This window comes from Rattus rattus, chromosome 7 (genome assembly GCF_011064425.1).
Source record: "Rattus rattus isolate New Zealand chromosome 7, Rrattus_CSIRO_v1, whole genome shotgun sequence".
NCBI lineage: Eukaryota > Metazoa > Chordata > Mammalia > Rodentia > Muridae > Rattus > Rattus rattus.
In genome coordinates this window covers 59,066,296-59,138,384 of record NC_046160.1, presented here as the reverse complement: position 1 = coordinate 59,138,384, position 72,089 = coordinate 59,066,296, and the positions used below count along the sequence as shown (strand labels likewise).

Below are 72,089 nucleotides of genomic sequence, written 5' to 3'. Positions count from 1 at the left end.
CTTTTGGACAGAACGTTTATCCCAGTAGTAGAAATCATACAAGAACAAGCCTTTGCAGAAAGTAGCCTTCAGAGCATGGAAGAGTCTGGTATGACAGTAAGGAGCTGTCAAGTCACAGCACAGTCTCCTAGCTCTACCCCAGAGAAAGAGCTATCAGGAGGAGTAGCCGAATCTTTATAGACTGTGTGATCTGGCCTTTGAGAGTGACTACTATCTTTTAAAGGCGTCGGCCTGTGTTTTAAACTCCAACCCAGTGTATCCATAAAGGAGTAACCAGCAGAGCACTTCTAACTGTCATGGATGCTCTCAGTTCTGCTTGTTTTTACTGTTTACACAGCCTACTCAAGTTTCCCCTGCCCATTCCTCCTCCTCTTCCTCACTCTAGACCTGCATTTTAACTATTCACCCATACCTTCATCTAGGCTGAGTGCTGCCATTTTTCTGCAGGGGCCTCAGCTCTATGATTTCATGTTCACACCTGTGGCTCAGAGTGGCCTGACAGGAATCTATCCTGCCAGCAGCTTCACTAGTCCCTTCCCTAGGGATGCTTCAGGTTCTTTATCTTACAACTATGTCCATTGCCCAGCTATGGAGTTCAAAGACCTCTTGGAGACTTCTTACCAGTTTGCCCTTTCTAGTCACTCTGTACCCTTCATATATACTTACAGAGAGATAGATTCCAAAGTGATATGAAAAGTGTGACCTGAGAGTTAATTATTGTATTAAGTAAGACTGAAATAATCAGAAATAGCAACAACAAAACTTTTCCTCACCTAAGCCAGGTTTACTAAGGACAGCAGAAATATCTGCTTTCCAAAAAGCTGCCACTGAAGCCACTACATTTTATATATTTAATTTCATTATTAAATACAGTATCATTCTGTGCAAAGACACAAATGCTAATCAGTTTCTGACAAACCACAACTAGAGCATGTTGGGGGTGAGGACTGGCCTTAAACCAACTGAACGACTGAAATCATCGACAAAATCCAAAACCACAAGACTTTATCACTCAGATACTTTAACTTTTTCTCTGTTTCAGAGGCCTTAAAACTCTCTCCTATATCAGTTTAATGATTGTCTTCCTGTCTCGAGTCTCAACCCATTCTAAACCATTAGCCACATGGGAGTCAGATTTTCAAATGGATGAATGTCATAGTAATGGCTTTCTCCTGCCTAAATCCACAAATGGCTGTTTGGAAGTTTTAGCTATGGGCCAGTTTCCTTTGGAAGAAATTAAGTCTCCATTTCCATGCCTATTCTTATGTAGCAGCTTCACACCCCCACCATCCAGAGTTGACAAACTTTCTGCCCTCCCAGCATAATCTTCAGATTCTCTTACCTCATGCCTTTGTTAATGCTCTACCCTTGGCCTGAAAAAAACTTTTCTGTCTATATCTGGAAAATCCCTGCTAATCCTTAAATGGCTCTGCTCCTGCAGCATCACCTCTTTTGCATGCTTTCCCTAGCCCTTTTCTCATATGTCTTAACACCTACAGTGTTCTTTTCTCTGCATTTATGCCCACATATCCAACCATGAAGTTTTTCATCTCTCTGGAAAACACTATTTAATTTTGTGCCTGATGTGTTTGAGAAGCTCAGTCATTTTCCTTGAACATAATCAGACATCTTTCATTCTCTTGCTATCAACAACTATAGATAAGAAGGAAAACAAAGTAAAATTCAACTAATTCTTTCTGGCTCCTTACTAACCATCGAGGTGGGAACTGTGTTGTCAAACTTTCCTAAAATTAAGAGGAAAAGACAGGTGTTGAACTAAGTGTACACTTCAAAGTTACTCTTGGCTTTTTGTTTGTTTTGCCTGCTGATGGGAGAGAATGGTTTATTTGCTCAAATGCACAGGCTACAGATAATTGTAATAATTTCCCAAAATGTGCTCTCATATAATGGAGAAAGGAATAGAGAAACATTACAATGAAGAAAACATTTTAAAGCTAACATTTTATGAGAGCAGGGCTGCAGGGGAATTGTACTATATAACCAGTTGTCTGGAGTTACGCTAAGGAAGTCAGTAGGAAAACCATAAAGAATAATAATTCTACTTGACAACCTGAAGGTATGAAAGTCCAAGGAGTCAATTACAATATCCTTCAGAGGGGCTCTAAGTTTATCCTACTGCAAGAGGTAAATAACCACCAGGGGTACAGTAAATCCTATAGCTATCCCTGCTTGAAGACCCTTCTTTAGACTTCTGCTTCTGTGGAAAGATAATACTCTCTGGAGATTCATGTTAGCGAAGATCTACTAAAAGTATTTAAGAGAGTTACTTGAGTAAAAAAGATGGGAGCTCTGCCAATGGATAGTCTCTGGAGCTGAGCTGATGAGGGATTCTGCATATGTTAGGCAGTAACACTGGAGAAAAACCAAAGCATAGTCAAGAAAAGGTAGCTCTAAGGCCTAAGGGCAAAACAAGGCCATGAATGGAAAATAATACAATGTAAGAAGATGTAAGCGAGTGTGAACTGAATCAGGACCAGCAATTCATAGGGAAGCTATGGATGAAGTTAGAGAGCCTGGGGGTAGACTTTCATTTGATCAGAACTCCATGGAGGACCAACAGATGGAGTTCAAGAAGCTACTAAGGATAAAACCCTAAAACTCTTTGGTAGAAAAGTGCAAATATTAATGTTTAAGCACACAGATTCATACTTCCACATGATTGAATGGTGGACAGATAGACTGAAGAAAAATAACAAAAACAATTTAGTGACTGAAGAACAAAATGATGGGTCCCCTGACTTGGTCAACAAGTTTATAACACTGTCTTGTATTTGTCTTAAAGAATTGTGGTCAGTGATAAAAATCTAGACTATTCACTAAACAGGCTAAATAGTACATAATGCACAGAGAGGTTAACCAGAGGAATAAACACACTTAAGGCAAGCAGGAACTAGGATTTTGACTAATGAAGACTGGAATTACAAATAGAGAATTCTAAAATAGCAGTAGTGTTGAAGCATCCATGCGAATTAGTAAAGGCATCCATATGAATTTAGGCTTGCCATGTACACTGAGTCATTGACAACATGAAATTCTTATCATACTTTAGTATTTTAGTGTTTATTTCCTACACATGGGGCATTCTTTCACATAAAACAATCTGGAATCAAGGTTTTTCCTGACAGGTCTTAGTTGACCATATCTGGAACTAGAGTTAGGTTTGGGGAAGAATCAGCAGATTGAAAACAGAGAACAAAACCAGAGATCACCTTACCCATCCGTTTCTCTGGTACAGGGGAGGCCTCATGCTAAGGCCTAAGGTTAATAATTGTCTTCTCTCAGAGTCTGCAACCTGCATCTACTGCACCATGCTGATTTGGTCTTCCTTTGGGTCAAAGCTTAGAGATAAAGGAGCTGAGGAGGGAGAGGTTGGCAAAGTGACATGGTCTCAGAACCACCTGCCTACTCTTTCAGATTTTGAATTTCTCTTTCAATAGGCTTGCAGTTATTGTCATTTCTGATCTGAGACATCAGTGGTCTTTTGAAATTTAACCAACATTTAGCTCTTATCCCTGGGACACACTTAAGAACAGTGTACTTACTCCTAACTGTCTCAAGTGCTGTGACAAAACACTAAGAGCAAGGTAGCTTATAAAAGAAAATATTTAATTTGGGTCTCACAGTTTGAACCCAACATGGCCATACTTCCTAATCCTTTCCAAACAGTTATATCAACTGAGATGTAAACATTCAAACACATGAGCCTATGGGGGCTATTCTCATTCAGTCCAGAGCTTTCAAGTCCTAATGGTGATGGTAGAGAACGGGGAAGGCAGACATGGCACTGGGGTGGCTGGGAACTCACATTTATTCACAGATAAAAGGCAGAGAATGAGAGATTATGGGAATCATGAGGTCTTCTAAAATTTTGAAGCCCATTTCTAGTAACACACCTCTGCTAACATGGCCACACCTCCTAATCCATTCCAAACAGTTCCCCCAACTGGGAACCAAGCACTCAAACATATGAGCCTATGAGAGCTCTCCTCATTCAAACCATCATACTGGCAGACACTGGATTTTCATGCTTTTTCCTTTCTTCCTTCCTTCCTTCCTTTCTTTCTTTCTTTCTTTCTTTCTTTCTTTCTTTCTTTCTTTCTTTCTTCCCTTCTTCCCTTCCTTCCTTCCTTCCTTCCTTTCTTTCTTCAGCTCAGGGACAATTTTATTACAATTTAAGTAAAACCTCCATGGTGGTAATATATAAATCTTAGCACATGTGCAGAGGATAAAGATAGATAATAGAAAGGGGGAAATTATGCAATTACAGTTAAGCTGGCAAGTGGACAAGCCATCACTTGGCAGGGAGAACTTTAGAGAAAAGGTGAAACTTAAACAGCACAGTTAAACTCTTGATTTTATCGAAAAGAAAAACAGAAGTAAAGGCAAAGGGAAAACAGACCTTTCTGAGTGGATACACAGGAGGGTTTCAGGGCTGCCCTTCTCAAAGAAACTGCACCAGGGGCAGAAATTTGGGGAAATATGCCTTGTGATGGGAAAATTATTCTTCCTATCTTTTTAACATGGCTTAATGTAAACTTTTCTTTCTTGGAGTTGGTCTCGTGTCCAGATGATTGACTAACAATATTACTTGGATTAGTTTTTATGTGTTATATAGCTTGGAATGTTAGGTCTCTTCCAGGACAGAAAAATAGCTCTCTTTCATGGACCTTCATAGAGCCCTCTTAAAGGTGACTGTAACATCCCTGTAGCTCTAAATCATTAACCATGCCACACATCAAAGTCCCTACCCCCAAATTGTGGCATTTCTGTCCCCCATTCTAGGACTAGGACATTTCTGGCTTAGAGCCAGTGACAGGAATGTCTGTACACTGTCCCATTTCTATGCCCTGTCATCATCACTCCTGTCTCTGAAGAAATGACTGCTGGGGTGGGATCATCAAGTGTGGCAGTTGGAGTATCCTTCTACTTGGCCTACCTAAGGTCCTAGAATCACATCAGTTTTTACCTCTGTAAAATAGCTAGGCATAGGGAGGAAACTAACTATCCGGTTGGTTCTTAGAGAGAGATTTGAGGAAGAAGTAAAGGCAAAAGTTACTATGTAGGCAAAGAACCTAAAGAAGCTAGAACAAAGGAGATTTTTAATGTCTGAATTACATTCCATCAAAACCTGTTTGTGAGTTCATTCCCTTTATGAGTCCAATCTTTTATGAACATCTAGTTATTTATATCTTCTCTTCTTGGGAAATTTACAGATTCTTGGAATTTTATAGATTCCAGGTTGATAAAGACAGTAATCTCTTCCAGTCACGCTGATATTGTAGAAATGGCTATGATCTACATGACGTCTTTCCAAGATGATTTCAAGAGAGGCAAGAAGAGAAATATTTGACCACCATTTGATTTTTAGGCTAAGACCGTACTGCAGTGCTACATGTTCCAGTTTCAAAAGTAAGCCATAGCCACACTGTCTTGTATCTGGGGAGAATATTCTTGATGAAGAAGAATCATTAGAGAGAAATATTTGTCTAAATATGAACTTTTCACATGGATTTTAACTCTAGTTTCTGGGAAGTGTGATTTCTTAAACTGTTAAAACAAACAAACAAACAAACAAAACAAAAAAAACCAAAAAAAAACAAAACAAACAAACAAACAAACAAAAAAAAACAAGTATACCAGTCATTTTAATCCATGGTTACATTTTCTTGTTCTGTGCTTAAGACCATGAAAATTGTCAAAACAACCATTTTTTTCTTTTTTATGACAAAGCTTTTTGAGCATGTATTCATAAAGGTCACAGGCTTGAGAGGAGTTCCCCTGTCCTTTTAGCCTTTTTTTTTCAACCTGTTGTTTCATGCCTTGCTTAACCATAGCTTCTGCTGGAAGTATGGTGTAAATTTCCCTTTATGGTGACTCCACACTTTATACAATTTACACATAGTCTATCTGGTTGGGGGCCTCCTTGGCTTCCTTGATTAAGAGAATGAGTGATATGCTGAAATTTAGAAACATTTTCAGACGGTCCTCGAGGATCTGCCTGACTTTGAAGGGAAAGAATCAAAATGTTGACTTTTTTACTCCTCTGCCAATGGTTTCTTCTCTGTGTCTGTTTCTAGTGAACACCAAGTCCAAGAGTGTGCAGTTGGGACGTCACACATGCTGTATGAACACCAGGTTCAAGAGTGTGCACTTGGAAAGTCACACATGCTCTATGAACACCAGGTTCAAAACTGTGTACTTGGGAAGTCACATGTGCTGTACAAGCATTCATGGTTCAGAGTTTTCTGCTCACTTGTTTCTGTCTTCATGGTTTCATGTTTGGACTTTCTGAGGTTTCATGAGTAATAGCTTGTATCCACAAACAAAAGAAAAGCTACCTAAAATGCATGTAATTACTAGGCCTTACTGCCACACTAGCATGCACCTTTCTTTCTTTCTTTCTTTCTTTCTTCCTTCCTTCCTTTCTTTCTTTTTCTTAACAAAATTATGTTTCATTTTTATTGAAAATAAATTTTTCTTTCATACATTATATCCTGACCAGAGTTTCCCCTCACTCTACTTCATCCAGTTATTCTCCACTTTCCTTTCTATCTCAATACAGTTTCTTTCTGTTTCTCAATAGAAAACAAGTGATTTTAACAAACTAACATAATACTTCTGTAGATTATTTGGAAATTTTACACAATGCTCCCTGATTACATTCTTCCCTGTCATCTCAGGTTTAACCTGAGCCTTGTGATTCCCTCTCAAAGCAAAAACAAAAAGATGAAGGAAAAAAAGTCAAATTTTTTTTTGTTGCTTTTATACTCACTGGAGTACAGTCAAACTTCCAACAGTCTCTGAAAGATAACTATTCTTCTCCAACCCCAGCCTATCAGAAGCCATCAATTGTAAACAACTACACTTTGGCATCACTGTCACAATTTTTAAGTGTTCTCTTCATTGGTTTCTCTCTTCAATGGCCTCCTGTCTATAATATTTCTGTTGTGGGGTAGCGGTGAGGAGAAAGAATGGTTGTCACAGAAACCCTTTTTGTCTCTCATTTTCAACTGTTTCCACAATCATCAATACCAATGCCAAAGAAGCTTCCTTGACCTTAATAATCAGTGGCAGCATGAATCATGGACTTCCACATGGTTTCTGGCTACAGTATAGGCCATGGACATCAACATGACTTTACATGGCAGCTCAGACCACACACATGAACATGACCTTTGTAAGAGCTAACAAAAAAAGCATAACAAAGTAAAATAAACACTACATTGAAGCTGGACAAGGCAAACCAACAAAAAGAAAGAGCTAAAGAGAAGACACGAGAATCAGAGACTCACTCATTCACACTTAGGATTCCCATAAAAATACTAAGCTGGAAGACATAAGTGCTAAGAACTTGGTGCAGACCCATGTAGGTCTTGTGCTTGCTGCTTCAGTCTCTGTGTGTTTATATGACCTTTTCTCAGTTGATCTAGAGGGGCTTGTTCTCTTGGTGTTCTCCATCCTCTCTGGCACTTAACTCTCTATCTGACTCCTCTTCCATCAAGTCCCCAGAGCTCTACCAAAGGGATTTGTTAGAGACAATTCATTTAGAGCTACATGTGTATTCCAAAGGTCTATCTCTCTGTGTGCCTGCCTAGCTGTGTGTCTCTATATTTGTTCCCACCTGCTGCAGGAGGAATCTTTTCTGATGATGGCTGAAGAAGACAATGACCTATGAGTAGAGCAGAATATCCTTAGGAGCTGTTTTATAGCTAAATTTGCTTATACCAGTAGTATTTAGTTTTACCCTATGCCTCCGGTCCTTGGTCATACAAACAGTATCCTACATGAATCTCATCTCATGTAGTGGGTCTTGAGTCAAATATTCTCTGGTTACTACCACAAGCTTTATGACATCATCACCCTACTTGTCTTTCAGGTAGTACACTATTGTAGATCAAAGGGTTTGTGATGAGGCTTCCTTCCTTCCTCCCTTTCTCCCTTCCTCCCTTCCTCCCTTCCTCCCTTCCTCCCTTCCTCCCTTCCTCCCTTCCTTCCTTCCTCCCTCCCTCCCTCCCTCCTTCCCTTTCTTTCTTTCTTTCTTTCTTTCTTTCTTTCTTCCTTCCTTCCTTCCTTCCTTCCTTCCTTCCTTCCTTTCTTCTTATTCTCCTCATTCTCTTCCTTCTTTCTTTTGTCTGCAGAGTACCTTCCAATACCAAAAGGTATTAGAATGTTCTATTTGGGCATTGGCTTGACATTTCCATGTTCAAAGAGTTGTATGTGCCTTGTCTTCAGCAATGGGGCCTTGCTGTTAGTTTGTGGAGAACAACATATTGCCTTGGCAACATCCTGACTTATTTGAGGATTTCCATGGAACTCCTTTGGTCAACAACACGATTGGATAGTTCCTGTATTAGAAGCTTCATTTGGTGACAAGAGATAGCCAACTGGGACTCTGTATCCTATTACTTGGAATCTTCATTATGATTGTCTTCATATATTTTATGATTTTTTCCACTGTACTAGATTTCCATATCACCCATTAATGTCCCTCAGTTCCAACTGTCTCTCCCAGCATTCCTTCTTTCAATACCACCTGTCCTCCTCCTCCCATCTGATTTGCCTTGTCCACATTTTGCCTTCTCCTCCAGTTTATCCATAAAATCTATACAGGGAGATACATGTTCCCTGCTCCAGTCACTTCCTTTTTGTGGACTTACCTCTCTGTATGTATGAATGTAGCTTGGCTATTGTTTATTTAATGTTTAATATCCACATATAAGTGACTGTACATCATATTTATCTTTATTAGTTTTGATTAGCTCACTTGGGATGGTACTTTTTCCAGTCCCATCCAATTGTCTGCAAATTTCATGATGTCCCTTCTTTGAAACAGCTGAGAAATAATCCATTGTATAAATATATTACTTTTTTATACATTATTTTGTTGAGGGACATCTATGTTATTTTAAATTTCTGGTTATTATGAATAGACCAGAAATGAACATGGTTGAGTAAATGCAGTTTACACTAACCTCATAGCTATCATTAAACTAAATTAAGTAAAACTCAAGGCAATTTCATTTTAACCAAGAATAGGACAAGGGTGTCTACTCTTTCCATATATATTTAACATAGTACTTGAAATATTATCTAGAACAATAAAACAACTGAAGGTGATCAAGAAATACCAATTGTGAAGAAAGAGTAATAGTATGGTATTTACAAATTATATCAAAGTATATATCAGTGACTATAAAATTTCTGCCAGGGTACTTCTACAACTGATAATAACTTGTAGCAAAGTAATTAAATACAAATTACTCTCTCCCCTCTGTCTCTGTCTCTGTCTCTGTCTCTCTCTCTCTCTCTCTCTCTCTCTCTCACACACACACACACACACACACACACACATACACACACCAAACCCAGTAGTCTATATATATATATATATATATATATATATATATATATATATACTCAGAAAGAAATCTGCAAAACAGCACTCTTCATAATAGCCTCAATTAATATGAAATAACTATAACTTGGGGTAATTCTAACCTAGCAAGTAAAAGATGTGTATACTAAAAGTTTCAAATCTTTGAAGAAAGACAATGAAGACATCGAAAGATAGAAACATCTTCCATGTTCAGGGATCAGTAAAACCATCCTATCAAAAGTAGTTTACAGATTCAATGCAATAACCCAATAATAAGATCAACAGAATTACAATACAACTCTTTACAAATCTTTAAAGTACAATTCTCAGATCATATGAAAAAACACACACACACACACACACACACACACACACACACACACACAACAACTCAGGATAGCTAAAACAATCCTGAACAATAAAAGAACTCCAGGAAGTGTTACCATTCCTGATTTAAAGTTGTACTACAAAGTAGTAACAAAACTAGCATGGTGTAAAGACAGGCACATCGATTAATAGAGTTAAAGTCACAGACATAAGTCTACATACCTATGGAAATAAAGTCATTCTGTCATTAAAAGTGCATAATGAAATACTGCATATTAGAAAACTGCATACAGGGCTTACTAATAGGTTATTCACTATTGTTCTTTTTTAAAATATCTTTAATCTTTTTTTTTTTACAGTCCAGCCTTTATCCTCCTCCTAGTCTGCCCTCTAACAGTTTATCATCCCATTCCTCTTCTCCCAGTACCCAAGAGGATGTCCCCATCCTCCCCCCCCCACCAGGTCTCCCCACTCCCTTGGTCCTCAAGTCTCTCCAAGGTTAAGTGCATCTTCTCTCACTGAAGTAAAACCAGGTAGTCCTCTGCTCTATATGTTTCTGGGGACTCATATCAGCTAATGTATACCGCCTGGTTGGTGTCTCAGTGTCTGAGAGAACTCGGGGTCCAGGTTAGTTGAGACTAATGACCTTCCTATGGGGTCGTCTTCCTCCTGAGCTTCTTCCAGCCTTTCCCTAATTCAACCACAGAGGTCCCCAGCTTCTGTTCATTGATTGGGTGTACATATATGGGTCTGACTCATTCAACTGCTTGTTGGGACTCTTGGAGGGCAACCATGCCAGGCTTCTGTCTGTATGCACAACACAACATCAGTAGTAATATTAGGCCTTGGAGTCTTCCCTTGAGCTGGATACCAATTTGGGCCAGTCACCGGACCTCATTTCCCTCAGTCTCTTCTCCCATTTTTGTTCCTGCAATTCTCTTAGACAGGAACAATTCTGGGTCAAAGTTTTTGACCGTGGAATGGCAACCCCATCAAAAAAAAATAATACTGTATGTAATAAACAATTGTGTTATCTTTAAAGAAGGAAATGAAAGACCTATAATAATTGCTAATATTTGGGGGGAAAAGTAATGTGGCTTTAAAAGAAGACTTTATTCAGGAAAGTTCAATATGAGCCTTGAGTTAATCAGTTTTCTTGCCCTTTTCTTCTTGTCTTTACTCTTCTCAAAACCCAAAACCTAAGCAATATTTTTTTTGTGGTTGTTGTTCTTAAGAAACCATGGAAACTTTTCAAATTCTGCTCCTGTGTTTCCACAAGTCTGCTGTCTGTTCTCTGTTCGCAGTTATGCTTCTTTCCCTATGTGATCATATTGACTTACAGAAATGTCTTGGCTTATAAAATTCATCCATAGGAGTGCAGTCAGTTGCCACAGACATGATAACACTGGAGGAGAGGAAGGTGTTAATAGTCCACCTTTAGCAAAACGGTCTTTCAGTAGAATATAAAGATGTGCTGAAATTATATTAATTAATCCCAAAACCTAATTAATCCCAAGTCTTTTCACATATAATATTTAAAAAATAAGTATCTTTCCAAAAATATTGCTTATCATTTACCTATCAAATTTAATTTTAATAAGCAGTTACCATATCAAAGTAAACATATACCAACATACAGACATTTTACTTCTCTTTCCTTCCAAATTTTAATTGTTCTATCTTTGTCTTAATTTGTTCATAATTTTCTTAAACTTAAAATTGTAGAACAAGTCATACATGCAAGCAGATGATTTACATGTACCATGTAAATGTGATTTTTGGCAGTTATATCTCTATTATTTATGATATTAAGGGACAGGGATGGCAGATATGAGAGAATCATAGCATCTAAGGCTGGAAGTGCTTAAAGGTCAGGTCGTTCAATCACTCACACGACGGCTAATTTACTTCCCTAGCTCCTACACCAGATAGACTTCCAGCATGTGCTTGAATACTTTTAGTGCTGGTGAAAGGCTACTTCATTTCATCCTTGAGTAATTCCATTAAATTTTGGCTCAATCTAAAGGACAAATCTTTCTATCCATCTGTAACTTTTATACTTATTCTTTGATGATGGGGGAAGAACCATGTTAGTATATCTTTGTATTTCTTTGTGGATTCCAATGCTCAGCTGCAATATTGTATAATTTCATTAAATTCTTTATTTAATATAATTTAAATGCAGACATGAAAATTGTGACACTCAGGCCATTTCTCTCCAGATCCAATATCACTGGTTCCTTAAAACATTCATTAGTCATGAGTTTTAATTTCCTTATCATTCTGATGCCTTTTCAATAAATGAATTTTATCATCTCTTTTAAATTATCATTCTCCAGAATGAAATAGAACGCTGAAAGTCTGTTTTCATAAGAACACAGCACACTGACAGTTCATTAGCCTAAAGATGATGTGTCTACTAATCTGGCTTACTATTAAAGTACCCTTATCAGTAGCCACCTTACTCTGAAGGACATTAAAGATAAACAAATATTCTCCTACAGGTAATACTATTATCCTCTGAGCTACAGATTATTTTTTGTTGAAATGAGACCAGCAACTTTGGTAGGCAGTTGGTATCAGTCCAGTACAACCTTAGTAGCCACTCTTCTCTCTATTAGTTGAGGATCTTGCCAATGACCTTTAATTTCTACTATATTTATTTTCCATTCTTAATGGGAGAGAAAAATGTCGATTACATTGGAAATTTTACTTGGGGAGCAATAGAAATCATGGAGCTACTATTACTGTGCCACTGAGTGTTAGAAGAAAAGGTATTTACAAATGCACAAAGTTCAAATCCTTTTAGTTTTGTTGAGTTGAATATCTATTCGACTGTGAGTTTCAAGTATTGAGAATAGAGAAGAAAATACAATCCAAGAAAAAGAAATGTCTAGGAGAGAGAGAGAGAGAGAGAGAGAGAGAGAGAGAGAGAGAGAGAGTCTGGGAAGCTTACAAATCATAGGAAGCTTCAAAGAAAATGACACAAAAATAAACAAGTGTTTTTTCCCATATTGGAAAGAAAGAACAGACACCAAGAGTGAAATGCCAACAGGGTTGACAGGGTCCAGGAGAGAGTGCTAACCTGTAAAGCAGGACGTATTTTTACAATTTAATCAAAATATAATACATTATGTACTGGTTAGTCTTATGCCAATCTGACAAACAAGCTAGAATTGTATGAAAGGAAGGAACTTTGAGAAAAGGCCTCCACAAGATCTGGCTATGAGGTATTTCCTGAATTAGTAATTGGTAGAGGAGGGTTCCCAAGATCTCTAAGACACCGGACCACCAACCAGCCAGCATACACCAGCTGATATGAGGCCCTCAACACATATACGGCAGAGGACTGCTGGGTCCAGGTTCAGTTAGAGAAGATGCACTTAACTCTCAAGAGACTGGTGACTTCAGGGAGTGGGACTGTCTGGTGGTGTGGGGGTTTGGGGGAAATGGGGACATCGTCATGGAGACAGGCTGGAGAGAGGAGGAAAAGGAGGTAGAACAGTCAGAGGATTGGCTGTGAGGGAGATAAAATCTGGAGTATAAAAAAGAGTAGATTAAATAAAATTTAGAAAAAAAAACCCTGAAAAATGTTAGACCTTGATTCAGGCATTCGAACTCCACATTATATATTCCAGCTTCAAGAGTTTGGCTCAGTTACAGAATTAAAACAGGTGACAGGCATGTAAGAAATATTCCTCCAAGGTTTAGATTGTTTGAGTAGCCAGCACCCTCTTTATGTGGCTGTTAGAGCAGTTTTGATAGTTTTTATGATGTATTTCACTCCTCCAAGGAGTAGCAAAGAAGATTTGACTCCTTGCCCCAATGCTGAAGAATGTGTTACTTGTATTTAGCATCCCCAGGCACCAAACATACACATGATACATAGACAAACGTGCAAGTGAAACATTCGTAGACAAACAAACAAACAAATAAATAAATAGTAGGCTCCCACAGGAAAAAAATCAAGCAACACAAACTGGACTAAAGAAAGAGAAATGGAGAAAGACAGAAACATACAGAGACAGAGAGACAAAATATTTAATTAGACCTGGGGGATCGGGAAGGAGTTAGAAAATGCTGATGAATATGATTAAAACCTATTGTGTAGAATTCTCAAAAAATGCATTATTAAAAAAATCACAGTATGGTTATACTTGCTTGAATTAGGGTCACATAGAGAGAAAGGCCTTTAGTCTGGCCAGCGTAGCCTAGTTAGAGAAACCCAATGACAAGCAAGAGTTTATGTATCAAAAACAATGATCACAGCTATTGAGGCATAAGAGTTTTGAGTGGACTTCCGGCCTCCACACCCATGTGACCATCCAGGACCACATTAATTAATTCACTAACTAATCAGTGAATAAAATTAAAAGCGCATGAGCTATTAAATAGAATTATAATAAAAGAGTAATACAAAGTACAGTATCTTATCATTTCCTTCAATCTTCAGAGCTTCTAGACTGGGTCTTCTTTTTGACAAAGCTCACTCTTTTCATAGAGAAGAAAAACAACAAATCAAGTAGAGGCTGTCTCTCTAACACACCCATCCATGTTCTGTCTCTTTCAGAGTTTTACAAGTGTGTTCACTGGAAAAAATTTTCTACATTTTTCTGCTTGAGTTTCTGCCCCTTTGTAATCTTTGGTGTTCATGACTTCTTTTGAAGCCAGAACTAATAGTACTAAGAAAAGAAAACTGTAATTCCAGAAGGTTCACTCTCGTTCCATCTTTAAAAGGTTGCATTTTGGGTTGTTGGTTTAACTCTCAAAAATGCCTTTCTTGACCCAATTATCCATCCAAAGATTCATGAATACACTGAAACTTTCCTTAAATTTTGAAAGGTGATATGATTGAATCTGATGTACATAATTGACTATTTCCTAAGAGAACATAATGTGTTGAATTGTGATATTTCTCTTAAGATTTCTGTACTTGAGTGTAATTAATGGGCTTAGATTTAGCAAAGAGGCTTCTTTCTCCCTCATTTATTCCATGAGAGCTAGCATGTGCAAAAGTCAGGTATGTGGCTTACAGCATAATATGCCTTTACTTACTGGAGACTCCCAATATATCCCAGCATAATTGTACTCTACCGTTTAGTATATCATGCATGTGCTCCAGGTTTTAAAATTCTGGGTCAGTGATGAAGTATCAGTTTCTTTCTATTAATTCAAAAATCCATAGTTAGTATATGCATATATATATATGCATATATATATATATTGTGTGTGTGTGTATTCATCGAATTTTCCCATGGTATTTCGTTTTTCCTTTGCCATCTCTGCCTCATTTGAACACCTTCCTCTAAACTGTATGCCTAGTATGGTGGCCCCTGTAAGTATATTTCTTTCATTTGTGTTTGGTTTTCCCTTGGTTATTACCCTCTCCTAAATCACTGATCCAGAGTACTGTAATTAAAGTGTCTAATCAGCAGGGTCAAATACAACTGGCCTCCTAGACTGTTTCTGTTGTGGTACCATTAACATAAACATTCATTATTGCCATCTTACTGTGATACTCTCCAGCCTTACCAATTTGCCTAGCTTTCCCCTAAACCTGTAGATAAAACTCCTGTCCCTTTACTTCATATATCAAACTCCTCCAGTTTAGTAGCATTGTAATTGATACAACATCAATGTGCTCCACACCTTACTGCATTATCAATTCCATTCCCTGCCTTTTTTATTTTGATAAAGCCAAAAGAAGATGATCCACAAATATTATATCAAGGACTTTTATGTTTCTGAATCTCATTGAGAGTAAATTGCTGACACAAAAGTATTAATTCAAGCTCAGTGAACGTGAAACAGAAGAAAACTGATGAGAAGTATGTACGTTCAGATATATCATAATCAAACCACAGAAAATCAAGATGAGAAAAATAACTTGAAAGCAGCCAGGGGGAAAAAATGACACGTTACAAAGAGAGAAACAATCACAGAAATAATGACGAGCTTCTCATCAGAAATCATGAAAATCAGGAAACAGAGGAAAGAATAACCTGTAGGACTAAGCACAGCAAAAGAAAACGAAAGCTATCGCACGCTATATTTCTATGAATCAAGACTTCTCTTTCCAGTGAAAATATTCCCATGATTAGAGGTTAAATAACAACACTTTCCTCTAAAGGAAAAAATCAAGTGAACTTATCATGGCAAATAAATTAGTAAATAAACAGAATTATTTCTTTTTGCAAAGAAACTGTAAATCACATACACATCTTTTCAAAAATGTTTATTATTGTTATTAGGTTTTAAGATCATATTTCATTATGTTGTCCATATGTGTTATGAATTTTCTGGGTCACATAGTCCTGCTGCCTCAGTCTGCTGTAGACCTGCGATTGAAGTCCAGTGCCATTGTACGAGTTTTATGTAATTCATACTATTTTTAATAATATACATAAAATTATCTGTACCCAAATGTATGAGGGACAGAACAAGAAGAAAAGAAAGTAAATTGAATGTATTTGACACTTGGCTTCTATAACTTATTGAAATGGTAAAATAGTAACAACTTAGAACATTAGATTCATATGGTATATCCCTTTGAGCAGGAACTAAAACTTGATTTTTAAAACACACAATCAAATAGATAATGGGTAGATTTTTAAAGTATATCAAATATACTCGGCTTGTCCAAGTGAGGCCAAAAAGACAGAAGGGGAAAAAGCCAAGAAAGAAAGAAAGAAAGAGAGAGAGAGAGAGAGAGAGAGAGAGAGAGAGAGAGAGAGAAAGAAAGGAAGGAAGGAAGGAAGGAAGGAAGAAGAGAGGGAGGGAGGGAGGGAGGAAGGAAGGAAGGAAGGAAGGAAGGAAAAATGTCACAAAGGGGAAACAGAAAAGTTAGGAGGCTGAGGTGACTAGCTAAAGTATAAATGCATCAGGAAAATCTGATGTAAATGATCTTAACTGTACCAAAAAAAGAAAGCATTATCAGAATAAAAGCAATACTAAACTTTATATTACCTATAAGCCCATTTTTATTATAAGGACATAGTAAAAGTGTTTTCTCGCAGGTACCAAGCTAATACCAACAAGACTAAGTTTCATGTGTTATTTAAGTAGAGTAAAATATATGGGTTCAGAGTGAGCAAACTTTGCAATGTTGGAGGGAAGGCTGACACAGGATAGCAGGACATTCCAGAAAACAGATCAAACCCAACACTGGGAAACCCAACTAAGAAAATGTGTGACAGTGTGTACTGACATTTTAAGAAAATACAGCTGAAAGCAGAATAGTGCTCTTTTATTAAAGATACACCTTTTTTTTAAACCCAAGGACATAGTGTTTGATTTAATGCAAGTTATTTTTGGTAACTTGAAGATTATTAGCATCTTGCTATTCAGAAACTACCCCTCAGTCAATATGGCTTCAAAGGAGAGAATTTTATTAGTCATCTGGACAACAGTTGTTTCTTTTTCTGATCGGAGTGATTTTGGGACAATCCCTCTTTAGCAGGCTCTTGCTTCTGAGACAGCCAGCACCATTATCTACCAAACCCCTTTTTGATTAATAAGAAAAGGAGCTGAGAATGCATTTTATCATCTTCAGCTTCCTGGGGTCTGTCAAACACTCTTGTTTTACAAGATGTAGTTTTCCTGTAGGGCTCTAAGTGTGTCTGCATAATTTTTCATCAAGGCAATAACGTGGGATCCTAAATCATAAACATTCTTTGCAAGAAGTCCCTTAAGTGCGGTGTAATTTGGAACAGGCAATCCATTTCAAATTTGGAAAATTAAAGGGGAAATAGCCAAGCACAAGTTACAAGAGCGGGGCCTGACTCCCACACCTGCAATCTCAACCAAATGACATAAAATGCCAAGCCATTATTCTTCCAATTTAGCTTCCTCAGCTTTCATGTTCAAAACCAAATTCATTCTAAAAGTAATCAAATCAGATAAGGACTGCGACTCTGGAGGGGGAAATGCTAACAACGGAGTCAGAAGTGTGGTTGGAGGTTTGGGTGTTTTAACATTTCAGTTTATCTTATGGAGCATATTTTAAAATGATTTTTGCGGGTTAGTTTAATTGGAGTATCAGAAATCCTTTCATCTGTTTTGACAATTGAAATGACGACGTGCTGCCTGCACTGTGTTTATACCGTTAGAAAGGGGAAACATCCATATTGATACTCCAGCTCCTGAAAATTTAAAAGGACGAGAACAGCTAAGGGCCGATTAGCCATGGAGAACATTAGCTTCGATACTTCTTAGGCAGAGCCAGACATTACGTCAAGCATGACAAACCACTCTAGCATAAAAGTATTAGCGGCCTCCAGGTCTCAGGCTTACCCTTAAGTTATTTCATTAAAATACAAAATCATGTTGACCTAATTTTTTGACAGGTTTCAAAGAGAGGAAAGATTTCCTTGCATGCCCTGCCTCCCCTTCCTTCCTCTGTCCTGCCAGAACTCTGGGGAGTTTGCCAGTTTCAAGTCATTCAGAAAGCCAATCCCTTCCCTTTTAATCAAGGTAGAAGCTCCAGCTTTGAATGCTTTCTCCTCTCATCTCCGAACATGTACACGGAGAAGGCTCTTCATTGGCATGAGGACTTCCGATCTCGGTAACTCTTTATGTCCTTGGGGAGAGCAGAGCTACTCAGCATTCAGTGTAGAAGCTGGAACTGCCTGAATCGGCCTCATTATGTAGGCCATATGCAATAAGGCACCATACCTAACAGCTGCTGGTGCTAGGATTAAGGGGAAAATATTTAATTTGATGCAGGAGCACGTGCGCTTCTTTTCAGCTGTAGCTCTTACCTGCTCCCTAGGGCGTGTGTTAGATATATGGTATAACTCAGAAATCATTTAATTGTGTCAACACAATGTTAGGGTGTTTGTTTAAAGTAAAAATTAGTTTTTGCAGTATAAATTGATTAGTTGACAGGCTATTTGACTGTCACATAGCTACTGGATACAAAGGGGAAAAAATTGGCTTGGTTAATCTGAGCAAAGGGGAACAATTCCTCAGAGATCAGGGGAAAATACAAGCAATGTAAATTTGGATTAGCCTTTGTGTTCAGTAAATCAATAAAACAACAGGGAAGTGTGGGGAATAGGCGAGATCATCTATCAAACTGGTTTTTATTGTGTTTCCATTTCTATTCCTAGTAAACTTGTGCCTTCAGTTTCCCCTGAATAAAAGCATTTGACAAATAAAAAATGGACTGGAGGTCACTGTAGATACAGTGCCAATGACAAGAGGGAGGGGTGGGAGAAGCAAAGATGAGAATCAGAAAGAGTGCTTCCTCCAATCTCAGAGCTAGAACACTCTAAAATTCTCAGGTGACAGGTGGTGAAAGTGAAGATAGATTCTGTGCATCTACGGCAATGAAGACCATGCCTTATGCAGAATACTAATCAAAGGGTTTTGTTTGTTTTGTTTTGTTTGTTAAGGCAATAGCATTGTCTTATCAGGCTTAAAGAAATGGAAGTTTCTCTCTCTCTCTCTCTCTCTCTCTCTCTCTCTCTCTCTCTCTCTCTCTCTCTCTCTGGAAATCAGTTAAGGAGCCTTATGCAGCAGCCAAGACTTCTCCCCACCAATCGCCTTCAATCACAGAAGCAATAACAAAGGTGCTGAAACAAGAAAATGCTAATTTTGTGGCCCACTGAAGGGCCTTGCCCTTTTTTTTTTTTTTTTTTTTTTTTTTTTTTTTTTTTGAGCTGGGGACCGAACCCAGGGCCTTGCGCTTCCTAGGCAAGCGCTCTACCACTGAGCTAAATCCCCAACCCTGGGCCTTGCCCTTTTTAAACAGCCCTCTTGTTCTGTAAGCCTTTTCAAAGGATTTCACCTGATTGCTTTAACTGAAGGAAATCCTTGTATCTGTGTTGACAGTTTGCATTGCAATTGTATTTTACCTTTTGGTGCATACAGAATCCCATTTCAAGCTCACCCACCCCCAAGCCGCAGAGTGCACTGAGATACTGCATAGAAGGACACAAATTTCAGAGCCCAGGCACGTTGCACTGCAGTGGTAGAGGAGAGCCAGGCAGAGCGGTACAAATCTTCCCTTCGAGTGTGTGAGAGATGGGGGTGTCTTAGTGGCATTATCTTCCTGGGTGCCCCAGATGGCACCGTGTACCTCTAATGGAAAACCATTCATCTGGCCCTGGGACTGTACGTGTTGTACATCACGTTGGTTCACGGAGGAAAAGCTAGCAGTTTAAGCGGAAGGTACAGAGCACGCGTTTCTGAAGGCATAATAGAAGAGAGACACAAAAGGGCAGGAGGATTTGTCAGAAACAGGGAGAAAGGAGAAGGCTGTGCCTCTGTGTAATTCCCCAGGATCCATTCCTACTTGGATTGGCAGTGAAAAGAAAACAAAAGGCAAAAAACAAAAAGAAAAAAAAATAATAAAAAAGAACCAAACCAAACAAACAAACAAAATCAAAAACAAAACAAAACAAAATTTCAATTTGAAGGTGGTTCAGGGTAAATGAACCAGGGAATTGAGCTGCAGGAATCTAATTTAGGACCCTGGCCCCCAAATTACTACTACCTGTGCGAAGAAAAGTCAAAAGGCTATAGCAGCTAAAAGAGTTAAGGGGAAGTGGCAGGATGAGCAGGCCAGAAGGAAGTGGTTTGCAAACCTCCCAGATGCCATATGTAAAACTCTTGGAAGTGATTTTTTTTTTTAAAAAAAAATGCTAATACTGTCGGTACAGAACTTTACAAAGCAGAGGGATGGGGGCAGGGAAAGCGTAGTTATAGGATTGTGAAAGTCAAAATGAAAGGCAGCTCAGCTCGGCCATAGTCCCTGGGAAAAGGCAGAAGTTTTGCATCCTCTGCTGCATTCTCAGAGCACCCCAGAAGGATGCTTCAGGAGAAAAAAGGTAATTCCCCTTTCCTTCCCAGACATAGAAGACTCCTAGACTGGAGGGCAGCTGCTGGTACCACTGGACACAGCAGCACTGCAGGGGGGAATGATTCCTTGCACCGGAATTCAGCTCACTCCTGATTTTCACACATCCCAATTCAGTCTGAGGGAACCTACCTATTTGACTTGTGTAATTTTGTCTGGGCACAAATCTGGGAAGATCTTGGAAGATGCTTTTTTGGATGGGACTAAATGTATCCTCAAGACAGTACCCGAATCCCTGATGCTCTTGCTGTGTTAAATAAAAATATGAAGCTGTTTTGTGTTACTTTAAATTCATTTAAATTTTGTGAAATAAGCTTGAATAGAAAATCTTTCCCATTTATCTCAGCTTCTAAATCTTAGGATCCCTAGTCAAAGTACGCTTTCTGTAGTGTTTTCTCAATTAAAAACAGACCCACTTGGTACAAAAACATGGAATTAACCCCTAGAACAATAAAAGACACAGCAGCTGCTGTCATCTTTGAAATTGATTTCCTGGCTCTTGCTTCAAATCCTTATTCACATAACAATAAATCAAAATTTACATAAAAGGCAAATTGTGCTTTTATTTACTGTATGATTATCACCCCTGCAACTGTTGATTTCTCCCCAAAGCCTTGTAAGCATAGTATCCTGATTTCATATGATCTCTTGGGGCAGAAGAAAGCCAATAAATCCTAGGAAAATAAGTGAAATGGAATATGTTATCCCTTTTTTCATTAGCCAGCAAAGAGAACTTATGTTTCGGGATCTCAATTAAATAAATAGCTTGTCTCCTTGACCAAATAAACAGGACACACATTTCAACTATTGGAAATAATAACAAATAATAAAGTTATCTAAGTGTGACACACCTAAATAAAAATAAAAAGCACAAAGGCCTATGTCTCGATCTGGGTAGTAACATCAGGACAATCAGGCTAATTCCAGACAGGTCTCCTGACATCTACACGGGTTACACAGCTTTCCGGTAAGATCTGTGAAATAGAAATGTTGGAAATTATTTTATTACCATCGAATACAATCATACTTACACAGAGAATTTGTCAGGGAATAATGCTATTTCTCTTTAAAATTTGAAATGTATCCATTTTTTGGATGGATAATTGTGACTTTCTCATACAGGTTGTTATACACTGGTCCTGTAAAATGATAATTAGATTTGTGAGGTTTCCTTTTTTCTTATCATAAAACAATAGACATTGGTTTGGAAGCTACTGGTAGTTCAGAAAAACTGGAATCCTGCATGTAAATAAAACTGGGACTCACTCCTATTCCCTGATCTATAACTAAGTCAGTCTTTCCCTTCATGCAACGTTTGCAAACACAAAAAGTAACACATCTGGTTGTAGGAGAGTAGTCTATATGAAAGAGCTGCATTTAGAGAACAGGGCAGCCACACGGGAACGCAGGAACATAGCTTAAATCACCCTATCACAGAGCAAGTCAGAGATGCCAGCTACCTCCAGTCATTCCTTCTAATTAGGAAGTTTACTTTGTAATCAATGCTTACATTTGTTCAGTCAAAAATATCTCTTCTAGGACAGGGGATATGTCTCCAAGGGTGCTTGATAACCTAAATTTATTCTCCAAACCCCAAGAAAAATGGAGGAAGTAAACCAAGTCCACATAGTTGTCCTTTAGTCTCTAAACATGCACTATGGCATACCTGCCCCTACTCACATTACACACACACACACACACACATACACACACACACACACACACACACACACACACATGCAGTAACAACAAAAGTAACAACAACAACAATAATAATAAAATAAATATTTCTTTCTTATCTTCATTTCTGTACTATATTTCTTTTCTACTGATGGTCAAAATGTGGCCGTTTTCTGTTTTCCCTACTGATATACACACATATCATATTCCCCTGAGCCCCTTGAGGAAAGAAGATAGCAAATAAACCTACATTGTAATTGGAGTGATTTTAAAGTCGCTTTATTCTGCAACTGTTTGTCAATCCACACAATGGATTGCATCAACTATCCCAAGGTTGATGGTGAGTATAGGATTGCTCACTCAGACACTGGTCATCCAATCCAATTAACTTAATCACTTGACCTTAACCAGAGTGATTCAGTTATGTGAATCATGAAGCAGACAGATTGGATTGAACATTTGCAAATTGATCTTTTTTTTTCTCAGTGATTAACTTTAATGATGACATAAATAACTAATGTGATGTGAAAATGAGTAAACTGGTGACTTCCTGAAGAAAACCTGATGTTAAGGATGGCCAAAGATTACTCAGAGTTATAAATCCAATTCAGATATTTATTCTGCCTTTCCACGTTCAAGATGCTGCATGAGACACTGGAGAGACACAGAGTTGACTCAGACCTGACCATTAGTTCAATCATAAGCAAAATGATTATACAAGCAGATTATTTCTACTACAAAGACAGCACTGTGTGCTAAATAAAGTTGTAAAATTAACAAATTTGAAGGCTTCACTTTAAGGGAAAGAAGGCAGGAAATCTATGGGCTTGGTCTTAGAGGATGATAAAAATAATTAAAGGGAGAAAAATGAAATGCCTTCAGGGGCAGCCAGGTGTCACAGACTTGAAAAACTCCAGAGAGGTAGAGCCCGCAGCAAACTGTACCATCAATGCCAAGCTAAGCAGATCTGCAAGTGAATTTTAAAACACAATTCTTGGCAAACTAACTTATACCTGTGGGCATGTTTAAGCGTTATTTGCTCATGTGAATTTTATTTAAAAAATAGTTGGGAACAGATGATCAGGAGATGCTGCACATGAAGACGTAGGTGGGCCAAGTCCAGGCACTGTCTGCTCACTGCCTGTCATCCTTCTTCTGTCAGACTGCTTCTCATCTTAATCTTGTAACTTCTGTATGTTGGAAGAATTGATTCCCACACACCATGACCTGTCACTCAGCTTCATTTGCTATCAGTTCTGGACTTGCTTTAGGAATAGCAACAGGCCTTTATCTGGACCTCATCCCAGCTCAAGGTATTACAGACTTTGGAGAAAATCCCTGACATACTCATCCAGGTTTATAATCAGCTAGTTAGCCAACTCTATAAATTCTTTGAAATTAGCACTTAATGTTTTAGATTTCACATAAGTCAGATCTTGCAGTGTTAGTCTTTCTGTGCCTAGTTCATTTCCCTTAACACAATCGCGCTAAGTCCATGAGTGTTTTCTTTGCTGAGAATGAGGCTTCATTTCTTTTAGTAGATGAGAATATATCATTTTCTTAGTATGTTTTGAAACAAAGTCTTGCTACACTGCTAGGGGGAGTTTTAAGCAATCCTCTCACCATCCTGGGTTCACAGAAACATGTCAATGTAGACAACAATCTACACATGTGTAGTGTACTGTACACTAAGATAACTATAAGAGAGGATTTGGAAACGTATATCACGTAGAGATGACGATGTCTTAAGCTGATGGATGTGCAGATAAGCTTGATTTAATTATTACATAATGTGCATGTTTACTGAAAAGAAATTAGCCTTCAGCTTTAAGGTTTCTACTGTAACCAGAGTCTGAAGTTCTGCCTACACCCCTAATTCAGTTGAGGAAAATGCATTCGTGAGTGGGCAGCTTTGCCCAGGCTGACTGCCTGGAAGCTTCTTAATCGCCTGTCACTGTTGGGTTCTCTATAGCTATGCATTGTTAGACATGAAAATGTCTTTACCTTCAGAATTCCTATACCACTTGCCAGAGCTACCTCCATTTGTCTGCTGGAATAGACTAGGATGGTTCTAGCACAAGTACCTCAACAAGAGGGAGCCTCTTCTTCGGATCTGTCCTAGTTTGCTTTTGTGAGAAAACAGTATAGCCAAAAGTAACTTGGGAAGAAAGAGTTTATTTGGTTTTCTTATGCCAGGAAGTGTTCATGAAGCCCAAAAGACCACCAAGGTAATGACTCTGATGTAATGACATTATGGTCTTTTTATTATAAATTTGAGTTCTGGCTTACTCATCACTGAACTGAAGGACAGTTTGGGGAGGCAGACCTTAACTTTCAACAGGACAGGGTTTTATAGAAATTGGGAACAAGTGAGGGGGTGCCCATCCTGCCAAGCGTCTAACTGTATGACTATTGTAAACCGACGGGTGGGTGTTCTGAAGCAAGACCCACCCTGAACAATCACAAGTGGCTGAAAGTACATCTGAAACAATCAGACTAATCTTTGATTAACCTTTGCTAGGAAGTAGCTAGGGAGTAACTCTGGCCAAGGACAAGCCATGTTGTCCTTCTTGATATGTGGGTGCAGCTTGGTTCAGCTTCAGTTCAGCTTGGGTCAAGTTCTCAGGATGCTTTCTTTTAAGATCAAGCCCAGTTCCAAGATGAAGTAGGTTTAGCCTCTTGGTTTACCATCCCTAACAGAATCCATTAGGAACTCAAGTGGGGCAAGAATACGGAGGCAGGAACTGAATCAGGACCTACTGAGGAGTGATGCTCACTGGCTTGTTCCCAATAACTTACTCGGCCTCTTTCCTTCCTTCCTTTCCTCCTTCCTTCCTCCCCTCCTTCCTTCCTTCCTTCCTTTCTTCCTTCCTCTCTTTTTGTATATATAACTCAGGACCACCTGCTCAGGGATTGCATCTTCCATAGTAGACTAGGCCTCATCAATCCTTATTAATCAAGAAAATGCCCAAGAGACTTGCTTATAGCCCCATAGACTTGTTTATAGGGTATTATTTTTTTCTAAACTTGGATTTCTTTCCTTCATACTTTTTATCAGATATTTTATTTACATTTCAAATGTTATCCCCTTTCCTGTTTTCCCCCTCTCCCATTCCCCCTTCTCCTTGCTTCTATGAGGATACTCCTCTACCACACAACCACTCTCACCTCAACACCTTGGCATTCCCCTAGACTGGGGAAAGAGCCTTCACAGAACCAAGACCTTCTCCTCCTATTGATGCCAGACAATGCCATCCTCTGCTGCATATGCAGGTGGAGCCATGGGTCACTGTGTGTGTACTCTTTGGTTGGTGGCCTAGTCCCTGTGAGCTCTGGGGGGGGGGTCTGGTTGGAGGATATTGTTGCTCTTCTTATAGGGTTGAAAACCCCTTAAGCTCCTTCATTCCTTTCTCTAACTCCTCCATTGGGATTCCCATGCTCAGTCTGATTGTTGGCTGCAAGCATTCTCATCTGTGTCATTAAGTCTCTGGCAGAGACTCTCAGGGTCATCCCTATCAGGCTCCTTCTTGGCATAGTGGCTGAGTTTGGTGGCTGCATATGGAATAAATCCCCAAGTGGGGCAGTCTCTGGATGGCCTTTCCTTCAGTCTCTGCTCTCCTGTTTGTCTCTGTATTTCCTCCCATGGGTATTTTGTTCCCCCTTCTAAGAAAGACTGAATCATCCACACTTTGGTCTTCCTTCTTCTTGAGCTTCATATAGTCTGTGAATTGTATCTTGGGTATTCCAAGCTTTGGGCCAATATCCACTTATCAGTGAGTGCATACCATGTGTCTTTTGTGACTGGTTTACCTCACTCAGGATATTTTCTAGTTCTATTCATTTGCCTAAGAATTTCATGAAGTTATTGTTTTTAATTGTTGAGTAGTACTCCATTGGGTAGATGTACCACATTTCTTGTATCCATTCCTCTGTTGAAGGACATCTGGGTTCTTTCCAGTTTCTGGCTATTATAAATAAGGCTGCTATGAACATAGTGGAGCATATCCTTTGAATACATTTCTCAGTTGAAATTTCCTTTTCTCCAATGACCCTAGTTTATGTCAATGTCACAAAAAACCTAATCAGCCTAAGACTTATTCTTGTCTTGCTCACAGCAGAGAGCAGTGCTGAGGTATTTCTTGAGGCACAACTGAACATTCTCTATCCAAAGCATTGAAATCATTCATCTCTTGGTAGGCCTCAAAATAGGCTTTGGTGATACAGTCCTTATAAAATCTTTGACCTTTGGGAATGACATTTTTAAAATGTACTAACAGGAAATAAGATTAAAAATTAAAATGTATATATACTAGAAGGTCAAAAGTGCTAAGGAAATTAGCAGATAGAAAGAAATTGCTGTGGAGTAATGTGTTGGAGTTGTCGGAAAGGTCAAGAAAACTGTGAGGTATGAAGTTTGAGTAAAGATTCAAAGGATTGCAGATGGTTTGGTGGCCTGAGCTCCTCACAGAAGTATAAGGACTTGAGTTTGGCTCTCCAACAATTTAGAAATATAGTCATGACTAGATACTATAACTCCATATTAGTAATACAAAGAGACAAGGGTCTTGCTGGGACTTGCTATCTGCCAGCCTCACTCAGATGGGCAGGAAACCCTGTCTCAAGGGAGTTAAGTATAAAGCAGTAAAACACAACACTAATCATCTTCCTCTGGCCTTTGCATGCAGGTACAAGCACATATGCTTTTAAAACATAAAACACACACTCCAAACAAACATACCTGCACACACAGCATACCACACCACACATACACAGACACACCCACATGTACAGGCACAAGCTGTACAGGAATTTTAATACAGCGGCATGGCTACTTTTGCAAGGGATCATATCCAAAGACCTAAGTCTGTGTGATTCAGCTGAAAAAACAGACATGTCCTTAGTATACACCTTAAATCCCTAACAATGAAGGTAGAGTTAGTTCGCACAGTGAATCAACCATGCTAGAAAGTGATAACTAATTGAGGGGCAGACAAAGTGACAAATCAGAAAAAGATTTGACAGAATGAGTCAGCAGAGACAGGATATGACCAACTCTCAAGAGAATAGGAGAGGAATAGAGGCTACTGAAGACAGTAGCAGGAAGGGGATGGAAAAAAGGAGGAGGAGGAGGAGGCAGTTTTAATGGGACAGTTATATAGAGACATGTTGTAGGTGAAGACAGAACCAGCCAGAAAATGAGAAAGAGTCAAAAGATTTTAACAGACTGACAAATGTCAAACAGAGAAATTCAGTTAGAAGCTGAGAGAAATCTGTTTGAATCATTTTGCTTGGAGAGGAGTTTGAGCCAGAACAACTGAGTTGAGCAAGCCAGCCAGAGTTCAGAAAGAGCTAGAAAAGGTGAGCTTATTTAACAGTAAGCCTACAAAATAACCATTACATTTGGAGAATAGAAGTTACTTTTACACACACCACATACTCATAATACACACACACCAAACATACCACACATATGCATATCACATAGTACATACATGTAAACATGCATACATGACACATACACCACATAAACATACATATACTATACACATATACAAAACACATACATACACCACACATATATACACATTGACACATACACACCATATATATCAACACACACACACATACACATAAAACAAACATACACACAGATTTGGGGACAGAGAGAAAGAGAGATAGGGAGAGAGAGAGAGAGAGGGGGGGATGGGTAGGTACATAGATAGGTAAGTAGGCAGATAGATAGATAGATAGATAGATAGATAGATAGATAGATAGATAGATAGACAGACAGATAGATAGATAGATAGACAGACAGATAGACAGATAGACAGATAACTATTAACGGACATAGGTGCCTTTTCCCAGGAAGGTTCTTACAGACAAAGATGTAATAAAAATCCCTGGGATGGTGTTAATTGTCACTTTGACACAATGTAGAACCACTTGTTAAAAGGCTCTGAATGAGAGGCTGATTAGTCAAGTTTAATTTCACATTGGCCTGTGAATGTGTCTGCAATGGATTGTCTTGATAATAATAATTAAGCTGAGAAAATCTTCACACTGCAGGTGACTCCATTCCATAGGCACAGAACCTCAAAGTATGACAGAATAAGCAAACAATCTGTGAACATGTTTCCTGCTCTCTGTACTTGATTATAAATGTAATGTAACTACCTTTCTCAAGTGACTGTCACTAGGACTTGCCCACTGCGATGAGCCTGCAATCTGGAGCATTGAGCTAAAATAAAACTGTTGTCTTCTAAATTGCTTTTATTGGGGTATTTTATCACAGCAACTAGAAAGGAATCTAAAGTGACCCCTAAGAGAGGACTGTCTGCAGTATGTCTCTTTACTACTAAGAACAGAGGGAATTAAGGGTCTCTGGGAATATATGCTTAAAGGTCATTACAAGGGCTGGAGATTTAATCTCAGTGGTATAGAAAACCATTAGTAAATTTTATGTGCATGTTTAATGATTTCTGACTTAATGTGCATACTCACCAACAGGCATTTTGGGAAACAATGAAATGACCCAGACCCAAGGTGAGGGTGACTTAGACTGGCATTACATTTAGTTAGTAATAGTCAAGAGTGTTTGAAGAGAAATGGAAGGAGATGCCATCCATAGGTCCAGACTAATAACGAACTAACAAAACATAACTTCCTACATTGCTGAAAGACCCAAAAAGGCTTGAATGTGGGAGTAGATATTTAAGAAAAGAATTGCAGTGGAGGTAATAACAGTGATTTGAAGAGTGTGGTACAGGTATGTTGTAGGGTAGTGATGAACAAGAGAACAGAGTAGCAGCATAAGAATATTAGAAAGTGGAATGATACAGGACAAGGAACATGAGAGTTTAATGTTCTTTTTGGAGTGTTCACAATAGTGCCTAGAACATAGACTAGAAGTTGTATTCCTTCATTCATTCACTTCAAAATCACTACTGAATTGCTTTAAAATCAAAATGAATTGGAATTTTAGTAGCCTGGTAATTTACATCTGTAAATTTGATTGTTTCAAGTAACAGAAACATGGTAAACATATTTATTTTTGACACATAGTAATTATACTTTTTATAGATATATATGTATATGTATATATGTATGCATGTATGTATGTTTTGCATACGTATAGATCCTATGTACCAATGATAGTAAGTGACCATACCATCATCTTAGATCACTTTAGATGTTTATCTTTGTGTGTGCATTGAAATATTTAAAATCCTCTATGCTGCAGATCACTTTATTCATGCCAATTACTCTCGGCTTCACTTATTCTACTATGCTATTAATTTTATTTTCAACATGGGGGATTCTTGTGTGGACCAAGCAAACATTCCACCACTGAGCTTTATAGTCCAAGCTCCTCCTCCTTTATTAGAAGTTGTTCCCATCCAGCTGTATTATGTACCGGTACCTCCTAGCTGTCTCCTCTCCTTCACCACCTCCCCAAATAAATTTCAAAGTGTAGTAGTCATCCTTCTTTCAACTTCTATGAAGTCACCTTTTATATATGAGTTACACTATCCCGTATTTGTATTTCCATGTTTGACTAAGCTCATTTAGCATAATAACATCCATTTTCTTCTGACTGAAAATGACAAAGTTTTATCATTTTAGAAAGGAATATTATTTTTATGAGTATAAACCACATTTTCTTTATCCATTCATCATCTGAGGGAAACCTGTGTTTCTTTCATCTCTTGTTTCTTGCAAGTACCATACCAGTCAGGATGATGTACTTGCCTTCATTTAGATACGTAAAGTGAGGTTTCGAGGTCATATGGGAGTCGTGTTTCTAGTTTTGTTTTATAATGAGGAAATTCCATTTTTCTCTTTTGAAGGGTCCTGCCTACAGTGTACAGCATTTCTCATTTTCATACCCTCACAAACATTCATTATCCTTTTATTATTTATTTTATTTTTGAGATTACAATGTAATTACATCAATTCCCTTCTCTTTTCTTCCCTTCAAATCGTCTCATATGTCTTCTTGCTCTCTTTCAAATTTATGGCCTCCTTTTCTATGTTATGCTTAAATCAAGGAGGTGCTCTAAGCGGGGTGCATGGACCTCCCTGGGGAAGGGAAATAAAATAGAATTTGCAGGTGGACTTGGACAGGTGGAAATGAGAACAGGAGGGAGTAGGTGTGAGGACGAATGGAGGGGGAGAGTAAGGGGAGCGAAGACTAGAATTAGAAGGCATTTGGGAGGGGGCATGTAGAAACAGTGCAGTAAAATCTCCCTATAGTCTACAAGGGTGACCCTAAGCAAGTACACCTCATAATAGAGGATATGAAGTCATCTTCTATTACCAGGGAACTGGAGTAATGGGACTTGGACAGTAAACCAGCCATGAAATCTTGAACATCAATCCTGCCTTCAAGATATGTTGGGGAAATGGAGGCACGGAACTTGTGGGAGTGACCAACCAATGACTGGTCAGAGCTGAGGTCGTGTAATGAAAGGACATGCTTAATATTGCCTGGGTGTCCAGAAACAAAAGTCTAGATCGCCCAAAGACTTAAGAAACGAATGTATAAAATTATTTTTAATGATATTCTGCTATACTCATACTTAGGTAATTAGCCCAGTAGTCCACAGAGAGGCTTCTGCTGGTAGCTGATGGGAGAGATGCAGAGACCTACAGTCTAACATTAGGTGGAAAGAGCCCAGTGGACCAAACTGGAGACGTCCATTGTGTACCTGTTCTTGGAGCTTGCAGAACTTTGCAAAAAGGGGAGCAAGAATTATAGGAGTCAGAGAGGCTGAAGACACCAGGAAAACATGGTCCAACAGACATCAACTGGTCTGTATGGACTCAAAGAAACTAGAACCACAATCATGGAGCCTGTATGGGTCTGCAATAGGTCCTCTGCATATATGTTATGGTTATAGTTTGGTGCTTCTGTGGATCATCAAACAGTATAAATGGAGGAATATCTGACTTTTTTACCTGCTCTTGAGACCATTTTTCTCCTACCAAGCTGCCTTGCTCAGCCTTGATATGAGGCTTTGTGCCTTGTCTTATTGTATCTTGTTATGCTGTGTTCTGTTGACATCTCTGGGAGGCCTGTCCTTTTCTGAAGAGAACAGAGGAAGAAAAGTATATCTGAGGGAGTGGGGAGGTCAGGAAAGCAACTGAGAGAAATGGAGGGGGGTAAACTACATTTGGGATGTACTGAAAAAAATATTATTTGCATCTATGTGCATACATATATCCCTAGGTACAACCTGCTCAGTCTATACAATGTTATTTGTGTGTGTGTGTGTGTGTGTGTGTGTGTGTGTGTGTGTGTTTTCATGGCTGATCATTTTATATTGAATAAGCAATTAGTGTGCTCTTCCCTGGAGAAGTCAATATCTCATCTTTTCAACATTCCTTAGTTGCCTGTAGTTCAGTGTAGAAAGCTGAGGCCTTGTAGTCTTCCATCCATCTGCTTGGGCATGTCTATATCACTCTGACTGTTATCTACCTCGTCTTGGCTTTAATTGGTATTTACCCATTGGATTATTACATTGAGCATTTTTTCACATACTTGCTGCCTATTTATCTTTATTAATTTAATAAATCTCCCTTCAAGTCATTTGTTTCTTTTCAGATCATCTATAAGTCACATCACTTATTTTTAAATACTAAGCTCCTTTCACTTCTGTATTATCAATCTCTCATCAATTCCATATTTTAAAAATACCTTTTTCCATTTTGTAAGTGTTTTTGTTGATGGAATTCTCTTCACAAATTCCTTGCTTTTCTAATCTACCAATTTGAGGTCATAGCCAATTGTCTGCCTCCACAAAGGTCTTAAGCTCTCCCCTAGGTTATTGCTTTAATGGCTATCACTTTGCAGGATATTTTGAAACCAGGTTGTTATTGTAATAGTCCTGTTTTCATTTTTTTTCTTAAAATATTTGTGTATTCAGGGTCGCTATGGTTCTCTACAAAACTTAACCCTTAACAAACATGTGTTATTGTTTTAAAACATTAATGTTGGCAGCCAAATTTCCAGAGGTGCACAGACATATCACCTTTGTCAATTTTAACAAGGAATTTGCATCCTTGGGAAAGGAGCACAGGCAAGATATTTGATCTATATGGAATAATAGATATCACAGCAGTATCCAGGAAACTGAATGTAGGCACAATTTGAGGAGTGTACCTCAGTTAATCCTACTAAATATGCAGCTCTACTACAAAAGATATTAGCCTAATACATAGAGAGACAGAGTATGAAGGATAGACACAGAAGAACACTGTCAAAGGATTGGTAAAAGGTGAGTATGCTGAAAAGGAGGGGATAGTGAAGGGAAGGAGAACATGGTCAGAGACAATGATGGAGAAGATAAGTAGACTTAGACCATGGGAGACCTTGCACCATGTAAAACAGTTTGCACGCTTTGTGGATACAATAGACGGACACACAGACTGAGAAACAAATTGCTTTTCCTTCAGGTCAGTCACTCTGTCTCTTGAAGAGCAAGGTGCTCTGAACATTTCTTATGTACTAGGTCAATGGAAACAACCCAAAACTCTAATAAAAATATACTCAAATATTTGTCCTCCCTGAAAATGACTATAATTATGACAATATAAGGTGATATACAACTAATCATAACTTTGTTATTTCTTTTTTAGTTCAAAATGCTTTTACAGTCACTTAGACATTATCATTTATAATATTTTAATGAAAAACCATGACATTATATTTTATTAACTTGAAAATGTTAGCTTCACATTTGGGGAAATAGTGATTTGAAGTCTGGTTTAAACTTTACTTCATTTAGATGGTTTAAATAGCTGTCATTTCTAAAATATGTATCTGCCCAAGGCACATTAAGCTGAGATAGAAGACATAGTTGGCTGTATTTAATGAATGCCAACATTCATTATTTTGATCTCAACTAATTTATGTTTGTAAACTTTAAGCTCAACTTCAATATGAACTCAGTTTTACACTTGTTATGTAACGGTTTACACTTGTTACTCTGTTCTTCTATGCTGAGGATGGAACCAACGGCCTTGCGTGTGCAGGGCAAGCTCCCTACCACTGAGCTACAGCCTTACCTACCCCACCTTGCAAAGTTTTCTCTGCTCTGATATACATCCATCATACTGGAAAGCTAATTAGAAAAGATAGCATTTGTCTATTTTTTTGTGCTTTCTATTAAGATAATTATAGATTTATATGCAATTTAAAAAAATCACACAAAGAAATCTGTTATAATATGTTCCCAGTTTCCTCTATGGTAACAATTTGCAAAACTAGTAATATCAGGGAAAGAAGCCTCTATATGCCTTGCCTTTAAGTCACGGTGATTCAAACCACAGTCTTCTGTTTGTTGGGCAAGTGTTCTGTTAGCGATGGCACACACCCAACCATATTTATTCACCTGAAGCTTCAGAGTCAAAATTAAAAATTTCTAGAAGACCTTCAGAAGTAGTTAACTCGGAGGACAAGAGGCAATAGCTCAGGCTATGGGGTGGGGGGATCTGACTCCTGAGGCATCTGAGGACATATGGGCATGTATGCACTTACTCTCTCCCCCACACACACGCAAAAATAAAATCTAAATAATAAAGATATAGAGTTGTTATTTGGGGGTCATTTGTACAACTAGAGCTTTTAAACCTGAATATTTTTAAAGTTCTGTAGGTCAAACCAACCCATGGAAAGAAAATAGTTTATTCTCCTGCACATCGAAGTCGGGAGAGCCATGGGAAAGTTGAAGAGGGGAAAATAGTTTATACTTAATTGTTTATAATATTGAATAAGTCTAGATTGGGTATATTATTACTTAATACTACCCATAGAAATGTAGAAACCTTTCTCTCTCTTGTAAGACTTACTCTTGTAGCAAAGAGAAACAGCAGCATGTTAGAGTTATATCTTGCTAAAAAATATCCTTTTACCTCAAGGTGTGGAGGAATGCCAATCAAGGGCATAGGGCAGCCACATTTTATGGGTGATAAAGTTTGTATTTCTTGAAATTAAAGCAGTTCTAGACACATAGCGGATACTCAGTAAATACTTATTGATTGTCAATTGTAAAACTTTTAATGAGATTTCTGTATTCATTTACTGTGTTGCTACAGAATCTAGACCTCCAACTTTTATTGAATACACTGTATCACATAGCTTCTGCCTTTATGGCTTATTTTCCATTGGAGAAAAACTTGTTTTCTCAGCACAGAGGAAATAATGAGGACCATAAAGCCTGCTCTTTTTAAAGCATTTATAGTAAAATAATTTAGTTCTCTGAGTTTTTACATTTCCCACAACAGAACCAAGTTTTCTTTGGTATGTTGTTCAACTAAATAATGTTGTAATGAATAATGAATAACAGCAATCTACTGCATACAAGTAGATTTTCTCAGACAGTTGCATATGGTAGAAAAGTGTTTTCAGAGTGAGTAGGCCTGGGGAATATTCAGAGTGTTCAATAATGCAAGAGCATAGAGATTGAAACTTTCTTGTGACTGAATACTGTTTACAGGCTAGCATGACTGGACAGAGAATGGATATGAACTTTTAAAGAACTGGAAATTGTATTTGGATAGAATAACATACAAGTGCAAATCATAACTTAATTTCTTGAATAAATAAAATAAAGTAATTCTCATTCAATTCCTAGCTTGGTAAGTATTGGGTTTAAGCCACTTTTCCTCTTAGAAGCCCCCTCTGGCATTCCCACTCCCTGCTAAGAGTGCAATGACCTTCCAGACTGGCAGCAGCACTAGCCAGTGCTTTGCAGCACATTGCAAGGCCATACACATTAGCTTTATCTCAAGTTGCTGGTTCCTGTTCACTCCCAAAGAGTACTGTTTCCCTGGCTGTCCTAGAATTCAATCTGTAGATTAGGTTGACCTTGAACTCAGAGAAATCTGCCTGCCTGTGTCTCCCACGTGCTGGAAATAAAGGTATGCACCACCACCACCCAAAAACAGTTGAGCAATTAAATTTGTCTAGAGTTTATCTGCACTATTGGCAAATATCATTTTGCAGTTTACATTTTTATAGGAACCTAAGTCAAAGATAAAAACAATCTTGCAATCATTGAATCAATAGTTTTCAAAGATTTAATATGATGATACTGTTATCATTATTTTGACCAAGATTCATTTCTTCTGCATCTGTGATTGATAGAAGAGCTGTATAGTTCCCAAAGCAACCTGCAATAAAAAAGAAATATGTAGAAATCCCTTTCCCCAGGGACCAGGAAACCCCATGGAAGAGGATAAAAGTCAGAAAGAATGGGGGATATCCAGAAAACGAGACCTCTAAATCACCATGATTAAAATTCTTATGAAGTCACAGAGACTGAGGCAGCATGAGGACTTTCATGAGGTTCTCTGCATATGTATTATGGTTTCAGTTTAGTGTTTTGGGGGTTATTCCTGAGTGTACAAACAAGTGAGTCTCTTGTTATGTCTTCTCTTGGGCTCTGTTTGCTGGGCTTGACCAAATCTGATGTCTTAGTTTTTGTTTTTCTTATTATATTTTATTTTATTATTATCTCTTAGAAACCGGTTTGTTTTCTAATAAGAGACATAAAGGGGGGTTTATCCACATGGGAGTGGAGCTAGAAAAGAACTAGGAAAAATAAAGGGAAGGGAAACCATAATCTAAACATATTTTGTTGGGGGAAATCTATTTCAATCAATGGAAAACAAGAAAGAAATGGATGAAAATAAAACAAAAAGATGTATACATAAATAAAGTCATACTCAAATTCACCAATCTAATGTCATTATGATTATATATTTTGGAAACAGACTTCATGAACATGTTTTTGGGAATTTTTCTATAACTCAGCTGTAAGATGAACTAGAAGGCCTTCAGATGCTAAGCCAATTTGGACAGGATCCATATTTCTTTTGTAGATCCATGAAGCCCAAGTTGAGTAATCATGACATAAAAGGCTCTTCCTAATTGTACAAGCTCAAAAGAGAATAGGGCCATAATTTAGGAGGAGAAAAAAGTGTTGTTTTTCTGAATTGTTTTATGAAATCTCTCTGGTATGTTCCTTCTATGCCTTACCTTGTGAAGTCAACAGGAAAGAAAAAAAGAAAAAAAGGAGGAAAAAGAGCCCTGTATTCTTAAATCAAACAAAGAAACAGATGTGTTTAGCCTTCACATTTTTTTAATCTCTGTCATTCTATACCAGATAACAATTCTTTATTCAGCATAAAAAGTAATGTGTTATTTCAATAATTAGCCATCTTCTGATTGTTTATTCCTCCTTTATTATTCTCCAAGTCATGTGTGTCATTGTTGTGGACAAATTACTAGAGATGAGACCAACAAAGAATAACAGACCAGAGGGAAACTAATATTCCTTGACCTCATCCAGTGGAAACATAGTGTTTTGAATATAATTTTGAAATAATTACTGTGGAAGCAGAAAATCCTTACTGGTTGAAAGCCTGAGTATGTGTGTTAGAATAAAGGTTATAGACATTTGGAAGTCATAAATATATTTGTATAATGGATCCTTCCATAAGTGGCTGCCTCCCTATCATTTGTATATGTAACATTTTGAAAGGTGAAGAAGCTTTTTAGAAATCGGTTTCTAAATAACTCTACTTAAATCACGGTCTTAGTACTGTTCCACTGAGAATTATTTTTTGCTCTTAGAAAATATATTTTATATTGTGATTTTCTAAGTAATTTTAACTTTGTCTCGAAACAATGGTTTTGTGGTAGTCAAGGCTATGAATGAAATCTGTCACTGAAAACCAGTACTGTAGATGGGACCTGTATTTATCCAGAGGTCTGTTGTGTCTGTTCAGCATCAAAGAACACAACCAAGGACAGTGGGTGAAGGAGTGCAGACTCGATTGCTCTGGAATGCACATATAAAATCCTCAGTGGGTCTTCAGATGTCCCACAAAAGGCTTAGATAACACAATCTACTCTATATATGTATTGTCAGGCTCAGACTAGTAAATGTAGGAAGCACATGAGAAAGACATCTACTAGTTAGTGCTGTTACTAAAGCTGAGGATCTGCAAACCTCATAGCTTGATTATACAACAAGTGATGTCCCAACTCCTGCTTAACCCAAGCACAGCCTTCTTTGAACTTGTACAATACTCTTGCCCTCCTGTCCACTTGTCTAATTTGAGTGCACATTAGGGGTCATCCAATGAGTTTTTCATGCAGTGTTTAATTTTCTTCCACAACAAAATAACATTACAAATGAATAATGAACTCCTTATTCATGGCAGGGCTCTAAGTTCAATCTATCTCAATATTTATTGGTGATAAAACTTTGGGAGACATCCATGAATTTTTCTGTATCCAATAAAATTATTTAAATTGTTGAAATCCTGGCAGCCTCTGGGAGACTACTAGTTAGTTATAAAATGTGTTTGTCAACGCAGCCCCTGCCTAGCACATGCAAACAAACAAAATTATACATGAGAAGAGTACTGGAGAGATGGCTCAGAAGTTAAGAGCATTGTAAACTCAAGTTTAATTTTGAGCTTCCGTGTCAGGTAGCTTACAAGCATCTGTATCTTCTGCTCCAGAAAATTTGACATTTTTGCCTGGCACCTTCTATCACCTGCTCTTGTGTTGTTTGCCACATATGCACACATATATTTTAGAAAATTTCTAGACAGAGAAAAGTAAAAAGTGAAAATTGAAAGAAAATTCTCTGATATTCAGTCAATTCCCATATTGCTAATATCCTGCTGCTGTTCCCTTCTCAGAGCTAAATAAACTATGGAGATAAAATATTTAGGGCACACTTCAGATCATAAACTCATTCTTTAGGATTTGTGAGACTTTGAAGCCATAGGCAGAAGCTGTCTGGCAACAAGGAATACATGGAGTCCAGGAACCTGGGCTTTCCAGGCCCTCAGCACTCTGCTCACTTGAACAAGCCAGAAATGCAGAAGTTTCTTAACAAAGCCACCCATTTACTTTTAGTTGTCTTGAATGCTATAAAGAATTTAGAGAAGCTGAAACTCTGAACAGATCTTTAAAGAAAGTAGGAACTGTCCTTTTGTTCCTGGTTTGGGGACTAGTAGAAGACTGTCTTAAGAGTTTTCAGAGAAACAAGGATAAAGGAGCAAACCATGAACGCTCATTAAAGCTGTTTCTCAGATAACTCACAGACTACACACTGAGCTTTAGCATGGCTCAGGCTCGACTCAACCATGGCTCAGGCTTGACTTGAGCAGCAAATCTTTTCTGGAACTCTTCAATGTGCTCAGCAGAAGAACTTGGAGCTGAAAACAAATTTAGCATTAGCAGTTCAGAAATTGCAGCTTCTGAAATGAGACATTCCCTGAGAATGGGCTGAGAGGAACAGAAATGAAGCTACACAGACGTGGTTGGTGAAGGAAACAGGAAGCCTTTATAGAGGATCAGAGGTGCTTTGGAGGCAAGTCTTAGAAAGCTGTGATAGTGTCTTCTGAAAGTCTCTGCTTCTGCCTCCTCTGGTTGGCAGGGGCTTCACTCAGTGACCTTATGAAAACAGCGCTCTTGTTTTTATGTCTGGTGAGAGCTAAGGCTGAATAGTTAAAAACCACCAGATCCATTTACTCATAATTACAGGGACATTGTAAAAAAAAAAAAGATCTGGCCCTACTATGTGCCCAGCACTGTTCTTAGCACTTTTGTTTATTAGCTCTGTATTTCAACAAGTCCTCATCTCACACCATTTTCCTGACATACTTGCCTGTGAGCATCAGCTACAAGATGGGCCAATTAGATCAGTCTGGCTCTGAAGTCTCCCTGAAACTCTAACTCAAGATCTAAAAGGATGTCCAGCCACATTCACAGGGAGAGCATACAAATTTGAGCTATCCTGAGATATGTTTTTTATTATTGGCTTTACAAAATCAGTGTTTCAACATGATAAATCATCTCCATGTAGTACGAAGGGGGCATTTTCATGGATTTACAGTGGGAATATCTAGACAGGACAATTTTTGGCCTATTTCACAAAATAGCAAGTGCATTTATATTTTGACCCAGTAGGGCAATTTTGGTGTATTTAATAATGTGACATATTTTACATTTGGTGCAACAATCCCACTTATCAAAATGTATTTTGCCAATAGAAAGCAAATGTCATATATACAAACTACTAATTGCAATATTGGTTGAATTATGAAGCTTTAGAATTGCTCAACCTAAATTGACATAGGAGGTATTGATTCTTTCTAGAGCCTGTGAGGATGGGAAAGGAGACAGAGGGGACAGGAGTGAGTGCAATGCTTCTCAGTATAACTTTGGCAAAATTATTTCAATAGTTATTTTTCTTATTGTGTACTTATGTATTCTTTTTGTGTGAAAATTTGGTGACTGTTGTGACCTTACTGATATTTTGAACAATTCATATTTTAATACTATGAAAGTGTATTACTTTTTCAAAACTACAGTAAAATAGAATATGAAGTTCATAACATAATATAGTAAAAGAACAATTCAAAAACAAAACACACGTTAATTTAATGGTGTTTAATACTATGTTTAAAAATTAGAAAACTCAAAAACTACTCTACTATTATGGGAAGAAGTAGAGGGGCTTGCATAATTTTTGTTTATCTTTAAACCACTTGTTGAAATTTGATGAAGTTTTAATTAATGAGCACAATACAGGCTGGCAGCTACTCAGATTTATTAGTAGAGACAGAGCTGTGCACCGCAGTGGACACTGCTTCTGCTCTGGGCTCCCTCCCGTCTTCATGGGCTGGTCTCTACAACATAGCCTACAACAGTGCTACCTACAATGAGCTCAGATCCTGCTACATACTCAATCCTCAAAGCTCCCCTGTACATTTGAACACCACAGAGAGCTTTTGTAGCCAGAGTTCACAAATGAAGCCTTTTCCTTATTATTCAAAGAACACTTGGACAGCTCTAGGCAGGACCTTAACAGTCCTTCCCTTCCAGACTGAAGATGTTAGCTTTCTCTGTGGGCATTCTCCAAAGGAAGTATGGAAAACCCAGGTATTGTGAAAATCTGTGCTGTATCACTAAGAATGAGATAGTTTTCAAATATGACACTGATTATATTCTTGTTATTTGCAGATGAGGTGATTTGAATTACTATGTAGTTTGGATTTTCCCCACAGAATTTCTGGTTTCGTTGTTGTTGTTATCATTGTTGTTGTTTGTTTGTTTTTAGTATTCTTCATGCAATCATTTGCCATTTTTAGGTGGCCAATTTAGAAGAGGCACCTAATTGACATGAGATAGTAAGATATATACCTCACATAAGTAAAAAGATTTGGTTTCATAAAGATCTCATCGAGTTATCTAGGAGGAGTCCTTCAAATGTGAAAGTCGGTTTGGTTAATACTGCCAAGGCTTTCAGAAAATAAAACGGATATGTAAGATAGAATCATTCTTTTATAGTTCCCATTAGTAGTCAATGTGGGAACAAAATATAATGCTGTAAATCCTTCTGAGGTAACTAAATAAAAAGGCTCTCACAAAGGTCAGTTTTACAGCCATCAATTTGCTGTGATGGGACATTTGTTTGCCAAAGGAGGCAACAAATACAGCCCCCAATTATGGTAACACTAAAGAAACAACATGCTGCTATGGCAAGGGGTGCTTTGTGGAGACTTAAACTGACACCGCGCACACAGGGCAGCCTGTAAGTAGCAGTGTGGATGTTGTGCTAACAGCAATTCCTGTGCAGGGCTTTGCAAGAGATGAACGGCTGTGACTGCTGCACTGCAGTGAAATAGATCTGCCACAGTCACGACAGTAAGTTACAATGGGCATTTGAAATATATGCAAAAATAAAAAGGAAAGATGGTAGTTTCATGAGCAATTAATGTGATCCATAATTACCATGTACAAACAAAGAAACCACCGGAGAACAGCAGCACAATAATTAGATCTGAGGGCATTAATCTCCTGAATGGCAGATATACAATTTTTATAAAAAAACAACAGTCCAAACAGTGGCACAATGTAAAAGGATAGAGGCTGCTAATATGTACAGTGGCATCTTTTATTAGGGACATGTGCAACTTTAAACATCACAAAAGCATTAAACATCTGAGCAATAGCATGGCCCTTCCCACCTCCTTCTCTATCTGGTCCTCTTGTATTTTATCTACAGATAGGAATATGCTCTTATGTAGATATGCTTAGGGGCTCTTGAAATTTGTGCTTCTATTCAAATTCATTTGTTAAACCGAATGCAAAGTGATGTTCATGTATACAAATGGCTTCTGGGCCTAAGTGACCATTGTCCTGCTTAAATACATCAACAGTGGCACTGTTATTGAAAGAAAATATGACCACCAAGTAAGACTTCTGAAACCACTCTTTTCAAGAATCAGTGAAACACTAAAATGGCTACTTTTAACAGCATAAAAGAACAATTAAAAATAAAATAATTTATACTACCAGTACCAAGAAAAACCCACTATAACATTTTAGTATATCTTTTCACACTTTTTCTATACTCCATCTGTGTACATGTACATAAATATATATGAATATATTGTATATATAATAATGTTTTATTACTTATAGTCATCATGTAATAAATTGGAAGTATTTTCCACATAATTCTTTGAAATCTTTTATGATTATTTTATATCATCGAATAAATTTATCTCTGGGCACCACATGTGTGCTTGATGCCATGGAAGCTGGAGAGGGTGTCAGATCCCCTGGAACTGGAGTTACAGACAGCAATGAGCAGTTTTGTAAGTGTTCTAGAAGAGACAAGTGCTCTTAACTACAGGGTCATCTCTTTCACCTCCAACAGAAGTCTTAATAAACATAATACTTTCTATAAAATTGCAGAATCATGATTAATTTAATAAATTTTATATTTTTCAATAAAATAAATACTATCAACCATATGACATATTGTAGGTTTGAGTATAGGAAAAAGAATCACGATATCAAAAAACAATGAGATCACTGTAATGTTGGAAGTATGTGGTTAGTGTTGAGTGACTACCACATTAGAGAGAGTGCAGACAAGTAGCAGAAGTAGCCATCTCGAGACTCTCCCTTGCTCTACAGATCTTAAACCAAAATGGGGGAATGTTGGTATTCTGTCTAAGCTCCATCCCCACAGCTACCTGGCAACAGCCAGGTATGCTCCACCCCACAATTGCCTAGCAACGGCCAGCTGCGCCTCACTATAAAGGGGGCTGCTTGACCCCCTCCTCTCTCTCTTACCCCCTCTTACTCTTTGTTCTTCTCTATTCTTGCCTTCTTCCCCCTTTCCTCCATGTGCCCACTGCCAGCTGCCTTTCCTCTCCTCTATTCTTCTTCTCTCATTAAACTTCATGAAACATGGTTCCACATGGAACCATGTTGTCTCGGTGTGTTCTGTCCGGGCACGGGCTGAGATTTAAACAACAACATTCACACAGGTAATGTAGGTAGCCATAAGGTTAACAGAACATTCAATAAAACTGAGTATTTTAGACAGACAGGAGGGCATCTATTCAGTGTATACAGACATCCATATGAGAAATATGAAGTCTTCAACTTTCAAAACTTGTAATATAGTAATATATTACAATTGTAATATAGTCATGGAACATGATATAATAGTGCTTGAGATAATCACTGGAGCATGTCTTTCTATCTTCACACTTGACTTTAATAATTGCCTCATTTACTTATAGGCTTTGTTTTTCCTGAGCACAGTCTCATACTGCCTGGGAAGAGAGGGAGAGAGGGACAAAAGAAAAAAGTCTATGTTAAGGATTCATGAACAAGGATATTCTAAAAAATAATTTTAGTAATTACCTTATGTAGGGAATTTAGGCAGCAAATTAGTTTTGATACTAATAAGGACTTATTGTAATTAATTTTTAAAAAGGAAAGACCAATATTAAAAAAACATATAATAGAAATAAGAGAGATGGCAAAAACATTTTGTGTCAAAGGTACCTCCAAATCACTATTAACCCTTGAAACCCAAAAACAAAGTAGTAACAGACAATGAGGCTCTATAAGGATTTTTGGATTTAGAAAAGAAAATCTGGGACTCTTAAACCTACAGATAATGAGACATTTTTGTTCTCCTCATCGCTCTGAACTGCTTGGATTTATCCTTTGCATAACAATGGCTCCCTTTGTGTGATGGTTTGGATATGCTTGGCCCAAGGAGTGGCACTAATAGAAGGTGTGGCTTTGTTGGAGGAAGTAGTCACTGGGGTGGGCTTGGAGACCTGTCTCCTAGCTGCCTGAGGATGCTCAGTCTGTTCCTGGCTTCCTTCAGGTGAAGATGTAGAACTCAGCTCCTCATGCACCATGACTGCCTGGATGCTGTGCAATGCTGCCATGCTCCTGCCTTGAGGATAATGGACTGAACCTCTGAACCTGTAAGCCAGCCCCAATTAAATGTTGTCCTTTATAAAATTTACACTGGTCATGGTGTCTGTTCACAGCAATAAGACCCTAACTAAGACATTATGCTTCAAGTTAGTTCAACATGTAACACCATGGAAGACTTAAAAACACACAAAATTACTTTACTACTCATAAAGGTGGTGACCTGCTTGCTTTCCCATTAAATAGTTAATACTTTCACTTGATATTCTAAATAGCTTTAACAATTTGTTTATTCTAAAGCAGACCCACTGTTGGAAAAAAACATATCCAACACCGACATGGCAAACTAGATTTTTGCCAAACAAGATATAAATATAAAGTGTTCGAATTGTGTATGGCAGCGCTGAAAGAACAGTCACTCGTGCCCTCAGCTCTACAAGGATGGCACTTCCAGTGCTGCGTTTAAGGTCCACTGTGGGGATTGGAGAGCTGTCTCAGCAGTTAAGAGCACTCACTGCTCTTCAGAGGATCTGGGTTCTGACATGTCTGTTCACAACTGTTTGTAACTCCAGTTCCAGGGAATCCTACATCTCACAAATATGCACATTCAGATGAAACACTAATGCAGATAAAATAATAATAAAGAGATCTTTTTTTAAAAAAAGATCTGCTGTGGACTTCCTGTTAAATTAGAAGATATAGCCTAGTATGTCAGGGGACTTGTGCATCTCCTTTACGAAGACAATATACCCTCAACATAAAGCATGGCAATTTCTACAGCAGAGGAAGAAAGTAGATGGTTTCTCTGGTGAGAGACATCCGTGACTGCAGGTGACAATGCACTAGGAATCATTTCAAGCTTTCAGTGCCTGATAAGGAAATTCAACTTTATTATTTACTTCCTTGGGAACTAAAGAGTTTTCAGAAATATTCAGCACTTAACTTCTTCATTACATCTTCCTGAATGTTACTCTTGTCAAACAGCTTTTGTTTTGAACTGGAAGAAGAAAGAAGGTGTTAGAAAGAAATAAGTTATTTTAAACCTCGATAGTATATTAATCAACTTATATTTTAAAAATTAAATTAAAGTGTTTATTATAAATGTTTCAATAGACATGCACATAAGTATGTATGCATGTATGTATGTATTTATGTATGTGTGTGTATGTACACATAAATTGTCTTTAAATACCCACTGTGGTAAACACATCTAAATATTTTTCAAGCTTTAAAAGGAAACTCAAATAAATACCAGCTCTGCAGGTTTATCTAGGGACAGAAAAATTTAAAATAAAGTGAGGTACAATGACACCAGTGATACATAGTGAATTGAAGATGTGAAACTATGACAATACTGGGGTGATGATGCTGAGAATATGAGAACAATTTCTTGACCAGTGACATGTGTCAGTCACAACAGATGTGTATTTGAGAGGTCATGCTTCCCGCTCTATTCTTCTGCTTGACTCCTCCTTCTTCACTTCTCCATCCCCTCTCTTCCATTTCTGTTCTGTTACTCTATCTTGCTCTTGTTCTGTGTGGTAGATAATGTCTGTCTCAATTTCTATATTCCTTACACATGTGAGTCTGTCCTTCAGAGTCTTATATGCTTCTCTCTTCCTTTCTGTGTGTCCTTAATTTTGGTCTCTGTTATTTCATCTTAGCAAAGTGTTATGTATATCTATCATCTGTCTACCTGTCTGTCTGTCTGCCTATCTAACGATTGATCTATCTATCTATCTATCTATCTATCTATCTATCTATCTATCTATCTTTCAAGCAATCATCTATGTGTCTATGCCCCTCTGCACCCAAGACCCCACATTATCCCTGGCCAGTAGGGATGAGACACCCCACAGTCAGGGTAGGAGAGTAGGCACAAACAAGGCATGCAAGCAGGACTCATATTGTCTATCTATGTCTTTCATCTATGTGTATATCATCTATCCATCTACCTATCATCTATTTTCTTTATCTCTATCTATGATCTATCATCTAGCTATTATCTATGAATATACCTATCATCTATCATCTATTTCTCTATCATCTACCATTTAGCTATTTATCATCTATTAATCAATCCTCTATCTATCCACCCATCTATCTATCATCTATACTTCTCTCTCACTCTCTTTCTCTTTCCCTACCATCTCCTTATTTTCTTTATTGCTGCCTGACATTTAGTTTTTATCTACTAAGTTCAGAAAATCAATCAAGGAGTCTTTAGGCCTTGTCCACAAATGTATCCTAGAAACCAAGATTAATTAAAATCAGTCCTGATTTTAGAATTCTAAGAGAAGCAATTTAATGGGTTCTTGTTTGACCAGCTGTATACATTTACTTAAAATAACTAAGGTCATTGACAGGTATGTGGAGTCTCTCATTACAAATATAGTTTTAGGGCAACAGGTTGGGTGAAAAGACAGATGGGTAATTTTCAGACAAAGCAGACAGGTAAAGAAATAACTTCAGAAAGACTACCTAATTAAGCTAATTCAAAAAGATATTCTATTTAGCCCTATATATGTGATACTTTCTTTGGCACCTGCTAGCTGTGTGGCCTCAAAGAAATCTTTATTTTGTGTGTGTGTGTGTGTGTGTGTGTGTGTGTGTGTGTGTGTGTGTGTGTGTGTGTGAGAGAGAGAGAGAGAGAGAGAGAGAGAGACTATTCATTGTCTCCTTTTCTAAAATTCTTTTCTGTATTTGTTTCATTTCTTTTCTTTCAGTGTTAGTAATAAGAATCATTTTATTCAATTGAAGACTGGGAATGAGAATATAGAATATAAACTGACCTTTGCATGGGACCAATGATCAACTTGAGGATGACTAGTTCTGAATGATATTCTCTAGGATTCTGATCTGTGCCAGGTCTTTGGAGACTTTGTACTCTTTGAGTAAATCTTGCAGTAGCTAGCCCCATGGCAGACCTAGATCAAGTGCTCAGAAACCCCCAAATGATTAATCAATTATGTAAATACTCTTAGGAACCTAGGAACTAAAACCCAAATGAACATGTTGCATTTCTAATTAAACTCTGCACAAGGAATCCTGAGGAACAAGAGAGGCATATGACGAGTTATCAAGTGGCTAAATGAGTAACAGTAGATGCCTCCAGAGACAAAATGTGGGGTTTGTTTTGCTTTTAGGATGACAGATTTCAAGGGTGAGTGAAAGAGAAATAAATGTGGAAACAGACAATATTGCTAATATCCTATTAATGTCATATAAATTGATGTTAAGGTCCTGTGACATGACCTTGAAGTATTTAGATGGAATCAGTGAGCCTATCATCAAATCCCACTGGCCACAGAATAAAAATAGCTACAAGACCAGAGCCTTGCTTGTTGCTTTCTCTGTCCTGAACCCTTATCATATTGTCACAGTACAGTAGATGCTTAATATACTCATTTAAAAGTAGATTAATCAAATGAATGCATACACTATAATTTTATTTCCAGTTGGGCCACCTTCTTGGACATGCTATAAATGTAGTTCACATATCCTCCTCCAAGAAAGAACAACACTGAGCTATGTGGTCAGGATCATGACAGTTAAGATTACTTTAATAAGTAGATTGTTTTATTTTACATGTTTTTTTGTATTTATCTAATCAGTTTTGTTAACCAACGTGTACAACTAATATTGGATAACTATCAGACTATCATCCTGTCCAGAAGCCAAGGAAATGGTCACAGGATGGGGATGCTTACAGTGAAACACTAGTGAAAATCCCATAGAGACAAGCCCATTAAAACAATATCTTCCAGATCTGTAACCAAATACTTCTCTGGGACCAATCAACTTCTCTGGAAACCTCTATTCCACATCACACCTACTTTTGACTTTGCCTCTCAAGGAGATACCAACATACAGTCAACGATCTCCCAAACTATACTAATGTTGATTTATTTACTCAATTTCAAAGTCCAATGGTGTCGTTTAAACCCCTTCACACAGTATCTCAATATCCTTGTTATTTCTGGGTATTTAGTTAGTGTCTGTGGTTTTATGTTTATTGTTTATATTGTAAGTTTTAAATAAAAGCAAACCAAATTGCTTGGGCTGATTTCAAATCATGTCACCTAAATAGCTATGGCAATATTTTAGGGCTAACTATTTAGATATTAAATCCTCAAGAGAATAAAGAGTTAAGAGAAGAAATTAAAAATTAATATATATTTTATCACATGCATCTACTTGACATGTTTTTCTTTTCAAATATCATTTTCATTATTTTTTATTTTAATAGAGTGGTTATCTTCAATTCAAGTACCTTGCGTCTGATCATAATATATGTTCTCACTTGCAGTGAAAATTTGCTCTTGTCACATAGAACCCACTGTTATTAGAGTCTATTGCAATAATTTATTAATATCAAGTCTATTAAATGATGACACACTATGCATAGAAAAATATCCTACACAGAGGAAATCATTTTCCTTCAGAATTTTTTAGTTCCTTTAAAATTATTTGGAGGCATTCATAATTATTTGAGAAGATTTGTCATCCAAAAGAATAGAGCCAATATTTGAAACTAACAAAGACTCATGATTTTCTTGTGAACAATTCTGAATATGCTTGTTAGTTTAATCTTTCTATAGCTCATCACATTTTAAATGTCCCCATTAAAGTTGCACAAAGTCCTTAAGATATTTAAAAAATTTCAAGTCAATAAATGAATATAGGATTTATTCCCGTTTTCTGAATTATTTAGAACAATTCTCTATCATATCTCCCACAATTCCTAAATCTTTTAACTCTTTCTATCCTTTTGCTTTGTTTTTATTGGTCCAGAATAATATTTCTTAAAAGACAAGCAAGAGTATCACTGCCCATTTGACCATCTCCACCTCATTCACTTCTACCAAGGCTTACTCATCTTCTTGTACCTAAAATGTATTCATTTTATCATTCATGCATCTTGCTGAGAAAAATATACTCTTACCTGTACAGTGAAAGTCCTGTAGGGAGAAAGCTAAGCTCAAGTTATACAACATATTTCCCTGAAAACAACTTTAATATAAAAACAGAAGAACGTATGACAAGTTGGGAAGACATTTTCTGTAGATAAATCAGTGGCGAGTCAGGAGGTTTCTCAGTAAAGACAAATTTAATACTGTTGTCATCCAGAGTTCTAAACATGAAGAGACAGTTAATCCAGATGTGGACACGGCTTATTGGTGGCTATTGTACTATATGCAAAACCACTGGGATCACTACCAAATAATTCTGACATAGTAAGTAAACCTGTGCAAGCTTATTACAGGACCAAGAATCTGGAGTACGATAAAGGAAGAAAGGTTCCTGTAGATTTATTATCCCATCTATACTAGGTATTCCTGACAGGGCAAAGTTTAGCCCCTCACCTGGTATCAGACTAAACATTCTCTTTCTCATGCTTTTCATAACTGTCTCACAGATGCTCATGTGTTAAAACGTGGTCAGCAGCCAGTGACACTTTTGGGAGCTTGTGGGATGTTTATGAGGTGAGGCATAAAGAGAGGAAGTTGGCTCACTAGGAGAATGCTCTACAAGGTGACATTAGGACTCTAGTTCTCTTCTTTCCATCTCAGTCACTCCCTGCTTCCTATGCAGTAACCAGTTCCCTCTGCCACATGCTCACAGCATGATGTGCTGCTCCAGCACAAGCCAAAAGCAAAAAGACAACTAGTTGTGGACTGAAACCTTGAAATGTTTAAGTCCAAAACAAAGTTTCCTCCTTCGAAGGCGATTTTTGTTACGGTAATGAAGCAGACTATGATATTCCATAGTATCTCAAAATGCACCTAGACATTCATGTGCTGAGGTTATGAGCTGTTAAGCCTTTGCCTTTCATTTTCACCTGCTTCTGCAGTTTCACCTCTGAAACTGAACTAAAGACTGTGCACATAGTACTTCTGTATTGTTGGTGTGTCTCCACTAGGTCAGCCAATGGACAGTAATAAATGAATGCTTCAGAGTGAGAAAAGGCAGGAAAAAATAATTTCTTCCCATTTGCTCCCTCTTCACTTTGCCTTTCCTGTGAGCATTAACACAAGGGATGCTTTCCTGTCTCCAAAGTAGCCATTTTCTTGCACCAAAGTAGCTGAATTCTGTTTACAACTTTCCTGCCACTTAGACAAGTCTCATAATGGGCCCCTTGAAGATATCAGTTCCAGTCATCTCACCTGTTCTCTTCAGACACATGAATCCCAGCACACATGCGTCCTTTGCACACACCAAAGTTAAAATAATGCCAAATTTTTCCCATTGACTTGGTTCTCATAGTTATTCACTGTATATTATATCACTGTTATTTATAGATTGTTTTAATTTTCTAATTAATTTCAGGCATAGGCAATTCAAACGGCACACGCGCGCGCACGCGCGCGCGCACACACACACACACACACACACACACACACACACACAGGCACACGTGCACATGAACACAGTAAATTCATACAGATGCACTGCAGTAGCAGCCAGCAGCCATAGGGGAACAGTTAATTTATCTCTGACATCTGGATGACTTTGTACTTGTGCTTGCAATCCCCCAAATGTCCTCTGGAGATAGAGGATAAAATGCTCTCACATACTATCTTAACCAGTGTATTTATAATGTTTTTGTTGACCTTCTTAGAGCTGCTCATTTGTAGCTATAATTCCAGTGTACATGTCCTATGCTAACCAATTTAATACTATAATTATTTATTGACACATTTTGTGCTCTGGTAAACCATGAGTTCTATAGAGGCATGTATGTTTTACCTATCTCCCTACCAGATATCATCTGGCAAGTAGGGAAATACTATGCATGATTGTTAATGGGTATGTTTGGGGCTGATAATCCCAAAGTCCTTTGAACAAATTGAAAGGCATTTATGAGTTTTAGCACCTGAAACATTTACTTTTATTAGCATAAGAAGAACTGCCTTTGAGAGATACCAAATCATGGAAAATTTCCGTGTGCAGTTAGTCACCTTAAAGTCTATCTGTATCAAGTATACACAATAATAGACACTCAATAAACATTAGCTATGATTTTATTCTATTTACCAATAATAATGGTTTATATACTATTGACTTATAAGCAAATACTTCTACATCCTCTATATATTTAAAAGTGTAGCTCAAGTCAATTCATTTCCCAATGATATTTTGACTCTCTACAGCAGGAATTGCAGAGTAGACTGTATATCAACATTGTTGTAATTAACATTTATTCTTAATCGGCTATGTTTATTCATTTATGCTCTGTTAGCTCCAACTACCTCCTATACACTTTATCTACTAATATACACATGTGTGTTCTATGTTTCTAAGCTATAAAATGTTTAATAGTCAAAATGTGAATATTATCCTAGCAAATGCCCTTATATATCTTACCCTTTATGTAAATCATATGCTAATGCCTGCTATAGGACACCACCAAGACAAAAATCTCAACATCACTTCATCCATCATGCAATGTTTGCCAGTCCCTTCACTATTGCATTTCACCTCTTATATAACATTAGTCTTTGAAATTTTCTCATCAGTTCAAGTGAAAGGTATCTGTTTCGTACTTTGAAATTTAGCTTTTATTTTTCTATGCAGTATTTATATTTTATACCAAATAATCATTTTATGTGTGTATACACATTTAGAAATATCCCTTAACTGATTATAGATTATCAAAAGATTAATTTTTTATCTTTAAGAGCCATAAAAATTAACAGACATAATAAATATTTGTCAGATTTTAATAAGTTGAACTGAATTGTGTGGCAGTTGTTTACCTATCCTCTTTTAATGGCTCAAGATACTCAATGATGCTTTATAGTATGGAACAGTGGGTAGACAAACACCCGCCTAGTTCCTTTCTTGAAACTTAACAACAGTGCTCAATGAAAGTCATCACTGTTGATTTGACTATTATTAACCTGCTATCTAAAGTAATGAAGTAAATCAGACTTAAAATGATTTGGAATTTGTTGAAAACAATGACTTCTTTTAAGGGAACTCAATATGGCCTAAGTCAATGAGTTAAGCTTATGAGGCTATTCAAAGACTTACCTTCAATTTCCTCAATGTCATTAGCTAACGGGTTGTTTTCTAGAATCCTTCTGTAAATGAAAGGAGATTTAAACTCATAGTAAATTCAGCCTGCTTTGATAATTAAACTCTGTTTAATCTCAATCCATAAAATGATGTATTCTAATTATTTTAGTACACGAGATAAATTGTACAACTGTAAAACTTTACAACTCAGTGGATGTGTTTGGTGCCACAATATACTGGAATTTATTGTGTTAGATGCAGGAACATAGATGTGATGCATTACTATGTCTTAATGACAATTAGCTGATTTTATTTCTCCTTCTCAACTTATCTTCATTACTTAAGAGCATAAAATGAAGCGAAACTTCTAGAACGATAACTATTTCTAGACACCCCCCAATCAGGTGATAAAAGACTTCTTTTTTAAGAAAGAAAACTACAATTTGTTCTCATTTACTGACTCCAGTAGCATTTTTACCAAAGTCTGAATTAATGAGTAATAGCTCAATCTTTCAGCATATGACTACAGTCTAGAGCAAGTGGCCTAAGGTTCAAAGCATAAACTTGTCAAAAGAAAATGCATATGTGTGAAAACTTTGGCTGAACAACGCATGCCTCATTTTTTTTTTGATGCCCTGGTATCTTAAAATACATTAATCACATCATAGCTCCATCAATATTACTTACACTGTTATTTCAACCTGGCAGATTATTTCATCCAATCACAATGATTGAGCATCTACATGAAAAATGATAAGCTTTCAAAAGCCCTGAGCTTCAATCTGTTCTTTGTGTATAGAGAGTGCAACTTATCTATGAAAATGTGTTGCCACTGTTCAGAAGAATATGTGTCTAGAATGTGTCAAAGTCAAAAGGCACAGAATACATGTAAACATGGGATATGGTTCTCAGAGCAAACCAGAGCTATATGTAAATCATAAAGTCCATTTATGAAATGGAAAATGAAACTTGGAGATAGCAGTCATAATTTGGAATTGCCCTAATAAGAGTGCTATATGAGAAAATTCAAAGGTTTTATATTCAAAAAGATGCAAAGAGTTCAGAAAATGACAACTTATTATATGAGAATATTAGCTTTGCTGACTCACTATAATTTTGACATTTTAATGCCTATAGAAGCATACATGCACTAAATGACCTCTTAAGATCAGAATGACTTTAATTGTCAAGTAGATAAGTAATTCCCTTTTATAAAGAAGGAAAATGAAATACAAAGGGCTGTTATACCTTACTTTAAAGTCCATCATCAATCATGATGTTTGAATTAGAATTCTTATCTCCTAAAAATCTATAACCATTCTTCTAAGTTCCACTGTTTCTTAGGAGACACAAGTATTATATATACATTGTACATGTAGTTTGTATATCAAATGAAAGCCATTGCTTCCAAGAAGGAAGTACAATCATGTAGAATAAGAAGCCTTAAATAAAAAAGTGAAATAGACAAGGAATAGTTGTTTTATCAGTGTTCTTTGGCTTTTCTGTCCACAATAAGAAGTTAGAGGTCTTCCTTTTAATTGACCATTAAATCTTTGACAAATTTCTCCATTTAAAACAAGCCAACTTTTACCTTTTTATCAAGAATGAAAAAATGATGATACATGTATACAATGTCCTATACTGCATCGTGTACAATAAAAGAAAACAATTTCTCAACAATTTGTGCAAAATCGTTAAGGATTTTCATTAATACTTACAAAACCATCATTATTGCCGACCAGAAGAAAGATATAGGGAAGAAAGAAGAGCAGAGGAAAATATTTAACAAAGATAAGAGGCATTGGAAGTCCATACAGGCTAATTTTCAGGGTACACTTTTTTTTTTAATTTGCTCAATCATGATGATTATTAGTCTTATAATTCAATAAGTTACCTAGGTATTTTCTTTTTGCTTACTAATGTACTCACTATTAATGCACATATATTTCAAAATATGCAAATGAGAGTTAATGTCATTGGATGAACATATTGTCATAAGATAATAGTTTCCCTTTACAAGATAAATGACAATGTAAAGCTAAACTGATACTGAAAGCAAATGATGAGGTAAATTGAGAAACACTGCTGATTTTTACCAACATGTTCTCATAAAGTAGCTTCATTCCTGTGGTATCAAATGCTGCATGTTGATATATCATTATCTTCTCTAACAAATCTCGGTGGAGTGTAGTCAAAATGCATCAGAAAAACTGCATTCTGATCACTGAAGAGGATGAGATTTACCATGATGTGCAGTCAGTCCAGCGATTGTTCCCAGATAGTAAGCCTATTTCCTGCTTCACAAAATCATGTGCACAAGTGATTTCTCAGGAAAAGATGATATACCTTCTCACTGAAGATAATGATTTACTATTATACAAACTGCATTGATGTTTTTCCTCTGAAGAGTTTCTACCTGGCACTTTAGAAATAGCTAAGCTTACATACAATCATATATATATATGTATGTATATATATATATGTACATGTATGTACAAATATATGCAAATGTATATATGTATATATATATAGTTTGTACAGATTTATACATGTGTTTGTATATCTATGAACAAGGGAAATCACCTAACTCTTTTGTTTACTGTTACAGATTTAAAAGATGATCCAGAATAAAGGTATAAAAAAATTTTTGTCTGGCTTTGAAAGTACAATGTATTGACCTCTTAAAAACTGGTTCCCAAAAATACATATTTGCAAAATTGCAAACACATCCAAATTTCAGTGTAATGGCAGATCACCACGCAAATTATATTCTAGGAAGTTCAGTTTAGCATTGTCCAAATTGGTCAAAGCAAAACCACAGGGGAGAGTCACACAGACAGTCTTCTTCAGAACTGAGGGAAAGTATGACTCACTGCAAGGAATTCCTTAATGTCTGAGAACTGTAGAGAGACAGAGCAAGGTCATTCCACTGGGGACAAGTCTCACTGAAAGAGAAAAAGAGGATACCAAACCAAATTAATTACCTACACTTTTTCAAGTCTAAAAATAGACTTTGAAGTTTTGTATTTTATATTTAAAACAATTTCTCTCAAATTTCTAAGTTCTAAAAGTTAAGAGAAACAGAATTTGCCTGAAGAAAAATAAAATACATTCTCATAGAGAAAAGAGAAAATAAAGAGGTTGAAATTTTATATGAGTGCAGTTTTATGTAGCTTTTTGGTCTTTAAAAGGGAAGTGATAAACTAAGCTAAGGTGATGTGAATAAGTGACATATGAATGTGGATATACATGTCTCTTTGTGTGTGTACATGTATTTTAAGAGTGATGTAATATATTTCTTCCTTCAAAGTATTAGATGTGAAAATCTTATCTACTAGTGACATATACTGAATAAATGTATACCTCATTGCATATATATATATATATATATATATATATATATATATAACAAGCATATATGTTACAAGCTCATACCACATTCAGTGCTCACTCACCCACAACAGGAGGATAATAAGAACTACATTTTCTCTGAATTAAAATGCAATCAGTACTCCATTTTTCAATAGGGTTATTAGGTTCTCGGGAGTCTAACTTCTTGAGTTCTTTGTATATATTATATATTAGCCCTCTATCAGATGTAGGATTGGTAAAGATCTTTTCCCAATCTGTTGGTTGCCATTTTGTCCTAATAAAGTGTCTCTTGCCTTACAGAAGCTTTGCAATTTTATGAAGTCCCATTTGTCAAGGCTCGATCTCAGAGGATAAGCCATTGGTGTTCTGTTCAGGAAAATTTCCCCAGGGCCCATGTGTTGGAGGCTCTTCCCAACTTTTTCTTCTATTAATTTGAGTGTATCTGGTTTGACGTGGAGGTCTTTGATCCACTTGGACTTGGCTTTGTACATGGTGATAAGAATGGGTGATTTGCATTCTCCCAAATGCTAAGCAGTAGTTAAACCAGAACCGTTTGTTGAAAATGCTATCTTTTTTCCACTGGATGGTTTTAGCTTCTTTGTCAAAGATCAAGTGACCATAGTTTTGTGGGTTCATTTCTGGATTTTCAATTCTGTTCCATTGATCTACTGCCTGTCTCTGTACCAACACCATACAGGTTTTTTTTTTTTTTAAATCACTATTGCTCTGTAATTCTGCTTGAGGTCAGGGATGGTGATTCTCCCAGAAGACCTTTTATTGTTGAGGATAGTTTTCATGATGGGGTTCAAAACTAAACAAAGAAATCTCTAGTGAGGAATCTTGAATGGCTGAGAAGCAACTAAAGAAATCTTCAAAATCCTTAGTCATCAGGACAATGCAAATCAAAACAACCCTGAGAGTCCACCTCATACCAGTCAGAATGGCTAAGATCAAAAACTCAACAAGGATGTGGAGAAAGAGGTACACTCCTCCATTGTTGGTGGGATTGCAAGCTGATACAACCATTCTGGAAATCAGTCTTGAGGTTCCTCAGAAAATAGACATAGTACTACCTGAGGACCCAGCATACTACTCCTGGGTGTATACCCAAAAGATGTTCAAACATATAACAAGGACATATGTTCTACTATGTTCATGGCAGCCTTCTTTATAATAGCCAGATACTGCAAAGAACCCAGATGTTCCTCAACAGAGGAATAGATGCAGAAAATATGATACATCTACACAATGGAGTACTACACAGTATTAAAAGCAATGAGTTCATGAAATTCATAGGCAAATGGATGGAACTAGAAAATATCCTGAGTGAGGAAACCCAATCACACACACACACACACACACATACACACACACACACACATACACACACACACACACACAAAGCCCAACATGGTATACACTCACTGATGAGTGGATATTAGGCCAAAACCTCAAATTACCCAAGATACAATCCCCAGACCACATGAAGCTCAAGAAGAAGGATGACCAAAGTGTGGATGCTTCAGTCCTTCTTAGAAGTGGGAACAAAAATATTTATTGGAGGAAATTCAGAGACAAAGTTTGGAGCAGAGACTGAAGGAAAGGCCATCCAGAGACCACCCCACCTAGGGATCCAACCCATATACATACAACCACAAAACTCAGACAATATTGCTGATGCCAAGAAGTGCATGCTGAGAGGAGCCTGACATAGCTGTCTCTTGAGAGGCTTTGCCAGAGCATGACAAATACAGAGGAGAATGCTTGCAGCCAACCATTGAAATGAGAATGGGGTCCCCAATGGAGGAGTTAGAGAAAGGAGCTGAAGGGGCTTGCCACCTCATAAGAACAATAATACCAACCAACCAGAGCTTTCAGGTACAAAGAGTACACATGGACAAACTCATGGCTCCAGCTGCATATGTAGCAAAGGATTGCCTTGTTTGAGCATCAGTGGGAGGAGAAGCCCTTCATCCTGGCAAGGCTTGATGCCTGAGTGTAAGGAAATATCAAGATAGGGAAGCAAAAAGGGGTGGGCAGGTGGTGGGAGAACACCCTCATAGAAGCAGGGGGAGGGGTATGGGATAGAGGGTTTATGGAAACAAGGAAAGGGTATAACATTTGAAATGTAAATTTAAAAATTGAGTAAAAAAATATGATATACAAAAAAATAAAATAAAAATAAAATGGAGTCAGATTTCTATTTGAAAAGGTATTATATTGTACAATGATTTCCAATAATAAGATGATGCATGTAATATTTATAAACTTAAAGAGTTGTTAGACCTACTTAACAAAGTTATTTGATGTAATTGATTGTTTCTCTTTTCTAACAGGTAAATTGTAACAGGCCCTCTCTGCCTAACGCCCTGGGGATACAGTAAGGTAATGAATGACAAAAAGATGCCTAGCAAGTTCCCATCCTGATATGAGGTACTCATTCAAGTAACTTGTATTTTTTGATAGATGACAATATATCAAACAACACAGACATGGCCAATTGTTGGAAGTGAAGAGCCACCCTTGGACAATACCTGTCTGTGAGATTGAAGTGAGTGTCTCGGATCCCTGTGATGCTCCAAGGAGGCATTGTCTGTTTCTTGCAATATCATGCCCAAGTGATGGATATTGGTTTTTCCCCATTGACTTGAGAAGTGAAAGACCATATTTCTTCCAAGTTTCTAAAAGCCAGCCCATATGTGGGAAAAACATAGTTTTCTAACTGCACTTTGCAAACTGACAAACTGAAGTCTGATTCACCAATCTTCCTACACCATCACCTTCCAATGTAGATTTAGTCAAGAAGAAGTTTATTTATAAAATAAATCAGAACAATGAAAAGTCACTTTTCCAGCTTCTTATTTATACTAGAATTATATTTTTTTGTCTTAGGCTTCTGGAGAAAAAAAGACTTCTATCATTGTTAAAGTGATATTTTATTTTGCTTTTTTCTGTCATTCAGTTGTGTTAGCCAGTATTCTATTGTTGTGAAGAGACAGCATGAAAACAACAATTCTTAGAAAAGAAAACCTTTAATTGGGGCTTACTTAGAGATTCTGAGATTTATTCCATTATATGTATGTTAGCAGGCAGGTAGACATGATGGTGAACAAAGTGCTGAGAGTTCTACATCCATATCTGCAGGCAGCAGAAGATAGAGAGAACCACTCTACCTGGCTTGTTCTTCTGAAACGCTAAAGCCTACTCCCAGTGACACACTTCCTCCAACAAGGCCACACCTACTTCAACAAGGTTACACCAAAATCCTCCCAAGTAGTTCCCCATGCTAATAACCACACATTTAAACATATGATCCCATTGTGGGTTGGACTTGTATTCAAACCACAACTAGATTTAGACAACCTAAAAATCCCATACACAATTCTATTTATGATCTTGAAAGAAATTTTCCTGAGTTTTTCATATATACATATGTTGATATATACATATACATCCCCAAAACCACTGGCTGTCTTTAGACAATACTTAAACTCCAAATACTTAAGCACTTGATGAAAAGAAAAAGACTCAGTAGCCTATAAAGATACGTAGTAGCATTTTCACCTTTTAATTTAAATGTACAAGCAACACTACGCACATAAGTAAAAATTAAATTAAGAATAAGACATGGGTACTTCAGTGATATCAGAACCTGTATTAATTGATGTGATATCCTTTGGTGATTCACCTCAAATGTGGTCCTCAACCTTAACTACAGATTAGAATTGCCAGAGGAACTTCCTTTTAAATACTGATTCTTGAGCCCAACTCACAAGAGATTCATATTTTAATTGGTTTTAGGTAAAACATGGATGTCAATATTTCTCAGCATCCCTGAGAGAGTCTAATAAGCTACAGGCATTGAAATGTGATCTCCATGGAGTCTTCACTTACTCTCCAGTTCAGATACCCGTCTCTTAAAACAAAAAAGCAGACATTCTCATACATATAGCCCTATTCTGTAGCAACCTAAGTGTGAAAATGTGACACAAGATGAAAAACTTGAGACACTTCGGTACACTGTCCATTTTGTCTTGTGTTTCAGTATAGACAGTTTTCTGTGGAAACAAAAGAAATATGTATATAAAAAAAACCTAGAGCACTGCCCACAAGCACTAAAAAAGGCTACACAGATTAACCTTTTGTTTTTAAACTAAGATGCTCAATGTATCATAGTCCTGTAAAGTTTAAGCTCAGTGTATCATAGTTCTGTGAAGTTTAAGATGCTCTGTGATATACAGCCATAAGATTATCAGGCTAAAACTGTACTCCACACCTTTAATTATTCCTGTAGAGTCTTATGAATGGAGAGTGATTTGATTTCTATGAAACCTAGAGAAAGCTTGTAGAAACTATGGAATTAAATACAATGCAGATATAATCAAGCATTATTATAGTTTGTAATTAAAAAGACCAACATCATAAATAAGCCATTTCTCCATGGATATTCTGCAAAGTACACGTTCTTGGTTTGTTGTTATTATCATTTTTAATTTGTTAAATATTGACAGTGACTTTACTCATTCTTGCTCTTTAAATTTTTGGGAACCATAAAGAAATTAGAGCAAAAATTAACAAATAAGAAAGGCTCTTCCTTTAGTATTCAAATTTACTGAATATGTTTTTCATACTAGTGTTTTTCTTTTTTTTTCTTTTGACATTATAATATAATTATGCCATTCTCCCTTCTCCTTTCTCTCTCCAAAATCATTCTCTCTCTCTCTCTCTCTCTCTCTCTCTCTCTCTCTCTCTCTCAACTAATTGTTAATGCATGCATAAGTACTCCACATGCTATTACAGCAATGGACAGGTCTTATATTGATTAATAAGACAAACATAGAGATAAGATAATTCATAACATGCCTTTCCAGAATATGAAGGACAGTTAACCTGAGGGCAGTTAAGAAGAACTGACATAGAAAATCCTCTGTCTTCCTTTTCTTTGTCTAAAAGCAGGATACAGGCTTACAATAATAGAAAGCATCCTTCTGTGTTTCATGTGAGAACAAAAGTTAATTCTGAAATACAGACTCATCATCAGTGTATATACAATACAAGAGAAGTTTATATGAGTGGTCCTCTAAATGTCATTTGCTGGCCTCCTTGTCATTTGTGGTCATAAAGACTAAATCTCCTTGCCTTTGTATTGCTATTTCTCTGAAATATTGTATTATCTGTGGGAAAAGTTATAAAAGCTAGTAAGCAGGGGTTGGGGGTTTAGCTCAGTGGTAGAATGCTAGCCTAGCAAGCACAAGGCCCTGGGTTCAGTCTTCAGCTCCGGGGAAAAAAAAGAAAGTAAAAAGCTAGTAAGCTAAGGCTTTCAGCCTCCCACTGCAGAATTTCACTTTGAAGTGTACTACTTGCATTAATAAATGTGCATTCCCTACTCCTGTCCATCTGGCCATTTTTAACAGGAGCCCATCCCATCTACAAACATATGAGGACTGAGAAAAAATTACATTCCCTCAAATACAGTAGCTAATTGTTTGTAGAGTCCAATTTTTTAATATTTCTTAGCACACACAGTTTAGAACGGATTCATTGTCAAAAATAATTAACTCTGATTTTCCTTCCATCAAGAGACAGCCTGTTTCTTGGCCCCTTTAGTTTGGTCTGGCTGATGACTTGCTCTGGTGAATACATCATGGCAGAAGGAATAGCTAACAAGACTGTCATACCATTCATGGCATATAATATGCTTTGTACTTTCTTAGAATTTAACTACTAACATGGGAGCAAACCTAGACTAACATGTGAGAAAATATTAGGCCACATAGAAGAAAATTTGTCTGTCCCTGCAATAGCTTCAGCTAAATGACTTGCAAGTGTGTGGAGGAGTCCAGCTACGAACAAAAAGAATGAGCTAAAACCAAACACCACACCCTCAGACTCGCATATTCACAAGATCAACAGTAGTCCTTCTCTCAGCCACTTGGGTTTATTTAATGATGCAGACCCACCCAAAATACAAAACAAAGCCTTTCCAAGCACATAGTGTAGTATCTACCACGAATTTCTCCGTGTCTCAAGAAACCAGTGTGCTTGCAGCGCTCTTTCAAACCCAGATGCCTTCATGATTATGAGTGAAAGTAATTAAAATGGATTCAGTGCTCCAAAGGGTTATGGTAGTAAGAGCTGCAGACAGTAATTAAAGAAAGATCGCCAGACAACATCAGACTTATAATATCAGGTTCTCCCCAGCATAGTCCAGATCAGCTGAAAAGGAAAGCTGGTTTTACCATTCTTTCCATCCATGCCTCTGCTGTTCAAAATGGGAGATTGCTCACTCTAATTGGTAAAAGTCAAGCGCTTTCAAAGACTGTTGAGTTCTTAGACAAGCACTCACACCCTGGGTTTCTGAAGAGGTTTTACAGCCCACAAAACAACGATTCTTCACCAAAATGACGAGGGTGTGGGAGAAAGAGACTGGCATCCCAAGGAACCTGAAATAGATAATATTGAATTAATTTTCCTTTTGTTTGGAACATGTGATTCTTAAACTTGACCACTGAGTGGTATCATGGACTTAATAAAAATCTGATAATTATGATAGTAATGGAAGGAAAAAGAGATGACAATTTAGGTTTCTAGATGGTGCAGCGCTTCCTGAAATGGCCCTCTCCTCTAGTGGTATTTGTTCAGCTCATCACTTCTGAGTGTGTACGAAACATCTGTCCTGCAAAATGATGGGAGCTGGAAGACATACCTTTAAAGAAAATTTATCAGGAGTCCATTTCAGAGAAAATTCCAACCGCAATCAGGTTCACCGCATTATTATCCAGCAACTGCAGCACTCCTGTGTATGACTTCTGCAGGTTTAGAGCACCACTATGTGGAATAATGGTATGTCTGAAAAACCCTGTATGTATTTTTCTCATATGAGTGCTGTACATGATATAACAAAAGCAGAAAAGCAATCACATCTCTCTTATCTAAAAGAATATTTCTTCACAGGGTTATGAAATGTAAATAACCTTTTTAAAAAAATAAGAGTAAATTAAGTCTTTGCAGTTAATTGTACAAACCACAGATATTTTTGCAGCTAATTTTAACAAACAGAAAAGCATCCAGACCATTTTTTTCCCAGAGATTCTTACCTAAATGCATTTTGCTATTGTGTTTCATCTGCATGTGGTACATTACATTTAATGGAAATCACACAATCCAATTATCTCTCCTAGGGGAAGAAGAAAGGGGGAAAGGAGCTAGAGGAATTTATTGTAAGCACAAGGAGATGCTTCTGGCAACTTAACTGGGGGAGAAATGGCAGATCCTGCTTTCTTAGCTACTCAAGTATACTCCCCAAATGCAATGAATCTGAAGGGAACAACACAGAAGAGAATGGCAAGGCTGCACTAAACTAGTGAACACTGGGTTCTAGAAAGAGTACAATTTTCTAGTTTAAAAAATTGCATGGCTGTTTCCTTTCTTAAACACTGTACAACTGATCTTATCTCACTTTGGTATTTAACCCAGAGGCCACATGTAGCATTCATTTCTCTTCAAAGATGCACCAACTTGCCTAAAAGTATGATTCTACCCTCAGAAGTGTTCACCTTAAAATCAAAGGTCAATGATACTAAAGCACCTTAAATTTGTAGTATTAGACAAGACTGAAAACTGTATGGCCAGTATAGTAACCAGTTTATATTTCTACTGAGGTTTTAACTAAAATGAACATAAATGAAGATGTAGTTCCCTAGAGACTGTATCATATTTCTAGAGCCCAAGCCATGTGGGAATGGTAGTAGTTGTACTAGACAGCATAGAAGGAAACCATCACCAGCACAGCAATGAATTCCTTTGCGCTGACCCTGCTCACAGACAGTGACCCCACTGACACCCCTGCTTCAGTGCAGCAGCCTTTCTTTGGGGTTTTGCTTTCTTTAACTGGTTATGTGTGACCTGTGTGATTTGAGTTATTTGTAGTATGGGGTATTCAACCTGGGAGGGGTCTCATTTCCAGAATTGGTGGGGAATATAAATTTCTTCACTGATTAAAATTAAAAAGCATGGATTCACATAGAGAATGAGGAGTTAGCTTTCAGAACAAAAGGAAGAGATAACAATAGTGAGCTAAAGCATCCCGTCTTTACCCATCATGCTTTTCTCCCCTTTTAACCATAAAATCGTGCTTATGTTATGCTTTGAGAGGGATGAAATTGAGAAAATTGACAAGTGCTATGCTGAGAGTAGGTATTTCTTGATGTCTATACAGACCTTAACTTAAAATGAATCTTTTAGATATAGATAAATAATATATTTTCAAAAGGACTTACCTGGCTTGGAATTTCAAGTTTCCCTGTTCTTCATCTCTATCTCTTTTAAGTATCTCTATGTTATGTCCTCTATGTTATCTAAGTTAGACTGAAAATTCAATTTTATGTCTTTGTATTTTCAGCCCTCTGATTTATGCACAAATTTTGCAAAGTTTCTGAAGGCTCCTAACAAGGACTTGTTGAGTGAATAATAGCATTTTTATCCCTAGTGATATTCTTGGCCTCACCAACAATAATCAATTCTTGAAGATCAATTATGATCAGTAAGAATTTGCTAGCTTAAAACATTAAACCATGTTTCCAATGATGATGAGCTGATAGCATGTAGGGAAGCTAACTTAATATCTTTTCCTCTTCTGCTTTAATTTACTTCAGTTCTTGTTGATCTTACTATATCATCACAATTCATTTATTCCTCCCTGAATATTTTCAGTAATTTTCATAAGGTCTTTTAGCACTTACTTTTGTTACTCTAGCAACCTAACCTCATAATGCTTCAAGAGTTATGAAATCATCACAAAAGGATTCAATAGGACCTCTATCCATGGAAGGCATGCAAAGCCCCCCATGATGGGTATTATCAAATACCACTGGAAGCTGAAAACTTCTCCATAAGGAGCACATTATGAAAAACTCTCTTGATCTCAGTGGGCAGATGTCTCTGGTTAGCAGTCCAAAGGGATTGGTTGACACAGGGTGCCATGGGCTATGCTGGACAATCAACTGTCTAAAGTATAGTAGTGCATCCCAGACTCAGAAATAATTGAAACCAAAAATATAGAAACTCCCAAGACTTTGTTTCTCATCTTTAGCCCTCTCTGTATATGCACTTTGGCCACTATTACTTCAGACACACCCTCTCCACCTGGCGGAACCCTTATCAACTCCTTAAAATGTTTTTCTTAAAACAACCCCTTGGCTAGAAAAGGGAGACTATAATCCTTTCAGTACTTTCTGATTTACAATTTTAGATTGCAGACTGAGATTGCCTTCACCTGAAACATGTGATCCTAATAGTCTTTGTCACATTACTATGATGTGCAAATCTCATTGTGAGAGATCTAGGAGAAATGAGAAAGCTACCAAAGACAGTTGCTGACAAATATCTACAATAGAAACTAAACTTTTCCATTCACAAAGCTCTTTGTGAAGCTGTATGTCATATCTTTGAATGCTTAGAATGTAATGGCAATAAAATGGTCTAAGTTTGATAGCCAAAATATGGTTGTTTAAATAATAGCCCTCATAGGCTCATATATTTAAAAGCTTACTCAGAAGGATTTGCACTATTTGAGAAGGATCAGGAAGTATATATCCTTGATGGAGGAAGTGCATCATTAGCGATGGGTGGGCTTTGAAGTTTTAAAAGTCCACAATGAGGCCCAATTTCTCTCTCTCTCTTTCTCCTCTCTCTCTCTCTCTCTCTCTCTCTCTCTCTCTCTCTCTCTCTCTCTCTCTCTCTCTCTCTTTCTCTGCTTATGAATCAGAATGTAGGTTTCAACTACCTCTCCACAGTGCCTGCCTGCCACCATGTTCCCTTCCATCATAATGGACTACACCTCTCAAACTGTAAGCAAGCTCCCAATCGAATCCTTTTTCTCATAAGAGTTGCCATTGTCATGGTATCTCTTCACAGCACTGGAACATTGACTAAGGCATCAAGTAACAAGGATATTCTAGGAGCTCTAATGTATCTGTTATCGTTTTATTAATATTACAGAGGTATTATGTACTAACAAAAATGGCCCTATAATTTATCACTTGTATTCTACAAGCCAATCACTACTACATCAATAGCTGACAATCAAGAAAGTTAAGCTGGTGGTGGTGACTTGCACCTGTAACCCTAGCACCAACCTGGGAGATAAAAAACAAAGCATAGAAGTTCAAAGTATGTCTTGGCTACATTACCGTGAACTACACAAGATCTTGTCAAAGACGAAAAGGAAGAATGGGGAATGGAGAGAAGAAAAAGAAGGTGAAGATGAAGAAGATAAGAGAAGAGAATGAGGGGGAAGCAGAGAACAAGAAAAACTACCATACAGAAATAGTAATGTATACTCCTTGTTTTCTTCTCCCAGAGCCATCTGATGTATGAATTTTGTAAGTAATGCCAGTCTATGTCAGCCACAGTTCTCTCTCCATCATGCTTAACTGTGTAGCTTCAACAAGTTATCTAATCCTTCTCTACTTCAGCCATTGTATCTGTAAACTAGAGAGTAAAGTAGCATTTATCAAAGATGCTGTATGCAAAGCACTTGGAGTAAAGCCAGCGCTATATTACTAAATATGATGACTTTGCTCCTACACGGAACAGTTTATGGAGGCTGTGCAACGAAGTCTATGTCTATTGAGTAAAGGCTAAGAATACTGCTGAGTATCCTACCACACACATGACAGTCTTTTTAAATAAAATACTATTCACTCCAAATTTCAGGATGGTCAAGACTGGAAAATTCTATACTAAAGCATGATAGGAAAATGTTGTTATTAACAACAGAAATAGCAATGATATTGGTAAACTCGGACACAACACTTATAATGTACCAGATACTATTCTCATTACTATATGTGAGCCAATTGTAATCTTTACAAAACAAATAAATGAACAAACAAAACTATGAGGTAGGTCCTATTTTCTGTCTCTGTCTTATAAAAACATGAGGAATATAAAATTATGGATCCATTATCTGTTTCTACTGATGGTAATTGGAGCCCATCAGTTGGGTTACAGTAAATCTTTATGGAAAATTGTTCTCACTGGGAGATATGTTTTTATTGTAAGAAGCTTATGCATCCCTCTTCCTCCCTCTGCCTCCTCTTACTCGGTTCACATTTTAAGAACGCCAAAATTTCCTGATGTTTTTGTTTTAATCAGATATTTAAATCCAATCATTTCCCTTTCTTTCCCTTTTTTGAGCTCCTCCCTGATCATTAAAGGTTACTTTGCAGGGATTACAGCAAAAAACTGATATGAAAAGATAAGAGATTTGAACATTTATCCTAAAGCTTAAGTTGGATTTCTTGTACTTTGATGTATAAGCTTCTTTCTGAATTTTCTCCAAACGTCTTGAGCAGTGCTGTGAAAACACGTCCTCGGCCAAAGGTCTGCAAGGTGGTGACAGAATGCCGCATGTCTCAACTCCTCTGCAGATCTTAGGGCTAGGAAGCCTCCTTTCTTGGATTAATGCAATTGTTCAAAAACGTAGCAGCTATTTCTAGTTTTAAAAATCCTATTTTACTTAGAAATAATATTCTCCTGGGACATTGTTATTGTTATATCCTTGTTACTTGATGCCTTAGTCAATGTTCCAGTAAGGTGGGGAGTTTATGAAGAAGTAGTTACTAGCAGAAACGGAGGTAAATATATTCAAATGTCAGTTCATAAGAGCTGTTACAATATAAATAGTTCAAAACATCCAGCCAGATCCTTAATCTTCCAGACAATAATGCCTCCTACTTCTCAGGTTAACACAAGTAACCATAAGAAAATGCAAAGATGCCTATGTATAAACAAGATCACAAAAGCCATACAATTTTTATATTTGCTGATCTGTACTTTTTCGTAATGAACTAATGTTTGCATTGATGAAATATAACCCTTTAGGGGTTGATTAAACATGCCTCATCAAGAAAGCAAGGGATATCAAACTGTGATGCTGCACCCCTTTAATCTAGCACTCAGGAAGCAGAGGCCTCTGAGTACAAGGCCAGCCTGATCTACAGAGCATGTTCCAGGACAGAAAAAAACCTGGCTCGAGGGGGAAAAAGGCAGGGACTCAAAATTTAATGCAATCAAATTGACTGGCAACAGGTACAGGTGGCTTAGTTTTAGGGAAATGATTGGAACAAAGCTTTGGGACACAGCCCCATTCAAGAGATGCCGCAGAGAAGTTTCTGTGTTCAGGATCTCTTCTGACCTTATACTATAACGACAAAGTCAAAAATCACAAAGGTTTAAAAATAGCCTTATTAACTCCAACAAAAAAAAACCACATAACACTCATGCAAGCGGTGGAGGAAATGGCAAGAAGTCACAAGCCAAGTCTAGCACCCTTAAACTGTCTTTCAGCCACAAAGTCCCTCTCACCATAGCAAGCCATACCTAACTCTTCTTTTTAAATGTTTTTTTTTAATATTTATTTATTTATTTTATGTATAAGTACATTATAACTGTCTTCAGACACACCAGAAGAGGGCATCAGATCTCATTACAGATAGTTGTGAGCCACCATGTGGTTGCTGGGATTTGAACCTCGGGAAGAGCAGTCAGTGCTCTTAACTGCTGAGCCATCTCTCCAGCCCCCCTTACCTAACTCTTAACACCCACATCTAATGTTCATTAAATGTACTATGGAACTCTCCCTTAGAATCCCACAAGAAAATTAAAGATTAGGTACATAATCTTAGCAACACAGTCCTGTAACCATGGTCCTACCATATACATTTTCATGCATGCATGATTGGTGTTTGGCCTCTCTAGATGCCCAGTAATGTAAGTAGAAGGTGGATGTGTCCTGGTGAGTGCAGAACCATAGGAAAGTTAAATATACCTTTATTCTGAAGCAGTTCCTAAGTACAGTGTTGTTTTATAGATTATGTTACAAGATGCTTTTCATAAACAGTTAAGTTACAGCTGTGGGATAATGTTGAGATGTATGTATCAGCAGTGAATTGATCAGGGAATGGTAACCTGTATTCATGCTCACAATTTATACAAGACTAATACTGTATCTGCAGAGCTACTCCCAAGTGTCTCATTCCTACACTGAGCTGTAAGAAATAATTACTTTTCTATCATTTTCTTGATATAAGATTAGGAATAGCCTAATCACTAATTAACAGGAAGAATATTTCATTAGAGAAATACCAATTCTCCCAAAGGTGGGCAGAAAGAGTCCTACATATATAAGCTTATGAAAAGCCAATGTTGAGAAGTTCCTCTTGGACTTTCTGTCCTAGTCTTCCTTTCACAGAAGCTCAAGACCTCAAGGTCAAGTGAGAGATAGAGTTGAGGCCCCTGCACAGGCCAGTGTTACTGCCCTGCGGTGTCATTTTTGCCAGCTTCAAATGGACCAAAGTCAAGCAAGGAAATGCAGATCAGCATTCCAGGGTCTGAATTAGGAGGAGCAAAACAGTAGCAATTAGGTAGGGGACAATAAGGCAACCAGGAGCCACTTTTGCCACATTTCCTGTGTTCTTTCTAGGGTTTTTGATGTTTTGTTTTGTTTTTGTTTTGTAATGTTTGCCAGATATTTTTGCCACTACAAAATCTTGTGTTCTGCATCTCAAAAGTTTGGGAAAGAGAGGATGTAGGAGAAAGGTTGGAGAGAGTAAGGCTGATGTGAAAGTCGAGTGAATAGATTTTAAGTCTAATGGGCTTTGGAAGTATTTGCAAATCCTGAGCTAGACACTGGCCGGGTTGTCATGGAAACCAGCAGTGCTGAGACATAGCAACAAGACCCAGTGAGGAAGGTTCTCCTTGAAGTTCTGGGGAAATCTTTGGGCTTGTAATCAGACTCTACTGCTACACAGCAAATGTATGCCACGGTGCTGAAAACATCTCAAGAGTTAAAAGCATTCCTTCCTTTGTTGTCCTGCTGTTTTGGAAAATCCATATATCGTGTTCTTGGCTCCTCCTCTCTCTTATCTGCTGCAGAACAGGAGCAGAGGAGAGAAAGGCAAGGGCATCAGTACAGAACGCATTTGGCAAGGTTCTATCGATTTCCACTTCCTGCTTCATCAAATTACAGCAAAAAAATCCTGTTTTCCACAAACGGTGCTCATGGGGTATCAATTGTCAAAATATGTTTGCTGAAAAGCCCTTTCCACAAAGGCTATCTTGTCAAGGAAGTAATTTTTAGTGTGTGAGAACTTTGTAATACTGTTTGACTTTTAGAAATATTATTTTCTGTCTCAATTTAATGAAATTTGTGTGGAAGAGTTTGTTTATTTGTGCATGAGTGCAGGGCATAGTTTTTATATATGTGATATGTTGTATATATAAATTCATTTTTTTTGTCTTTGTGGTACTTGACGTCAAACCAAAGGTGTCATGAATGCAATGTGTGTGGGTTTCAGCTCTGAGCTACATCCCCAGCCCAATATAATTTTTTCACTTAAACTTCATTTTCTTCTAGATCTTTGTTGGTAGTGTTTACCATTTATTTGCGGTTAGTATAAAGCATTTCCTCTGCTTTTGGAAAATTTCACATGACAATGCTTTATAAGATATATATAATTTTTTGTTGATAAGGGAGAAAATATTACATTATCACTGTATCAGGTCTATATATGATTCCTCCTTAGTATCTTCTCCCAAGATATTCAAAACATGGTTATAATGCTTTTAAAGAAATAAATACACCTCAGTATACTAGTAAAAAGCTAAAACTTTAAAGAAAGCGCTGAGGAAAGGAAGAGACCTATGTATGGCCATGGATAACAATTTACTCTGGTGGGCAGAAAGCTTCCCTCGGGGAGGTGACATCTGGGACTTGGTACCCAGACTGCTTGATTTATGCATTTATTCTCTTATGTCAGATAAATGAGACTGTGTCTCTACCCAGAGACTGAACCATGTCCACACTTTATATATAAGCTGAACCTATAAAGAGAGAGGATAAGCAGAGAAACTTACCTCCTGAACTGACTGAAGTGAATTACTTTTTATTATCATCTTGGACCAACACATGCCTCTCATTCTCAGCCTCACTTAGATTGTGATAGCTTTGTTCCTAGGTTCACTATCATGACTGTCTAATTTTCCAAAGCCACTTCTTGTTTGCCATTGGACAGGCCCTACACCATTAAGCTAGATCAGGGCTTTAGATTTATAATCGCTTTTTACCCACAAGGTATTTATGTAGCCCTGTATGGATGACAAAAACATTTTGCATACAGATGACATGAATGATTTTTATTTAAGAAATTAAATGTCAGTTGAAGATTTGACAGCTCAGAATGTAGAGCATCTTAACAGTTTTCAGAGTTGATCAATACTTTGATTTCATAATCAATCATTAATGTTGAGAATACTACTTCGTGTGTGTGTGTGTGTGTGTGTGTGTGTGTGTGTGCGCGCGCGTGTGCGCGTGTGTGTATGCACGTGTGTGCATGCACACACAGAAATTAAGCTTAGGGCCATTTCAGAAACAGTTGGGAAGTCTGAGTCCCAAGCCAAATTTCATTTCACTTTTTAAAATAAAATTCTATTTAGCAACTCTGTTTTTAAAATTAAACATTCTGATACCATCTAAAGAAGGACTAATATGATGCATGCTGAGGAGTAAAGGTAGGTCAATATTAAAGTCTTTGTTTTTAACAGTTAAAATATTACATCCTATAAGAGTACAAAACTGAACACTCCATATAAAGACTGTAATTCCTAGAACAATAGTCTTGAGTCTTAGTGGAGGTGTTTCAACCAACTGCATTGAAGAAACTCAGTACAAAGTGCACATATTGGATGTTCAGAGCCAAGGCCACAATCAGATCCTATGGTGCTACATGCATGAGAACTGCTACATACCAGAAACATGTCAGATTAACGGTTTAACTTTGACTTCAGTTTTGGTCACTGTGTGTTCTGGAAACTTTGACTGCTGTCAAGTTCTCTATGGCCCTACCTTCAGTTATGGGCCCTTACATGTAAAAGCCTTAGTTTTCTCTTTTGTAAACATTGTACTCAGCCTCTTTTCCTGGTGAACATCCTGATTTCAGTCTCTCATCTGTTTAAATCCTTTGCCTTCTGGTAGTGGTGGTCCCTTCTAAAATACCTTCCTGTTGTAAGGGAAGAAAGGGCAATTATATACATTTCTAGCAAACAGAGTACTAAGCATGAGGTGGCATTTACCCTTGAGTTATGAGATTTGATAGACAAAATACTACAATCTCAGCAGCTAGCAAACCCTGCCACATGATTTCAGTATCATTTCTCCAGACTGCTGACAGTACAGCTGTGATTTCAGTGGGGCAGGAGCCTGTATTAATGGGCTGATGGAGTAGGCATTTATAAAAGCCAGTGGCAAATGGGACGGCAGCTCCTGATCCCTGGATTTCAATGTCAACAATGAATTCTGGTATCAGTTGTCAGAGTCTTCAGGCCATTACAGGTAATCTAGAAATTATCAACTCTGAGAAAAAAACCACAACACAGAGCCCTTCCCCTACACCTCCCAATGGTCTGGGAAGGAAGCATTAAGATTGCTATATTAAATAAATTGTGGAGTGAAATACATAGGTTTGGGTTTCCTAAACTGATTTCTGACTAATAGTAACCATGAGGTCAGATTCTATAAGGAGAGGTCAGAGATAATACAGCCTAAAGCCTCGGCAAATGAGACCTTAACCTAAGACAGGATGAAGAAATCAAGAATGAAATCCTCTCGTGATCCAGGATGGCCAGGCCCATGGTGTGATCTCCCCCATCACAAGTACAAGGTACATTCTGACCTTGGATGGGAACCTATTCTATTTTTGCCACCCAAACTCCATAAGCACTACAGTGATTCTTGGACTACACAGAGTCAGTGGATTGACTTGGGATGATGTATTCTGCTCTGAGACACATGCATGAAATGCAAATACTTAAATGGCTACTATGCCAAATAGACAGGGTATGTACTCATCCCATCAGCCTTAGGTCAGACTTCGAGAAGCAGTTGCTGCCACTCCCTTGGCTGTTACATTCACAACAGAGTTGTTAACCTCTGCATCTGGGCTATCCAGGCTTCTACCTCCCACTAGGGAATCCCTTCAGGTTTCAGGAACTGAAGAAGAGGAAGCAAGAATGAGTACCATAACATGTCAGGCACTAATGTAGCCTATGTCATCTGCAATAACTAATCAGATAAATGCCATCACTTCCAT

At 37.5% G+C, this 72,089-nt stretch overlaps 1 long non-coding RNA gene across 1 annotated transcript; it reads left to right on the top strand.

The window, feature by feature from the left end:
- Window positions 1–18,205: 18,205 nt before the first annotated feature.
- Window positions 18,206–57,780, top strand: LOC116905696. The gene is made up of 4 exons (XR_004388561.1): window positions 18,206–18,287; window positions 54,176–54,200; window positions 57,276–57,324; window positions 57,406–57,780. It is a non-coding gene; the product is annotated as an uncharacterized LOC116905696 (long non-coding RNA).
- Window positions 57,781–72,089: the final 14,309 nt, after the last annotated feature.